General features: G+C 39.2%; 1 protein-coding gene across 6 annotated transcripts; it reads right to left on the reverse strand.

Annotated features, from left to right (window-relative positions):
* Positions 1-4,421: 4,421 nt before the first annotated feature.
* On the reverse strand, positions 4,422-59,525 carry DCL1 (dicer-like 1). 6 transcript variants are annotated; one of them, XM_020668546.2, is made up of 23 exons: positions 59,229-59,524; positions 59,078-59,132; positions 57,553-58,936; positions 56,906-57,019; positions 22,727-22,937; positions 22,162-22,556; positions 21,692-21,920; positions 18,081-18,253; positions 17,844-17,966; positions 12,709-12,869; positions 12,062-12,295; positions 11,749-11,899; positions 11,255-11,437; positions 10,695-10,856; positions 10,502-10,597; positions 9,782-10,407; positions 8,849-8,949; positions 8,424-8,620; positions 7,404-7,943; positions 6,503-6,886; positions 5,997-6,161; positions 5,527-5,894; positions 4,422-4,818 (listed from the first exon to the last, which is right to left on the reverse strand). In XM_020668546.2, the coding sequence occupies exons 3-23, from the start codon at positions 58,891-58,893 to the stop codon at positions 4,638-4,640; spliced, it is 6,135 nt and encodes a 2,044-aa protein (XP_020524205.1). In that variant the 5' UTR covers positions 58,894-58,936; positions 59,078-59,132; positions 59,229-59,524; the 3' UTR covers positions 4,422-4,637. The 6 variants fall into 6 exon arrangements, 4 of the variants coding, with proteins under 4 accessions (XP_020524205.1, XP_088704376.1, XP_020524206.1 ...); XM_088848250.1 differs by having other exon boundaries at positions 22,727-22,949; positions 59,229-59,517; XR_016041565.1 differs by lacking the exon at positions 4,422-4,818 and having other exon boundaries at positions 5,655-5,894; positions 9,782-10,200; positions 10,314-10,407.
* Between the last annotated feature and the right edge of the window lie 12,564 nt (positions 59,526-72,089).

Below are 72,089 nucleotides of genomic sequence, written 5' to 3' on the forward strand. Positions count from 1 at the left end.
TAACACACCCAGCTCTAATTCTATGTGCGACGTCTTCCTCAAGCTCTTTATTCTCGTGGATTACCAACCCTAGATAGCGAAACTAGTATCTTTTAAGTACTTAACCACTGCCTCATTTGTAAAACCTACATTCTATATATTTTGTTTGAGTTCGGCTAATTTTAGAACTTTTAGATTCTAGAGCATTGCTCTAAAGTTCTAAATTTACATTAACACCATCACTAGTCTTGTCAATTAAAACTATGACATCCACAAACAACATATATCATGATATTTCATTTTGTAGATGCTTAGTTAATTCGTTCCAACCCACCATACATAAAAAAATCAAATTCATCCAACATTATACATAATATATAAATATATAGAATATAACGAGCCACCTAGGTAACCCAATATGGACCAAAACCTAACCTGCTTATATTATATTGATGTAAGGAGAAAATAAAATTGAAACAATAAATATAAAATAAAGAAAATTATTGAGAGAAAATACACTATCACAAGGTCTGAAAGGGAATCCACCCCAAAAACAAGGTTTGCAAGGGAATCTACCCTAAAAAGAACTTATTACAATATCAATTTTATTCAATTCTCATTCTTAAATCATTCTCTGATCGTTTACAATGAAGGGATATCTCCCTTTAAATAGACTTAAAAAAATAATAATTAAAAAAAATCGTTCTCTCTCTCTCACACGTGCACAAACTTTCCCATTTCTCTGTTCATCTCCCATATTTTCTCTCTATTTTTATGTCTTAAAAGATTTTCTTCCAAAAATAACCCTCCTCTATTCCTATCTTCTCTCTCTTAACCTCATGTGCCATCGCTATTTTCCATCCCCTCAACCTTTGATAAATCCAAAACATACCATCCCAAATCTAAATCTCATATCTTTCTCATATTTAAATCCCCTTAAATCTCTCACTAAATCTATTTAAACCCCTCCTTAAATTTCTCACCAAATCTCCATTAATCATCCCACTTAACAATACTTACAAAAAATCTTCCCTCCTCTTACATAACTTTATCCTTATCCTAGTACTCTTCCTATTCCTAATTAAAAATAAATAAACTCTATTTTTTATTTGTATTATTTTCCCCAAGTTGGGAGAAGCTCGACCTCGACCTTGACCTTGATTCAAAATGAAGCCCCTTCATCAACATGCAAGACTATCTCCTGAACTTGATTTTCTTCTGGAACTTTGTACACTTCTTTAGCCAAGTGTACCTCCATCATCGTTTTGGGCATTCAAATGCACGGTGCAACATGTGAACTTTGCAGTATCCCTTTTCTCTTCATTAAATTTTGGTTTGAGTGAAATTTCCTTCTGGGCATAAAATGGCTTATTGCTGCTCCATTGGTATTTAGTTTCTATTTGTAAAGCAACATGAAAGGTTTCACTTAAAGTCCATGACTGATGTAAAAAAACATCGTCCCCAATGGTTGGTTGAAGATCATTTACATATCGAACAACCTTTTGTTCTTCCTTCTCTTAGACGTTGTTTCAAGCAACTAATCGATAAAACTTTCTTTTATAATCTTATATATTTATCTCATTCTGTCCAAGATTTTGGAGTTTTTGAAAGAAATTTTGCTCATGATCCACATGAAAGAAAATTTCTTGTAATTTCTTTTTTATCTATCGCCAGTTAGTAATTTTTTATTTTCCATTACGAAGTCGAGATTGTTGAACTTGCTTCCACCAGGCTGCAATATACCTACGGAGCTTGGTAGCAACAAGTTTAACTTTACGTTCCTCTGGCAATTCACTCAATTCAAAATAATTCTCAATTGCACTTAGCCAATCAATAAAAGCTTCAATGTGAAGCTTATCATGAAATTCCAAGAGATTGATTTTAATACCGAAATCTAGTGGTTTCTCTACAAGATACGGATCTCGTCTACAAATTTCTTCTTGACATTTTGGATCAACAGCCCAGGTTGGTAGGGAAGCTTGTTTTGTCTCTACGGTGAGATTTAGCGTCAAGTTGAGGTTGCGGGCAGCCCCCTTCTTGATGAATGATATCCTCCAATCGTTGCAACCTTTGATTGTTTCACTTATTTCTCATTGGATACCCTCCAACACTGATTCAAGCTCTCCTGAATCTGCTGACCCATATAATCCATGAGTTGCGGCAATATATCCTCGAGCGTAAGAGCAGGTTTCGACAACATTATAACCGTTGGATCTTTGGATCTTACTTTCTCCGATACCAACTGATGTAGGGAGAAAATAAAATTGAAACAATAAAAATAAAATAAAATAAATTGTTGAGAGAATATATCATCTCTCAAGGTCTGTCAGAGAATCTACCCCAAAAACAATGTCTGCAAGAGAATCCACTCTAGAAGAATCTCATCACAATATCAACTTTATTCAATTCTCATTCTCTAATCCTTTACCATGAAGGGATATTTCCCTTTAAATAGACTTCAAAACAAATAACTAAAAAAAACCTCTCTCTCTCTCTATCTCTCTCTCGCACGAACTTTCCCATCTCTCTTTTCATGTCCTTATTTCTCTCTATTTTTACATCTTAAAATATTTGCTTCTAAAAATAACCCACCTCTATCTATCTCTTCTCTCTCTTAACCTCACGTGCCATCCCTATTTTTCATCCCCTCAACCATTGATAAATTCAAAACATACACTCCCAAATATTAATCTGATATCTTTCTCATATTTAAATCCTTCTTTAAATCTCTCACTAAATCTATTTAAACCCCCTTTAAATCTCTCACTAAATCTCCAAAAATCCTCCACTTAATAATACTTACAAAAAAACCCTCCCTCATCATACTTAACTTTATCTTTATCCTAACTCTCTTCTTTTTCCTAATTAAAAATAAAAAATTAAATAAGATCCTAGCCTAGATGAGGGTTGAGTCAAGTCGACCAGACCCAATTTGCCAGCCCTCTGCCGTAAGAGCACCCAAATATCACGGTCAATGGTCATCACAGCTAAAGGTTGACCATTTTAAGGAAAATAAGAATAACGGCCTTTGTTTCCATAAATTTGCCTTTTGAAAATAAGAAGGATAATTTAGGCAAAGAATCCATTTACAAAAGGATGAAGTTTCTATAGGGCCTAGGCTGTATAAAAGCAAAATAAAGCCTCACCTCAAATCCTCGTTTGGAAAGCACCTTTTGCAACAGAAATCTTTATTATGCATCTAAATCAATTTCAAACACCAATAATTTAATTTGAAACTCAAAATGGCACAGATCTTGCCAATCCATGAGTAATGGATGGTCTAGATTTATTACAATATGCACGATTTTTTTATCTTAAAATCGCAACTTTTTTTCATAACTAATATGTTGTTCAAGCTAAGATGATCAATGTAAAGGTTTTCCAATGCTTGAATTGTAATCTTTGATTAGTCATGAGGTGAGGCTTTACTTGTTTTGGTTGGGCTGCACCCCTATCACACCATTCTCCTTTATTTATTTCCTCAAAATAATTTCCCCTAGTTTTTACTTTTCTTACATTTTTCTTATTTTTTGGTTTTTTCCTCTTTCTCCATTTGTTCTTACTTTTTCTTTTCTAGTTTTTGTGTTGAGCAACAGGAGGATATCTCTTCCCCCATTGTAACCCAATATTCCCATCATTCGCTCCTTGGGAAGAAGGATGATTAATTTACTAAAACAGAGTGCACTCTTCAACTACGTTTACTTTTTTCTTCTGAAGCTTTATGGGAGTAAATTCATAATGGGAAAAGTTTATATAGACCCGAGGCTCTAAACAATCAAATTAGAGCCTACCTCAAAAATTTCATTAAAAGAAGTTGTTTTCATGTCCAAATATCCTCAAATTGATCATCTCAACATCTAGATATATGGACATGAAAAAAAATAGGTTTTCAAGTTTTGAAAATAAAGCATTTTGTGACGCATATTTAGACCGTCAATTTTCAAGACTAATAGGTTTTCAAGTTTTGAAAATAGTGCATTTTGTGACGCATATTTAGACCGTCAATTTTCAAGACTTTCAAGTTTTCATAGATTTGTCAATCTACTATTTTTAAAGCTTTAACTTTATAAATAAATATGAAAATTGGTTTTCAAGTTTTGAAAATAGTGCATTTTGTGACGCATATTTAGACCGTCAATTTTCAAGACTTTCAAGTTTTCATAGATTTGTCAATCTACTATTTTTAAAGCTTTAACTTTATAAATAAATATGAAAATATATTCCACGGCTATCATAAAGATTTTCAATCTTGAAACCACATTTCTCGACACTATTCAAGGTAGGCTCTAATTTGATTGTTTAGAGCCTAGGCTCTATACAAACGACACCCATTCATAATAACTCTGTATGTTTCCAATTTTATATGCAAAATAAAAATACATGGACAAAAAAATAGGTTAAGAGGGGATCAAAATCCAGGTAATATTAATTGGAATTACACATACTAAAAGCTGCACCAACAGCTTATTTTGAACATTGAATAAATATATGAGTATAAATGATACAATCTATACGTATAGAGAGCTCTTCTCATAAAACAATGATACCTTCTTCAATGAATGCGTATAGAAGGCAGATCGAAGGCAGGATCCTCTTTGTCTCTCTTCCAAACCTACTGCCCCCAAATTCCTTTTGCTAAGTATACAAAAATTAATTTATCAATTTGTATACAGTCTGTTGAGGAGCTCCAACAAAAGAACAGCCGCAGAGTCCTTGGCCTTCTTCACGCTTGGCATTGGTTCTCCAACACAGTCCTCTGTCCATCCTTTATCGTTTGTTAGAACACGCACCGAGTATGTGAATCTCTTAGCATGCGCTGGACCACCCTCATTTATGCACCTGATAATACCATACCACAATGGAAATCAGTAAGGGTGTTTTAGTTATAACATTGTGCAATGCACGGTGATATTCGGCACAATGTCAAGGCCCTATCTACCACCTGTTCACACTGAAAGATGGTCAGATATTAACTTTAGCAGGGTGGATGTCTCATCTATGGGACCAACATCAGTCAATCTCTCACCATCAACCTGTGGGAACAGAGAATACATGTAGCCCTGGAGTACCAGATACCTTGCAATGACCCTGCTCAACAATTACTTGTAGCATACAAAACTATCCACATCCTGCCCCTTCATAAGTTGGACATCCTCTGCCAACGGGTTAGAATATAAAATTTATTCAACACAGATCTGCAAAGTAGTAGGAAATTTGCTCCAAACTCCATGAAATTATGTAATTCTTCAGAAGAAATTATTGTTTTTGTAAAAACTTCCAAAACTAACCCCTAAATCCACTCTCTTTCTCACACAATGTTTCAAGATTGAATAGAGGCTATCCAATTTTAGAGGGAGAGATCAGAAACTCAAAATTCATTTTTTTCCTTTGAGAATAATAATCTAGTGATTCTTAAGGGGTTTCCAAAAATCTCAGAACGGAAAAAATCCACCCAAGTAGGTATTTTGACCAAGGGAGTTGATGTACACTAGGCTCCCATGGGAGCATAGCATATGCTCTCATAAGAGAACGAGAAAGACTCATTACCTGTATTGAGGCATGGGCCACTGTCTCCTAAGACAGATATCATTCAGTGTCTGCCTTGTGAAGGTTTGAACTCCATTTTTCTTCTTTCCTGTCTCTCCATTGTTGGCCTGAGACTCTGTTTCCTTCTCTTTCAAAACTGCAAGTGCATTCCTAGCAGCTAATTTCTGAGCCATCTTCTTTTGTGGGTTCTGAGCAGTTCCAATCTCGATGCCATCCACAAAAACCTGAACAGTGGCGAGGTTGCCAGCCCGTGACGCCTTATACTCGAGACCCTCCGCCTGCTGTTGGCAGCGCTCTTGGAGCTCACGCACCGGATGCATCGGAAGCGTCTCCGGTGTCACCATTGGATGCAATAATGGTTGAAAAACCTGCGCCATTAGCGGGAGAGTAAGTTGCCTAAAGCTCATGCAAACAAATCTTATCATCAAACTGAAAGCTTTCTGCTGTCTTGAATCTACAATGGAACTAACCTTCCAAACAACAGCAGTATTAAGTCCACTATCCATAAAAATGGCACCAGCTATAGATTCAACTATGTCGCCAAGCACTTTGGGAGCTTTGCAGTCTCCTAGGCCAAAAGAATTGAACCCCGGTTTACTAAGCTCATCTTGAACATCTCTCACAAAGTTCCTAATCTGAACACCAAGGAGAAGATTAAAGGGGGAAGTTCTAAAGAAGCAAATCATATGTAATATCTTTTTCGTGCTCTCCTCTCTCTCTCTCTCTCTCTCTCTCTCTCTCTCTCTCTCTCTCTCTCTTCTCTATAACAAACAAAGCAAACGTGCCGGAGTAGAACCTGTGATTCCAGTGCTCTCTCTCTCTCTCTCTCTCTCTCTCTCTCTCTCTCTCTCTATAACAAACAAAGCAAACGTGCCGGAGTAGAACCTGTGATTCCAGTGCTCTCTCTCTCTCTCTCTCTCTCTCTCTCTCTCTCTCTCTCTCTCTGTAACAAAAAGCAAACGTGCAGGAGTAGAACCTGTGATTCCAAGGCACTAGAACCATGACGAAGATGTACATGAAGCTTGCGTTTGACTGCAACACGTGCAAAGTTCTCATTGTTCACGGCTGCAGCTCGTAAGTCAGTCAAGCGACCTGGTGGGAGGTCGGTATAAGTAAAGAAAAGGTGTCTCGTTATCAAGTGGTCCAATACAGCATCACCAACAAACTCCAATCTTTGGTAGCAAGAGACCCCTGAAGATGGACGTGAGGCATGCGTAATTGCTTCAACTAACAGGCTCCTCTCTTTGAACTTGATATTCAAGGCACCCTCTAAAGAATCAAAATCTATACTCCTCATAACACTTTCCGAAACTTGACAACCTTTCAACTCGTGCCCTATTTCCTTAGGATCAAATTCAACCTGTTTTGTTTTTTGTGGTAATAAAGTATTTCACAAATAAAGAAGAAACAATTAAAATACATTAAGAAACAGGAAAAGTGACCTGCAAAAGATGAGCTGTTAATAATCTAAAACTCATTCACTTCAGCAAAAATGTCCGGCACCAATATAAATATCCTAGCAAACATGGAAGGCTGCCAGAAATAAGAGTTAGCAGAACCCATTGTCAACAACTAAATATAATATATACTATAATCCAATAAACTAGTATATCAGTATCATCACCATCCACAACAATAGAGGTGAACCCTACAGATAAGACATGACAACAATTGTGTCCCATTATATTTCTGCCAATGTTCATTGCTTCATTGGATGATAATGACCCCAACAGGCTATGCTTTCCCAAAGTACATTGGACGTTCATGACATACTTTCCCATTTTTGCCTAAGATGAAAGGTTTTTATTCAAGAACCAGCTCATTCATATGATTACAATGGTATAAACAGAACCAAATACAAAACAAAAAACTCTTACCTGGATGCCAATCCAATTCATTAGGTGGTTTGCAGCTTTCTCATCGCCTTCAACATAATATACCCCAATCAAAGCTTCCACCACATCGGCTAAAGTTTTGCTAGAAAGAACTCTATAACAGCTAGAATCACTCTCTATTTCACCATCTTCCATATCAACATCCTCTTCAATGTCATCATCATAGAAGCTTTTAATCTGCTCAGTCTTAGATGCAAAGCTATCTTGGCCCAATAATGTGGATTCCGAATCCTTGGTGTCCTCATCAAAAACCGGGGGCACACCAGGGGCAGCCCATCTAGATGGGGCAAAGCGATCAGCTTGAATATAGGATTGAAGCCCTTTGCTCAGAGCATATTGGTAGAGTACGATATTACTGACTATTTTTTGCCTCATTCGAGTGAGCTGGCCTTCATGTTTTTGAGGATACTTGAGAAAGAGGTATCTGCTCACTACCCACTTCAGGTAAGCATCTCCCAACAGCTCGGCTCTCTCATAGCAGAAAGTTTCTTGACATGAAGCAGCTGTCAAGGCTTCCAAGATCTGTGTTGCAAGATCAAATCATGAGTTAAAAGCCCATAGGAATACCCAGCTGAAATAATATCTTTCTATTGTTTTTGCTTGATATTGAGAAGAAGAGAAATTAAGCAGCTTCCAGTCACAAATTTTCATGGATAAAATTGTTAATTTGCAATGAATAGAGAAACCCAACAAGTACAATATAATCTGATTGGCTATGGATAAAGGCAAAGTATACTATAATCCCATGGATTTTGCTATATTCATAGTACATTAGGGTCACCACCAGCCGATAAAATGGATGGTGACAGAGGTAGTGCGACCACAAGACATGACCCTAATATTGAATCCCTACACCCTCCATCACCATTATCGTATCCCTGGACGATAATGATGCAGTGAACTATGGTCTATCCATTGGATTGTAGTTGACCTTTCTCATGAATAAAATCATCAAATTGTATTACTGTTTTTCTTAGAGAAAAATTCATCAAATTATATTACCATGGAAGAAGGGACAGGGTAGTTGATCTTATCCTTCAATTCAATTGCGAGAAGCATACTCTCTATTCTCCTCATAATTGAAGGCAATCGCTGGGCCCCCCGTACAAGTGATCCCGACAATGGATGCACAAGACACAACTCAGGAGGGAGCATCACATAATAGGTCTTGTCAAGCGTATCTTCGGTTTCACCTTCTCCTGCCACAGTATCCCAACCCAAAACAGAACCACTGTTAAGTGCCCAAGCTAGCCATGATGATGTGAAAGAATATAAAGATTCCTAAGATCAACAACGGGCTCTAGGCACAGATGATCATGGAGGTGCCACAACATGACGTCTGTAGTTCCATTCTCACCAGGTCCAAAGTTAACACTAAAAAAACAAAAATCCTATGATTACTAAACAATTCATGCGTGGAAGGGTACCCTCAAAAGACTCAAATCTTGGAGAAAGGAGATTCTTGCAATATGAGACCCCACGTCCACGTATAAGAGGTTGTTTCTTGTAAATCAATTCAACTCCATACCTATCATGAAATAAAACACGAATGAATAAATAAGATACACCCATGTACTATAAAATGCAATGGAAGCTCATCTTCACTCAGGCTAGTAGATATTCTAACCGCTGAATATTAACTTCAATTTGGTGCCAATAGACGGCCAAATCTTTTGAGCCAGCTGTGTACAAGATGCCTTTGACAGCGATTTATACTTTAAATTTTAATTTATTTGAAAAGAAAAGCTCACCTCTGCCTTTTGTCAGCCATGCTAAATGCATGAGCACGAACTTGTGTTGGATTAGTATACAGGGGAGAACAGTGCATAGTGTTTTTTTCTTTCCTTTTCTTTTCTTTTCTTTTCCGCTCAATGTAAAATGTTTCCAACATGAACCCTTCAGATGAAGGCTCATGAGTTGTGCATGTCATTCAAGCAGTAAAAACAGTATGCACGCTCTTAATTACTGGATCTTTCATCTAAACAACCAAATATACAATGGAAACACAAACTCTGAAGTGCAAGCATGCAAGAACATCAGTCCATGGGAATGCATGTTAAAATATCCAGATAGGTGTGCTATTGTGTGTGTGTGAGTAAGCATGTGCATGTGTGATTTTCTGATATTGCAGATCTGGCTAAATTTCCACCCAGAGTATCTCAGAAATCATGTGCCTCCAGCAAATGGATGCCAATAATTAGCAACCAAAAAATCACAGGGGCCAAACATATTGATGCACCTACCAAGAAAACAAACCCATGCCAACAAACAGAAAATGAAAATTTCACAACATAGGAGGCCAGGCAAAAGAAAAATTATATGAGCAGAGAAAGCATTTAAGATGTAGATAATGAGAATACTTCTGTTTATAGTAATCAGCAAATGAGGTGTATTCCAGTGGTCCCAAATAACCCTCCTTTCTGGGGAATGAGGTCTCTGCATTTGTGTCAAAACGTACGGAGTCCACATAAAATCGCTTCCCAGAGTGTGCAGCAGTTATTATTCTCCCCACAAGGTCATTTGCATCAATATAGGTATCAGCCATTGATAATTTACGAAAGGTAGGAGACCCATTTGATTCTTCAAGATCTTGCCGAGAAGGAACCAGACCAGAGGCCTTAACAACATCAAACTGAGCAACAGCTCCTCTGATGCCATAGGTAGGATGCGACTTTTGTCCAAAAGCCATGCCATAACGTAGCTTTCCGAATCCATACTCCCTTCTATCCCCACCAAGCGTCCTCTCTTTTGTACCCAAGTATACATCAGGGCGAGCCCTCTGTAGAGGATTGTTCCATGCATCGGTTTTATTGATCATGTCTATTAGATCCCAATCTATCTCTTTTAGAACATCTGAAAACTCTTCATTTATGATAGGAACAAATAAATAACCTTTTGCAGCATCCCATGGTGTAGTGGAAGGTTCCACATCAACATCCAGCACAATGCTCATTAGCCGCACATGAAAGCACTTTAATGACACCAGCTGAAAACCCAAGCTGAGAACTTGTTAAGCGTCTGCAACTTAAATTTGTGTGTGCATTTGTCAACACATTGGTAAAGCAAAAGAAATAAATGACCTGGCTTTCTGTAATCTCTATGGAGCCCCTAAAAACAAGGGAGGCCCTTGTTATCATCGTGCGAGCAATGAAAAGATCTATTGTTGTTAATAAAACCTGAAAAACAAGGACTTATGTCAATCGAATCAACACAAACAGTCTAAATGGGTCAATGCTTTCAATAAGATAACTAAAAGAAAAAAGAATACTGTACCTCAGAATCCAGCTCACTGCCAAAGAGCAGCGCAAAGTCTGAAGCCTGTGTTAGAAAAGGGTCTTTTGTGTTGCCAATATTTGTACACTTCACTTTATAAATAAATAATTTAATTAACTCCGATTCATGGCAATCATCTTTCCCAATTAAAATCCAATCTCCCTGAATTGACAGAGGAAAACATCACTACTGGATGTATCTCAGAACATAAAAGAAAATATTATCATCTAATAGGAAGGCAACGCTGTAAGTTGTAAGTTCTGGACATGAAAAACTAAACCTCATAAACTCAAAGAACCACTTCCATATTTATAATCTTATGGAACATTTATATACAAATAATAGGCAATTCAGTTGCCCCTCAATGTACAACTACATGACATAAAAAAAATCAAATTGCGCAACTATTGAACAAACAGCTCCTCTTATACAGAAGTATAATGAGTCTAGGATGTAATCACTACTTCAACTCATATCTATAAAAATCATAAGATATCTTGAACTTCCATTCTGTATCCAATTTGTTGTGGTTGAAAATTCAGTGGGAAAGAGTAACGTACTCGCAATATTTGTGCTACACCTTCAGGATAAAATTCCCTATGCCGTGCTGTTCCAGGTAGAGGATCTCCTTCGTCATTCTGGTCGACATTCTCTCCCTCTTCTCCACTTCCCTTATCTGGTAAAAGCATATCAGTAAAAGCCCCCATCTCGTGGAGTTTCTGGCAAGCAGCCAAGCAAACAGCCTGCAAAAGTAGTGAAAGCAACAAATATATATATAATTAAAAAAAGAAGCTAGAAACCATTAACGGGCAGTAATTAGGCAATGATGCACGCCTTGCAAGAAAATAAAATAAGAAAATTGAACTAATAAAGTACAGCTTAAAAATACAAACTAATAAAGCATGAATACATTGCAAACAAAGAAAGCTGCACCTTACTAAACTCTAATCCCTATATCCAACAACAATAGAAACAGAACAACCCAAAAATAGTCAATTTGGCAGTGAACACATCAAAGTGTTGCAGCACTGAAATCAAAACTAGTTCCACATGCCTGTTGAGCAAGACGCATCGAATTGCAAAAAGGGCCCTCAAGCTTTTCAAATGGAGCATTACAAGGAAGCTGAAGCTTGCATGAGTACTCAACAGAACCACCTGGCTTCTCATGCCGATTCATGACAAATTCTGGGCGGAGTATAGAGTACCTGCACATGGAAGCAAAAGTATAAATGTGTCATAAGAGCCAAACAGAAATTGAACTTTGATGGAGCCTTTTCTCAACGAAAAAAAATATTGTTAGGTGGTTTGGTAGGTGGATTTGAAATGAAACTAACAAAGAGAAACTTCAAACTAAACAATAATCGGACCTGTCACTTGGAAGCTGGGAGCAATAGAAATGAATGAGACCAACAGCAGAATTCAGACTGACAATAGCCCCCGTTGACTCCACTTGATACACTGATCCTGGCGTGGTGACCACTGAAGCAAATTTTGTGTTGCCCTTAAGATGGCTAAGGTCAGTTCTCTCAATAGCTTCTCTCCGCAAGGTCTCCTCACTATTCCGTGCGTTCTTCAAGAACGTCTCATGTGAAAGATTTCCCCTGATATAGATACCGAATCAATTCAGAAAATAGTTATTGTCACATGCCATAATATCAGCATATGGAGACCTAGTCAGGTAATTTCCACATATCCTGTGACACTGATGCAAGAAAAGAAACAAGATTCTTCTTACAGAAAAACATGGAAGGTTAAGTTTCGCAATTTCATTTGTAGAATATCGTTTAATTTGCCAAGAAAAAGCATCCTTCTATTGGGGATTTCCCCTACAGAAAGCATCATTCAACCAATTGTCACTGGTCTTAATCCCAGGTTTTGTTTGTTTATTACCAAGCTTCTTCCTTAAATATATACCAAGACAGGTTTTTCTGTATTTTCCAGAATTCTCAGAGTAAATAATATTGGCATAATGATTTACGAAAAAATAATGGAGTCAAACAAGACAGAATGGTACCTCTCAAGCATCAAAATGTAATCAGATCCAGGTTTGCGTGCACGACCTCGAGATTGTATGTATGCCAAAACAGTTTTAGCAAGATCAAAACGAATGACAACATTGCACTGTCGAATGTCGAGCCCTTCTTCTGCAACGCTGGTAGCTACGAGCAATGTAACCTGCAAATCCCAATTGCATGACCACTTCATCTTAGATTTTCATTTCCCAAGAAGTGAAGAAGTGACATTTTATCATGAAGAACTGTTTATTGGTGTAATGTTTCCTAAATAATAAAAAGCGTTAAGTACACTACAATCCCTTGGAGAAAAGGAAATCATGGTCTATTGCGCAGCCATCACCACCACCGAAGGGTCAAATGGAAGGTGATGCAGAGAGTTCGATGCACCATATGGTACAATACATGTTCTGCTGGGTCCCACTATCTCCATCAATGACCATTACAGTGAAGGGTATAACCCAATGGACTATTGGCATCCACAGTCCATTGCATTATAATAAGTTTTCCCTAATATTAACACCTCATACTATATAGCCCAAAGAATGGGAATCAGTACTTATAATCTGTCACAAGACTATGGCACATTGATTGGCCACTGTCAGCTTCCTAATTAGAATATCAATTATTAAAAAAGATTCAAATGTTAAGGCAGGCCATTTTGGATGCACCCAAAAGTGTACTTTTGGATGACAAACAAATAATCTCGCTAACCGTTTTGGTGCCCAATAATTTTGGTTTTCACACTAATTAAAATTTCATGCCTGACTCAAGTTGTTATGCTTTTTTGGCTAAACTTACAGGCTCAGCCCTTCTTTCGTAGACACGCCTCTCCCCCATCCCTTCATTCATCCTCTCTCTCTCTCTCTCTCTCTCTCTCTCTCTCTCTCTCTCTCTCTCCCCCCCTGCAGTCCCTTTATCTGGCTTTAATCTCCCTCCTCTTTCTACTCCTGCAACCAAATACACTCAGTTTCTCCCTCTCTCACCCCCCCCATCCCCCACCTTTTGTTGTCAAAAAACTTGCTTGAAACTCATGAAGATCTCTTAAAGCAGTAGGAACTCTGAGCCACAGAGAACCCTAAGGTATTTCTGCTATTACCATACAAATCCAAGGTAAAACAACAGAGTTTCTGAAACACCATATGCCCTTTCTATATGTGACTAAAAACCAGCACCATTAACTATGCGTCTTTTCTATAAGAAAGCTAGAGACTCTTTTATTCCATTCATTCCTAGAAACGACACGGGGCAATGACACCCAGTTGGTGTGATAAGTAGGCAAGGTTTCATGTGCCATTTTCGATGAGAGTGGGTAAAGAAGCTTGTAAAAGATAATAAGATTCGTCTAGGCACATGGAATGTAGGAACCCTACTAGGTAAGAGCTTGGTGTTAGTAGATACAATGAGTCAAAGGAGAGCTAACATAGCTTACTTACAGGAAACTAAGCAGAAAGGGGTAAATGCTAAGGAAATTGATAGATGTAAACTTTAGTATACAAGAAAAGATAATAATAAAAAATAGTGTATGTATAATGGTGGACGAAGATTTAAAAGGTAAAGTAATAAATGTTAAGAGTAGGTGATAGGCTCCTATAATTGAATTTGCGTTTGCGGAGGAGATATTAATGCAATTTGTGCTTATGCGCCACATGTAGGACTGGAAGATAGAATTAAAATACAATCCTGAGAGGACATGGATGGACTACTCCAAGGAATACCAAATAGAGATGACATTTTTCTGAGGGGAGTTAAATAGCCATGTAGGAAAAGATAGTAAAGGATACAAAAGGGTACATGGAGGATATGATTTGGGGAAAGAAAACAGATGGTTGATGCTATTCTTGATTTTGCTATGGTTTACAACTTGGCAATAGCAAACACATACTTTAAAAAGCAAGGTGAACATTTAGTGACTTAAGCAAGTGGATCGTACAAACGCTAGATAGATTTTATTCTAGTTAAGAAGGTAGAACGATCATCATGTAAAGACTGTAAGGTTAAACCAACAGAGAGTTTGACCAAGCAATATAGGCTCATGGTTATAGATGTTTGCATAAAAAGATGGAAAAGTATGAGTGAAATTAATAGGTATGCAAGAACTAGGAGGTGGAATTTAAAAAGGGAGAAAATAAACTTATTTAAGAGTAAATTAATAAAAGAAGGAAAATAGAATTATGATGACAAAGTTAACGTTCGGTGGAATGAGATGGCTAATTGTATTAAGAAAGAGGCAAAAGACATTTTTAGGGAATCTAGAGTGAAACGACATTGAGATAAGGAAATTTGGTGGCAGAGTGATGAGGTTCGAACGCTATTAGCGAAAAACAATCATGTTACAGAGCTTGGCAGTGGAATAAGAATAATGAAAACTTTGAAGAATATAAAAATCCAAAGAAGAACACTACAGACATAGTAAGCCTAAGGCATACGATGACTTACACGATGACTACAGACATATAAGGTGAAAAAGATGGCTTCAAACTAGCAAAACTGAGAGAGGATGTGTAGGGATCTAGATCATATTAAATGCATTAAGAGTGAGGATTCGAGGGTCCTAGTGAAGGATGATAAGGTCAATGAAAGGAGGAGAATTTATTTCCAAAAATTGTTAAATGATGACTACTCTAGGAGCACAGTGTTGGGAGAAACATTTGATATAAATGAGGTTGGAAGTCATGAATACATTCGTAAAATTAAGATAATTGAAATGAAATAAACTTTGAGAAAGATGAAGATAGGAAAGGATTTAAGATCACATGATATACTAATAGAGCTTTGGAAGTACATGAGAGAGATTGGCATATTCTGGTTGACCACATAATTTTGGGAACAAAGAAAAAGCCAGACGATGGAGAAAAAGTATCATGGTACCTATTTCTAAGAACAAATTGGACATACAAAGTTGTACGAGGTATCGAGGGATCAAACTTATGATACACACTAGGAAACTAAGGGAGAAAATGATTGAGTGACGAATAAACATGAAACAAGTGTATCAGAAAACCAATTAGGTTTTATGCTAGGAAGGCCAACCATTGCGGCTATTTTCCTACTTCGGCAATTGATTGAGAAGTTTAGAGAGAAGATTAAAGATCTCCACTTGGTTTTATTGATTTAGAGAAAGCATATAATAGGATTCTCAGAGTTAATTTGGTGGGTATCAAAAAAGAAATGAGTCACTTGATGACACATTGACATGGTAAGGCATATTGTGCGAGGGACTACTAATTAGTGTGAAGACAACTAGTTCAGAGACAAGTGAGTTCTCAGCCATAGTAGACGTACCCATATCTCTTTGCGTTAGTTATGGACGAGTTAACTAGACATCTCCAGGATGAGGTACCATGATGTAGGTTGTTTGCAAATGGCATAGCTTTGATTGATGAGACAAGAAAAGATGTCAATGCAAAACAACTAGAACTTTTGAGGGATGCTCTAGAATATAAATACTTTAAAATTAGCTAGATTAAGAATATATAGAATGCAAGTTTAGTAACAATTGGAGTAGAGACAAGGAACTAGTTAAAATTAATAGCTAAAAAGTACAAAAAAGAAATTGTTTTTTATATATTGGTTCAATAATCCATGAGAATTGAGAGATTGAGGAAGATGTCACACACAAAATTAGAGCAAGGTGGACGAAGTGGAGATGTGCTTCTAGAGTCTTATGTGATTGTAGCATACCAATGAAACTGATAGGGATGTCTGTAAGACCAATCATGATTTATGGGAAAGAATGTTGGGCGGTCAAGAAACAATATATTCATAGAATGAGTGTAGCTGCGATGATGTTAATGATGGATAAGAGGCAAGACGAGAAAGGATAGATTCAGAATAAATACATCCAAGAGAACTTAAGGGTAGCTTTCCAATAGATGATAAGATGAGGGAAAGTAGACTTGGGTTGTCTGAACATGTGCAATGTCGACCTAAAACAAAACCAATTAAGATGGGTGATATAGTTCAAGTGGAAGGCTTTAAATGGGTGGGGGAAAGCCCAAAAGGATATGGATGGAAGTACTGAGAAGAGATAAGTGACTTATGGTCTGTCTGAGGGTATGCCGGTATGGCCCTTCATAGAACGGAATGGCAGAACAAGATTCGTGTAGCCGACTCCTAAAAGATGGAATAAGGATTTGATGACGATGATGATTCATGGCTTCATATTAAACTAATGTTTTTCTTCTGATTTTTAATCCCTCAAATTTTATCCATTTCAAAGAATTCATGGAACCACTTTTTGCAACTCTCTGATGAAAACCTAATTTAGGGCGCTTCTTGGTCACCCCAAGTGCATTTTGCCAATGAAGAGCCAATTCTTTGATTTCTCTGTCCACATGTGAAAGTTTAGGTGAATGTTTCTAGGGAGAAAAAAGATAGGGTTTCCTGAGCCGCATATAGCAGGTGAAAGAGGCTTCATTTGTAGAGTCGAATGGTTTATCTCTCCCCATGTGAATGTTTTTAGAGAGAAAAATTAAGGCCTTTTCGGTGAGAAATGAGAGATATCGAGTGAGTTCAATAGCTTTGCTTTGTGGGGAGGAGAGATCTCTCTTTTTCTTCCTCTCTCTCCCTTCATGTGCAAGAAAACAATTTGTGGACACAATAAAAAAAAGGGTGAGGTTTTTATAAGGCACCCTCCTTATACTATATACTATAGTAGTAAGGCGCACCTCGAAATTTTGCCCGGAGATATAGTTCTAATGCCAAAAACCTTATAATGGCTTGAAATTCTATTTTCATCCTTAGTCATGAATTTAAATTCCAAAAATAATACAAGCAAATTTACAAACACTTAAAAATCTTGAAAATGGACCGTCTAGATAATTAGTTACAAGATGCACTATGTTTAGGACTTGAATTTTTTTTTTCCCCTTCATATCCATATATCTCGAGGTCGAGATGATCAATTGGAGGGCTTTTCAACATCGAAACACTCTTTTATAGGATTTTTTTGGTGCACCTTACTTCAATAGTATAAGGTTGACACCTTAAATAAACTTTTTCCTAAAACAAAATAGAAAAAATTTAAAAAAATTCAACATTGTAAAACCTTTGAGCTTTTGATGAGAACAATTTTAAATCAGTCATCCAAACTGGTCATAAGGCATCATAAACCTAACAAAATCCGTTAACATACTCGACCGTCACGAAACTTCGAAATGGTTTCTTGCATCTGGCGTGTGCGCATCTCCTGATTGTTGTTGTGACCAATTAAGCTCGCGCACTTGATAAAATTTAATGATGGGAGTTCAGCAAACACCTGCAAAATGTAGATGGATTTAGCTAACTCTAAAATATGATACAATAATATGAGAGATCATAATTCTATACCAAATAGACAAAACTAAGTACAAATGGCTCCATAAAGATCAACCTTTGGAAGAACTAAAGCTGCAACCACCCGTTCCACAAATATGATGGCACGGAAATCTTCTGTATACTGATACTTCATAAGAACTTTAATCAAAGACTGAACTTTAGGAGTCACTTTTCCATCTGCTACAGCTGCCCCAATTATCTCATCAACATGCTCTCCACCAGAAGCAACTATGTCATAAATAGAACGAAGGGAATATGTCAGCACAACTACATACCAAATCATTCACACAAGTTGAAGAATAACTTATCAACAAAAAGTTTTAGGATAGACAAACCAATATTAAATTACACATGAGGCATGCCAAAAACCAGAAATCTCTAATCTAGAGAAATCCAAAAGAAAGTCTTCCCTTTTGATTTTTCAACACAAACCAACAATAAATGCCCTATTAGAGGCTGCATAAACAGTCAATACCCCACAAACGATTATCAGCCACATCTCTAGCTACCATCCCGGATCTCACCAACTATAGTAATGTGGTACCCCAGGGCAATACGTACAACTTTTCAACATTCCTCAACTCCATGAAAATCTCAAGAGCATGACCATAGTCATTCTCCCAACCCTTTTAAAACCTATAAGGCCCCAATTAGATTTCTTCGTAATTTACTGAAATGGAGTTTATCTCCTGATACCTTTTACTCTACGGAAATTATATTGCAACTGCGTAACAGTTCTACCACACCTATAGGCAATTTATGAGGGGACATATGGTACGCATGCAAGTTGCACTGCTAATCAGTGGGTTTCCCACCCCCTTCAAAGATCGCATTTGACCACATTGTTACTCCCTCAATGCTCTCATATGACACAATGAAATACCATTCCTACATTTCATATTTGCATTTTAGGACTAGAACCATCATTTATCTTTAGTGTCACTGTATTCGCAGCCCATTACACCTTGACATTTAATGACATACATATATATATACACATGACTAAATTCAGAATTTTATGATGGAGTATACGAGTCATTTTGACATTGACATTGTCAAGTGACGCTCTATGATGAATTCACGGTATATGATAAATGCATTTAGCATTTTGTACCAGGACGTTTCATGAATGAAAAATCATAGAATAGAGCAATCTATTTGTAGAATTGCACATCAACCAATTGCTAATCGTTAACTTCTATGCTCTTTGAAATGTCATGTTAATAGTAGTAATTAAATTAAGGGGTATGCAAAGAAGCAACAATGTAAGTTGGTGAGAAATACAAGGGGAAAAAAGAAAACATAATATATATGTTTATATGTAAAATCAAATGATAAAAAAAATCCAATTATAATTTCAATGTTTTCTAGATTTATCCGCTTTTTCTATATTTATTCATGAATTTATTAGGGTCTTGACCGACGACTGATGCCTGATATGACTTAAGTTGAGGATCCGACCTTAGACACATCTCATATATTCGTCTTGGGTTCTGACCGATGATTGATGCCCGATATGGCTTAAATTGAGGATCCGACCTTAGACACATCTCATATATTTATCTTGAGTCCTGATCGATGACTGATGCCCGATATGGCTTAAGTCGAGGATCCAACCTTTTAGACATATCTTATATATTTGTCTTGGATTTTCACATGCAACTAAATGGGAGATTGGCAATCTTCTGGTTCACACGCTGTGAGGATAGAAAGCTCTTCTCTTAAAAGCTCTTCTCTTAAAGGCACTTTTCCAGCCATACCTAATAATTTATTATTTGTCAATGATTTTCTAGAAATTAATTTAACAACTAAATAAGTACTAAACATGCACATACAATATACAGCTCAATAAAAATCTAGAAATTCTCCAAGAAAATAATATCAGTGTTAGCAAAAAGAAGCAAAGCTACACAAGTACATACACATGTATGCATAACCATAAGCGTACAACCACATGCATATATGTTCACATATAAATATTTAGATAAACAAACACACAGAGATGTCAGGATTCCATTTAAAATTTGTACTTAGTCACTAACTTACTTGTTTACTAGCTGACTTAGTAAATGCTAAAATAATAGTGTACACAAGTGAATATACATTTTGTTTGTAGATTACATTATTGGTAATAACGATTAAAGGAAAATTTATCAAAATACACATAAGAGATCAGCTATTTAACATTTTCTCTACAACATTTGATTTAATCTGAAAATGTCCATCAAAATACACATGACCATGAGTTGGAATAGCTGAAAAAGGGTAAAATATAAATTGTCAAAAATTTTGGTGCAATTTGATAAATTTTCCATGATTAAATGGCATTTGTGACACATCTTTACCCATGGAACACAGCAAGCTAAGCCTCCTTGTATGAGTTCAAATACAAGAAGCAGGTCCCCTACGACTTACTCTTGAGAAGGATGGGCCCGGTTTGGAGTTTGAAATGTGTATCATAAACAGGATGTCATTTATAAGCAATCCAAAACATAATTCTTCTTTGAGTTTCTAAAGCTCATAAAGTTATCCAATTATCTACATTTATACATTTTAATCTATCTTTATGAGTTTTTCCTAGATTTTTGTCTTTTAATTTGTACTTTTATTTCTAATAAACATAATAAGTTCCTGAAATATGCGTTATGCCTACTTTACAACGGGTCATTTCTGAGATATGCATTATTCCTATTTTATTGTATGCATCCAGGATTAGCCCCGAATGACTAAAACATGGACATGCTTTCTAAGACACCCATATTTACACCTATGCAAACCACACAAGATCGTACAGGTACCAGAGGAGCAGTCATTGTTACAACTCAAGCTTGTGGGTACCAGACCAGCTTTCTGGTCAGAAAGAAAAAAAAGGAATATCCACTATCGCTTTGAGGCCAAAAGCTTGATCTAAGAAATCTAAGAAATCAAAGAAAAAGCATAACTACTCTTTCCATTTGCAGTCAAATGTTCACCAACTTTTCAAGCCAACCCTCAAAAACTCAGTTATGGGAAGCACTGTGGAGTTAATCTACTGACATAAGGTACCATATGAAACTCATTTGTAGTAAGGAAAATGTCAGTTATGGCTAATAATGTTAAATGCCTTACATAACTAATCCTTCCAGTTCTTTTCTAAAGGACCATAATGAGAAGTAGACAGGGTACTCATACAAGGGGCTTTATATTGTCAATTCAAATGAGTTCCATGTGGTACTCCGTATAAGCAGGTACCCCATTTTCCATACAGCATTCCAGTGTCCATGTCAATAGACATAGAATCTTCAGAACTCACAGCAACTTTTCTGATACCAAAACAGTTTGGTTAGTAGATAGAGATGGTAATACATTTTCCAAGTGGACTCTGATATTTGAGGCGCCTAGATTCATCAGCGGCCCTGCAACAAATCTTCTTGAAGTATATACGAGACCCAAGTGTGGAAAAGCAATAAAACTACTGGTTTTCCAGCCATTGAATTGGATCCTAGATGATCATCCAGTTGGATCTTATCTTTTGAAATTCTGATAAAAATAACAGCTGGCCCTCCCAATGAGATCCAATCAAACAGCTAACAACCCATTAATGTATGCTTTTTCATTCACAGGCTGAGTATATAGTACATATGGTCAAAATAGAAGAGTAACAGTTGAAAACAGCAAAAGTCTCACCATGACTGTCAGGCAGTTCACCCTCCTCAATTTCATCATGATCCCCTCTCTGCACATCAGCAGTTTCTTCATCGCTTCCTTTTGCATCTTTTCCAGGGACAGCTCCCTCAGTTAACTGACAATGAAGGAGGTCCACGACCATTTTCAAGTAGGATTCCTGAAACTTAACATCAAGCTGATAATTCACCCTTTCATCACTCTGTAAGGCAGTCAGAAAGGAATGTGCAACCTGGAAACACAAAGAATTTTGAGTCATTAGGAAGCATATTGGAAAAGGAAGGAATATTACAGTACATATGGACTATGGTTCTTGATGGCGTCATGTCATGTGCTGGTGGGTCCCACTCTCTCCATCATCATCCATCATTTGATTGGATGCTGATTACCTCAATGGACTATGATTTTCAGTTGTCTATTAGATTATTGTATACATCAAGTACATAAATGCAACTATTTGACCAATAGATTACCTTGTAGGCGCACCACTGTCCCAATTCAGCGAGGGCATAATTAATAGCCCTCAATTTTTGAACAAGATTGGCAGCTCCATCACTTTCTGTTCTTTCGGAAACCCCATAGACAAGCCGTAATTCTTCTTTGGCTCCTGCATCTCTGGCCCCCATAAACTTCCACTTGCTCCTTTTGGAACTTGCAAGTGCAGCTTTCTCCACATCAAATTCCATCTGTTTTATTTGCTCATGAAGAGAGCACAAGGTAGCTGCTTTGTCGTACTCCACCACAACTTCTAAAGGAGTTGGAACATGCTTCTCCAGCTCCTTCCGGTCTTTTATCGTGCACACAATCGAATCGAGTTTACTTTCAAGATTGCGAATTTTTATCGCGCAATCTTCTTGGCTGGAAACTCCTGCACAGAGAGAAAAGTACTAGTCAAGTTGTAGAAACAAAACACAGGAAGCCAAAATAAATATTCATTGAGTGGCTTTCCTCAAATGAATATCAAGGATAGGAAATGCATATTTGCAACAGGTAAAAGGAACCGAATAAGAAGAGAGATACAATAATCCAAACACATACCTTTCAAGTTGACAGGAGAAGCAGTCATGCCAAAAACTGCAGGTCTTTTCTCCTTCGCCGTTGTGTGATAGAACTCTGACATTACAAGTGAGTATGGATGCTTCTTCACAGCATGATGGCATTCATCCAATATAAGTAGATGAATTGCTTCCATCCGGATAATGCTATGGCGTAAAATATTCAATAGAATTTGGGCTGTCATCACAAGTACCTGCAGCGGAAACTTGGAAATAAGCATTCGAACGTCAACAACCAAAAGGTGCAACTGAATATATAATTATGTAAAAATAAGATTCACAGCAAACTTTCACCAGCACGCCTACTAAACCTGCATCAAAGAAGATGGCCAATGCAATACTCAATAAAATTGATTTACACATTCACCAGAATTCAATTTCAAGAGTTTAATTTGAAAGCTCCTTGGAAGACACTACAATATACTGCAACAAAAACAGTAATATTATTGACCATAGTTTTCCTTCATTTCAGTAAATATGCAATGAATATGTGTATGTCTATACATACATGCATACGTGTTCGTGAGCATGTCTGCATAAAACAATTTCGCGATTTAGATCTGCATGATTCAGACCTTTAGTTGCCAATGGTCAACATACCACAAATTAATAATTATATGCATCATCAGGTAGGAAATAGCACTCCAATCCAGATTAACGATAACAATCAAGAATCAACATCATAAGTTTTTATTAAAATCACCAAGCATTCCAATGCTCAGAAAACAACAATAATGACTATAGATATCATTGTCTTTCAACCTGTAACAAAAACTTATACTCATAGAATGGACACAGAGAACCACTCAGTACACACCCTCATTAAACCTATTTGCCTAACAATTTGCTTCTCTATGCACATGGCAAAATGAAATATTTCTCAACAGAGATATATCTCAAATCTCCTAAAAGATATATGCCAGCCTCCAAAGCACCTCAGCTTATTTACTCGTCATTGAATCACATTTAAACCTCCTATGATAATCAGAACATGTGCGTCACATTGCAAAGCCTGAGTCCCATCACAAGCGTCCTTGCTTCTCCCCACGACGAAACAGGAATCACAAACTCAAACTCCAATAGGCCCTCGAATATGACTTAATGCTTCTCCTCATCATCTCTAACGCCTCATGAATTACCCTTGGAACTTCCATCAAAATTGAGCTTCCATGTTCCCGTCGCAGGAGTCGACAATTTCACACCGTGCCTCGCACAATCCTTTGTAGAAAAGCCACCTTCTACCAAATTAGCAATAAGATCAACCGACCTTATAATTTGGAACAATGAAATCAAGACAGGATCAGACCAGCCATTCGGACCAAGAACTGGTGAGCCAATACATCAAACGGTTAGTATGATGCTCCCAAACCGGTGGGAGCATTGCCCCGGCATAACCATTTCAATGCCTGAACTGGTCGTTCGATCGGTCTATAGCGGACCGGCTTGTCCAAATAAGCTACAGTAATGACCAAAAAGGACCTTTTTTTCCTTTATTGGGTCCATTTCGATCATTTTCGGGATCTTTTTTTTTGCCCTTTTTGAATTTGATGAGGGGTGTTTTGATAATTTATACCATTTGAATGGGTTTTTGGATTTAGAATTAGGTTTTTAGAAAGAGAGAGAGATGGAACAACTTCAAAGATTTTTGCTCTCCCTCTCTACCAAAAAACCCTAGATTGTAAGTGATATTTCAGTGAGTTTCTAAGGGGATTTTGGCCACTCAATCTGCATTAATTCAACCCCCAATCTAAGTTTCTACAATTTATTTTTTGATTCGTGTTTTCATATTTAATAAAATTAAAAAATCAAACTTTTAGGTGCCTTGCAAATATTGAAATTTTTCTTTTCAAATCATTGCAATGGGTTGTTTATTGGATTCAATATAACAGATTTTTTTTTTTTTTTTTGAAGTAAGTATATAACAGATATTTTGCTTTAGTAGTTTAATGTTGTAGGTATTTGCTTATTGGGTTGATTTCGTGCAATTTTTGTAAATAAATATTTGGTCAGTTTTTAGTTTTTTGTTTTCAATTACTTTTCTTGTTTTATTTTTGGTTGTCTAATACTTTAATGGAAATATAGAGAACCTTGTTATATTAAATAATTCTATAATTAGAATTTGGTTAAAATTTTGATATGAAATTTTTTTTTAGTGTTCTTTGGTTGTTTAATACTTAAATAAATCTATAGAAACTTATTGAACTACAGAAATTATTTGTGCAATTTTCTTGTGTTTTCAGTTTTCTTTACATTGATATTGAAATGAACAATCGAATTTTTGTTAGAATATACAATATTCATAATCCTACTCATTCAATATTTTTCAAGGAAAGTAAAGCATTTTTAAATGTTTTATTTTTCTTGTGTACTTGTTTAATTCATAAAACATAGGGTTTTCTAATTCTAATACAAATTTAGCCTTTCAAATTGCTAATAAGTTTGTGTTTGTGTCCTTTTTGAAGTATAACTATGGAAAATGCTGATTTATTTCATTTATTTGTCAATTTGTTAGAGGATTTGTGGGATGGGAACAGTGAGATTAGTGATTTGGGACTCTAGATGGATAATACAAAAAACAACTTTAATGTTTCAAATCGCCAATAAGTTTGTGTTAGTGTCTTTTTTGAAGTGTAACTATGGCAAATGCTGATTTATTTCATTTATTTGTCAATTTGTTTATGGGAACTGTGAGATTAGTGGTTTGGGACTCTAGACAGATAATAAAAAGAGGTCTTCAAGTGGGTCTAATAAAGCTTCATCAGACCTGGTGCAGGGGCATGTCAATAGGGTATTGAATGGAGAGATGCATGAAATGTGCGCATATATAGTGAAAAACTAATAAAGGGAGTGGGCATACATCACGTTATGGATCATTCGCTTCACCAATGTGGGAATTAGGTGAAATGCCCTAAAGCTCTCGCTCATGCCATGCATACACAAGCATCAAAGGTCATAAAACTGAGAAGCAAAGAAGGCAAGTAATAACCAATGAGATTGGGGACCCCTTTACCTACCCCGTAGAGTCTTCTAATATTGATGAAAAAGACAAGCTCCAGACTGCATAGTATTTGAGAAAGAGCGAGGAATGAGTTTGCTACAACTACAAGTACAACTATCATGCCTAAGGGGCGGGCATGGTAGGATAGGAGATTTTTCCACCTATTACACCACCAGGTACCTTACCAACTAACAAGAGTGTGTTGCCTGAGAAGGCAATAAAAAGGGCATACATGTTTAACCCTGTGGATGCATAACTCAGCCCTAAGTGCCTTCAATTTTCAGCCTATATTGGACACCATAACATCCCTAGGCCAAGGGGTTTAAGGGCCATAGCTTCGATGATGCTAGGCATCGGTTGTTGAAAAAGAATGTGGAAGAGGTTAAGGGATAAATTGAGACTTACAGGGTGATATGGGCAAGCCATTAATGCTCCCTCATAGTTGATGCGTGGACCAATGGGAGAGAGATAGTTGACTAAATTTTTAATGTACTGTAATAAAGGGTAATTTTTCTTACGGAGCATGGATGCCCCAGATATTAAAAAAGCATGGGAAGCATTAGCCGGATTGTCAAAGGAGATTGGTGAAGAAGTAGGGCCATAGAATGTTGTTCAGTTTATTAGCAATAACATGACAATACAGCCAACTACTCCATTGGAGAACCAATTGCTGCAAGAGTATTACCGTCTATTTTGTGGACATCTTGTGCTACACATTACGCATTGATTTGATGCTTGAAGATATAAAAAAGATGAAGGATATTTCGTTGGTTGTAGATAAGGCAAGAGTATTACAACACGCACTCCTTTGTCGTCAACCTTATGAGGAAGCATACAAATGGGAGAGGAGAGACTTAGTGAAGCCAGCAATAACAAGATTTGCTATGAACTTAATCACTTTATACCAGTGTTAAAGAAGATCAGGTTGCCCAGTTCGAACTGGAACCGGCAGGGTACTGGTCACAGTCAAAAACCCCAAGACTCGGCCAATTCCCCCCTGCTTCTATTTTCCATTATTTTCTCTCAGTTTCTATCCAATTTTTCCCATGTGAACCAAATCTGAACTGGGTAGTTGATCGGTCCAGATTGGTTCAGCCCAACAATCCGTTTTTAGAACACAGACTTATATAATTTTTTGCAGCAAAATGATGGCTTGAAAGCCATGGTTACGTCGATTGCATGGATGAACTCAACGTGGCCCAGGAAGAGTAGTGGGAGGGCCATGGTAGACTTGGCTTTGAGAATAGCCAATCTTGGACCTCAACTGCCAATGGAATTCAAGTAATAAAGCTCTTGGTGAAGATGTTGAAGAATGTCAGTACTGATACTAGGCCTGCCATGGATATATCTACAAGGCAATATATAGGATAGGGCCAAGGAGGCTATTGCTGCAACGTTTAGGCATAAGAAGTGTAAGTGCAAGGATTATAGGGAGATTATGCATAAAAATGGATGGGACTAGCAGTGGCATTGCCTTATATATGCAGCTGCCTATTAGCTAAAATATTCAAAGCCACATTTTCAATGCATCCTGAGATTTCAAAGGGCTTGCATACCTGGAAAGAAAGGTTCTATCTACATAGGCATATCCAGTTAGGATTACATGAGAGATGTAAGGAGATTTTAGTAGAGAGACAATTGTGTGATGATATCCTTCCAGGTGCTTCATCTTATTATTTAATATTTCTCCTCTTGAAGTTCAATACAAATTATAATGTCTCAAGTTACTTTATGATTCTTTCTATTATTCAATTTCCAGCTGAATGGAAGGGATGAGTTGGTGGGGATGCTCGTAACCTTGAGAAGTCCGCTGATCGTGTCCTCAACCAAACATGCAACGCAAATGGATCCAAGAGGAATTGGAACACTTCCCAATGCATCCATGAGGACAGAGAAATCGGTTGGACCTTAAGTGGAACAATGACTTGGTCTTTGTGCAATACAACTACAGTGTGAGGCAAATGCAATAGGCTCTTATACTATTTTTCCATTATGTATCAATGGTTCTAAACAGTATACTTAAATAGCTCTTAGCTCTTTGTACTTATTATAGTTCTCAGCCAGTGAAATAATATGAAATATAAAACCGTTCAAGGAGCAACATGTGCGGAACCAATTCACTTGGAGAAGATCAACATTGTTGAAGAAAAGGTCATCAAGCAAGAGCACCCAGTTCTGCAAGGAATTCAAGAACAATTAGATGACTGGACAGAGATGGAACCACCACAAGAAGGTAAATTTTAAATTTCAAGTTTAAGCTCTGAATTTGGTTTGTTAATAAAAAATAACTTAGTATTAGTAAGACGCCCAGGCTCCAACAAAATATGGTTATGGTTTGATAGAATAATAAGTTAATAAAAAATCTTTATCATAGGTGGTGAATATGATGATTTAGAGGGTTTCAATGGAGATGACTTCAATGATGCTGAGGAAGGTTGAGACAATAAGGAGGAGATGAAGACGATGGAGATCCACGTGACTTGGTTTTATTTGTTTTAGCATTTATGTGTTATGTAGCCATTTATCTAATTGTAAGATTTGGATTTGGACTGTAGACCTTATAACTTCATGAGTTCAAGGCTCATGACTTTAGGTCCTTGTGTCTTTTTTGAGTCGATGACTTTATGAGAGTGAGAGTGAGAGTGGGAGTGTGTCAATATGGGGTGCTTAAACTTTTGGATGCGATCATTATGATGTGAATTTGATTGACTTCACATTATTACTTGGTCCCCATTCAAAAATTATTGTATAATTGGTTATTGCATGACAAGTTGGAGCCTTAATGAAGTGCATGTTGCAATATTGTGTACATTTACATATTTTGTAACGTTGACATCGATTGTGTGTATCTATGAATGTAAAGTTTTCTTAACGTTCCTTATAGTTTTTAAAAGTTTCTAATTTTTAGAATTTTTCTATTATTCTCTTTTTTCAGTTCATTTGTATATTTCTTTTTTTCTTTTTTTAAACTTTGACCAGTCTGACACGTGAATCAGTGTGAATAACCTGTTCGACCAAACTAGTGCCTCCAACAGTTTGATGTCTAGTTCGGTCTTAATAACATTGCTTTGGAATTCCGGCCTCGCAAGAGGCTAGAATATAACCCTCTCAAATTTTCTCTTATATTGACTCCACAACAATTCTAGTACCGCTAAATGTCCATCCATTACGCTCTAGCCATATACTCCAGATTATTCTGAAAGTTGAAGTCTATCCTTTTTCTATGTGAGGACTTATTCGTCTTTTTTCTCACTTAGAGGTCAAAGATACAGGATTAGGATATCTGAAGTGAAAGAAGCTTGAGAAGTATGAAGGTAGAAAAAGCTTTAGGACCTGATGGTATCCTGATAGAGATTTAGAAGTGCATGGGAGAGATTGACATAGTCTAACTAACCAAGTTGTTCAACAAGATGTTGAAAACAAAAAAAAGGCCAGACAAATGGAGAAAAAATATTGTGGTACCTATTTATCAAGAACAAATGAGATAATACAGAACTGTAGAACTATCGTGGGATCAAACTTATGAGTCACACTATGAAGCTGTGGGAGAGAGTGATTGAGTAGTGACTTAGACATGAAAGGAGTGTACCAGAAAATCAATTTAGCTTTATACTAAGGAGGTCAATAATTGAGGCTATTTTCCTACTTACGCAATTGATTAAGAAGTTTAAGGAGAAGGCAAGAGACCTCCACAGAGTCTTTATTGATTTAGACAAAACATAGGATAAGGTATCCAAAGAGTTAATTTGGTAGGTGTTGGAAAGAAAAAGATTCTCTAGATGATATATTGATATGGTGACAGATATGTATGAGGGAGCGCTAATTAGTGTGAAGACAGCTAGTGGAGAAATAATTGATTTTTCAATGATAGTAAACCTACATCAAGGGTCAGTGTTGAGCTCATATCTCTTTGTTTTGGTTATTAAAGAACTAGTTAGGCATCTATAAGATGAGGTACTGTGGTGCATGTTGTTCGTGGATGACATAGTTTTGATTGATCAAACTAGAGGCCGTGTCCACGCTAGTTAGAATTTTGGAGGGATGCTCTAGAATTTAAAGGTTTTAAATTAGTCAGACTAAGACAAAATATACGAAATGCAAGTTCAATAATAACAAGAGTAGAAATGAGGAAGTAGTTATTGATGAGCAAAAAATACCTAAAAGAGATTATTTTTATATCTTGAGTCAATAATCTAGGAGAATGAAGATTAAGGACAATGACGCACATAGAATTAGAGTTCGGTGGGTAACGTGGACATGTGCCGGAAGTTTTATATGATCGTCGCATACCAGCGAAACTAAAGTGGAATTTTTACAGGACGGCTCTAAGACCAACTAAGCAAGATTCAATCAAGTACAAGTGATCAATCAATCAGGTACATGATGGGAATCAAAATTTTCATTATGAGAAGGATTTTAAAGATTTTAAAAGGTCAAGTTAAACAACGAACAAATACTATTCTACATGAACTTTCAAATGAATTTCAACTATTATTCGTGAAGCATTTTGTTCAACCTCATAAATATACACAATAAATAATTATATGGAGATCCAATGAAGGAGAACAAAAGGGGATAGTGGGACTACACCACCAACTACCAAATATGAAGTCAAAAATACAAAGGGTATGCAAAGCACGTAGAACATCAATCTAAAGAAGTAGGGCGCTCATAGTAAACTCGAGCATGAGTTCTTTTCGAGAAGAGGTGAATGATGCAACCATTATCCAAGGACCACAACATTTCACTCATGCGTCCTATCATGGTACTTTGAGTTGCCATTCGAAAATCTTTCAGAGATCTAAACTATTTCTAGGGTTTTTTCAAAATTTTGCTAATTAGGCTTCAAAATCTTAGTTTTTTTTTTTTTGAGAATGTTAACGGTTTGTATTAAAAGAGTACAACAGTTAGAGTCGAGAGCACCCACAGACCGGGTCTCTCAACCAAAAAATGGCCATGAAGCAATGGACCTGTACAAAAAATGAAGGGCTACAAATATCCCCCCAAATAAAAAAGAAAAAAGTTGTCCAAAAAAAGAGGGGCTTATAGGACACGTCTGTTTACGAGAGAAACACTGTGCAAAAGAAAAAGGGAGCGCCCACAGAGGTCTAGAGCAAAAAAGGAGATGGACCAGCAACCAAACCAAAGTCTAAGCAGCACAACGAAGAGTCGCATCTATACGAGGGCTAGAAGTTGGGTCCGAACGGCATCCTTAGCCAGAAGATTTGCGAAGCTGTTCGACATCCTCCAGATATGCATCCATGATACGTCTATAACTCTACAAATATGCTCAATTTTGTTAAAAATATGGGCAACCTACCATGGAGGAGTGGCTTACCAGAGGCCCAGGATATAATGTTTTTAGCATCTCCCACGACATACAACTGGGGACCCTAGGAAAGGTTGAACTTCTTGATACCCAACAAAAGGGCAGTAGCCTCTACAAACTGCGAATCTGCATAGCCTAGGAAATCTAAGTATGATGCCAAAATATTGCCATTATGATCGCAGAAAACCCTACCAGCTCCAACTGAGCATGGGTTCACCAGTGAGCATCCATCGAAATTGAGCTTCATGATACCAACCGGGAGAGGCCACCAATTGTTGGCTCTTGAAACCCGAGGGGGTGTAAGGGGAATGGGATTCTCTTAATCATGAAGGAAGGTAGCAGGCGAGATTCCAACGAAAGCTTTATGATTGGACGCCCAAAAGATTACCAGCGTTGTGATATTGTGGAAAAGAGCTGGGACTTCACTTCTAATACACAGAAAATTCTGGAATTTCTTTTGAGCCAAAGTACCCTTAAAGTTGCTGCTAAGAAAGCTTTCCATAGGATTCTGCCCAACATCGGCTAGTGAGAATCAAGAGAATAAGTTGGCAGAGCCAGTATAGAGGGTAGGGTAACCCAAGAGACTCCAGAGAGTTGGATAATCCGGCTCCAAAGTTCAAAGGCTGGTTGGCAATGGATAAACAAATGAGAGTTTGTTTCTTCCTCACAAAGGCACATAACGCACCTGTTGGGAATTTGGATCTCTCTCCTTTAGAGGTGGTCTACGGAAGAGCACGTTCAGAGCAAGCAATCCAGTTAAAAGCTTGCACATTAGGAGGTGCAACGAAAGACCAAACTTTGGATAAAACTGAGTTGGGGTTGAGGATGAAAGTGGGAGGTTGCAGCAGTCTCTTATAGAAAGAAGCCACCAAAAAGGAGCCGGTGGGGGAGGGAGTCCAGACAAGGGTGTCCATCCCCGAAAGGGCAAGGAAAGTAGAGTGGAGGGAGGCCGAAAGAGAAAAGAAGTCCAAAGTTTCTTCCTCAGAGAGGGATCGACTGAAGGAGGAGTTCTAGACCCTACAGTTTCTAGAGATAACCATTTCCTTCAAGACAAGGGAGGATTTGTTAACTGCTAGAAAGTAGAGAGAAGGGAAGAGATCTCTAAGTGGGGTATGGCCTAACCAAAGGTCAGACCAGAAGCGCACTCTAGCCCCTCCTCTTGCATGAAAGCGAATAGATTGCTTAAACAAATAAAGGGAGGTCAAGCAAGATTTGCAGACACCAAAGCCCCTGGACGCAGGATGTCCCTTAGGCAACCAAAGGTTCAACAAGATTCTGTATTTGCTTCAGAGTACTTGGGCCCATAGCAAACTGTTCTGGGTGGCCAGCCTCCACCACCATTTTCCCAACAGCGCTATGTTGTGTTTTCTTAGGACTTTGATCCCAAGACTTCCCTAAAGTTTCGCGAGACATTTTCTCCCAAAAGATAGGATGGATTTTTTTTTACTCAACTTCACCAGACCAGAGAAAGTTCCTTATCAGTTGGTCTTGATGTTTAGCAACTAAGGCTGGCATGTGGAACAAGGACATAAGGTAGACCGGGGAGTTGGCCAAGGAAGCTTTGATGAGCTTAGTTCTCCCTGTGAATGACAGGTATCTGCCTTCCATCCTGTCAATCTCCGATCTACTTTGTCGATAACATGAGACCACTGGCACTTCTTTGGCTTCCCTAGACCCAGGGGTAGGCCAAGATATGACGTGGGTAGGTCCTCCACTGTACATTCCCAATAGGGGATAAGGTTCCTGGTTTGGAGGTTGGAAAGGCCTACCCCTATCATTTTCGACTTCTCCATGTTCACTTTGAAACCCGTTGCATACTCAAAGCAAATAAAAAACAACCTAAGGTTATCAATTTCCTCCGGAACTACGTCTAGGAAGACTAACGTATCATTTGCATACTGCAGATGAGACATGCATGGGCCATGCTTACTGCTATTGAAGCCAGAGAGGAGGCCGGCCTGATACAAGCAAGAGATAGACTGGCTGAAGACTTCCACAGTAACGGCGAAGATGAAGGGTGAGAGACGGTCTCCTTGGGGGAGGCCCCTCAAGGACGAGAAGTAACATTTCGAGGACCCGTTGATGGGTACTGAGAAGGATGGGTTGGAGTAGCAGCCCCTCATCCACTTCCTCCAGCGCTCTTCAAAACCCATCCTTGACAAGGTTTCATCGAGGATTGACTAGTCCACATGGTCGTAAGCCTTCTCCTAGTCTATCTTGAAAATCAAGCCCAGCTTTTTGCTAAGGTGTCGAGAGTGCAAGTACTCATGTGCCACCAACACTCCATCAAGGATTGGCCGGTCCTTGATTTAGGCAGACTGTGAGTGGGAGATGACGAGGGGAAGAACCTCTGCCCCTTCAATCTTGGGGACAAGCGCTATGAAGGTTGCATTGATGGCTTTATGGTGTATTCCACGATGGAAGAATTCCTCAAATAAAAGCCGGAAGTCTGTCTTGAAGGTGTCCCAGAAAATCTTAAAAGGGGCAATCGGGAAACCATCGGGGCCAGGGGCCCTGTCTTTGCCCAAGTCCTCCATGGCTTCAACAATATCAAGTTCAGAAAAGGGGCGTTCCAACCAATGAACCCAATGAGTGGGAAGCAGCTGGAATGGAAGATTGCCTATTCTGGGTCTAGGAGTCGAGGAGGTAGAGTAAAGATTCTAGAAGAAGGTGAGTATGGCTAATTCTATGTCCGCGCCACGGTCCAGAATCGTACAACCGTGTAGCTCTGGTACTAGTTTAGCTCTTCATTTTTCAAAGTTGAGAATTACTCCAACTTCATTTGAGATTTAAGACAGGCCTCAGAAGACGATGACGGCCTGGATTCGGTCTAAGACTTGGATAGCATTCAACTGGGTTTGCTTAATTTGAGTGAAGTTCCCTGAGATAAAAATACACCAGGTTTTGAGAGATGCTTTAAGTAATTGAATCTTTTTTTGCAGCCTAAAACCAGCTCTGCCCAAGACTTGGGATGAGAAGAATCCTACCAGGTAGGTATAAGCGAAGACATGTCGACTTCTTCGAGCCAAGCAAGTTCAAACCTAAAATGTTTAGGGCCCCTAGGGACGGCTAGAGTGTCTAAGAGGATGGGACAATGGTCAGAGGTTGGTTTAGGCAAAGCAAGGGCATGTGAGCCAGGGATATTCTCTTCCCAGAAGGAAGAGATCAGGAACTTCTACAATTTAAACAGGGTCGGTTGGGAACCGTGGTCCAACCATGTGAATAGGTTCCCTTGAGGAGGAATATCAATTAATTCATTGCGAGAGATGAAATCCGAGAAGTCCAACATTCCTTAGGAAATGTTGGAGTTGGAGTTTCTCTTGAAGGACCATCTGGTTATGTTGAAGTCCCCACCCCAAGTACCAAGAAAGGTGTGGAAGGGTAGCCAGATGGTCTAGTTCTGCCCAAAGAAGGGTTCGAAGCTGCACAAGGTTGGGACCATAGATGGCAGAGAATTTCCAAGGAAATCCATCGGACTATTTGGAGAGAAGCACTGTTACCGAAAATTCCCCTAAGTGGGAAGAAACTAGATCATGCTCAGAAGGGTTCCAGATGACCCATTTGCCTCCTGAGGCCCCTGTCGCAAGCAGTGACACCCACTGCAGAGTGGGGCTAGGAGGCAAGGTGGTGGGCGAAAGAAAGATGGCGAGGGGTTGAGGAGACGACGGGAACGCATGGGGAAAAGAGGAGTAACCGAGGGACACTCGGAGGAGTAGGGATGAGTACTATAGGCATAAATCAGCCCAGGGATGGAACAGGGGATGAAAGGTAAAGTAATGGTAGGGTTGAGGAGAGTCAAACACAGGTAGTGCCGAGTGTGGTAGCAGGGGCAGCCCAACGTGGTGGTATAAAAGAAGGTGGATAGTCCTTACGCGACAAATAGGAACCAGATGGGGAGTGAAGGGTAAATACAAGGCAAGAAGCAAAGAGAGGCAATCCAGGTCAGGGAGGGAGGGGTCCAAAGAGCGCACGACAACAACCCCGAAGGGGTACAAGGTCCAATCCATAAGGTTTGGGTTAGGAACAGAGGAGAATGAAGAAGTAGGGGGGGTTATGCCGTCAAGAAGAACAACCTAATGAGGAAGGGGCAGCGAAGAGGGGAGGACCAAGGGAGGCAGGAGTGTCAGGGGTAGGAGGTCCACCGGAGACGGCGACGAGAGCAAGTTCAGCGAAGGAGGTAGGTGGAGGGTCAGATACCAAGGGAGGTAGAGCGGGGGGGGGAGAGACAAAGGGTAGGTGGAAAGGGAGAGGGCAAGAGGGGACGTGGCCGAAAGAATAAGGGCCAGAGACAGACAAGGGAAGGGTAGAGGAAGATGGGAAGAGGCGGGAAGGGGGACATCAACGGGGGTGGGGATCTCGAGGCAAGGAGGGTCCAGTGGAGGACAAGTGTCTCTAAAAAGATTCGACAAGGCTGACAGTTTCACTTCACACATGGAAGGCATGGGGGCAGGTGCACCAGGAAAGATGAGAGAGGACGAAGAGGGCGGCACTGTGTCTAAGGTGGCAGCAGCGACCATAGAGGTGCAGGCGGGAAAGCGGCTGGTCTTGCCAAGTGTCGAAGGCACTCAAGCACCCGATAGAGGGGAAGCCGCATAAGTGACAAGCTAGACAGGGGTCGGTGGCTGGCCATAAATGAACTTGGCTTTAGCACCGAGGGGTCAGTAGAAGCCAACTGACCCGACAGCTGCAGTAGGGCGGGACGTTCATCAGCGAAGACCACCTCTTTGCCGGGTCGAGAGATAAAAGGGGCACCTTCCCCAAGAAGGCCCGAGGAGAGGCTGGCGTCAACGGAGCCCGGAGGGCACACCGAACAAGGAGAAGCGGCAGCAGCAGATGGCGAAATTTGTGGCAACGGTGCTGCGAAACTCAAAGAGGGGCATGTTTCGTCTGACGAGGAATCCAGGTGGCAACAGTCCCAAGTTTCTGATCCGCCGGAGAAAGACCCGGCCGCTTGGAGGGAGCAAAGGAGGAGGTTTTCGTTCGTTGGCATCGCCTGGAGTGGCGGAATTTCCCGGAGACCAAAATTGTCCAATGGGTTGGGCCGCTGGGGATTATGAACAGTTGAAGGGTTGAAGAAGAAAGGTGAGGGCAGAGTCGCCAAAACCCAAGACATGGAAAGGGGAAAAAACAAACCCTCGACCTTCAGCCAGATGAGGAGAGGGATGAGCTGAGTGTCAAGAACCTCTAAGAGGAGGAGCATTGAACCAAGAGGGAGAAACTCTAAAGATTTCCAATGGATAGCTACCGGCAAACCTCAGGCTTCAGCCACTTTGTTGAAAGTAACGCGAGACCACACATGAAGGGGAATGTCTGCAACCGTAACCCAAACCCTCTGCTTCCTAAAAGACCCATCCAGCGATGACCAGTCTCGGAGCTTTAAGCATGCGCCTCTGAAATTGTAAGGGCCTCTCTCTTGTAGAATCTGACGAGCACTCTCATTGGAGGGAAAACTGAAGGGGATACCTCCCTTAGAATGCAGCGGCATCCAAGCTGGGGCTCACCCCAAAGACGTGCCCATTTCTCTAGCCCCTTGATGTCTGTCCCTCCAAGAATAGAAGGTACCCATGAGCGAGGACTGCAGTTTAGATATAAGTGGGCCAAAGACCTCAGCCGAGGTCGAGAGGACAAAAGGTAAGAATAGGGAACCCCGTCCCAACACAGAGGATGGCAAACCAGGGGTTACGGGTGGAGCAGTGGTCACAAAGGGCGAACGATTGGGGGGGAAGGCCACCACTTGGGCGAAGGAGGTGGAGGAAGAAGGTGGTTTGCTAACACTTGCATGAAGGCTTGGGGTAGAGGTTGTAGATCTTGTTCCAATCAGGAGGAGGTGGGGGACGAGGAGGAGGAAGATAACGGGGTCTCTGTCTCCTCATCTCTGGTATCTAGAGTCCCACTTTTTCAATTTTTACAATGGCTTCAAAATCTTAGTTTAGGTACATGGATAGAAATAATGATGAATTTTAGGACTAATTAGAATACTTTTGGTATTAACTAATTGTTATTAATATTTTAGAATCTTAAATTGTTTACTTGGATCTCAAGTTAATTTTTGGGTTTCATATGCCTATAAATTGACTGTTATGGATCCATTGTGAAGAGGATGGGAAATTTTATTGAATTTGTAATGGAAGTTTTTTAAGTTCTAGAACTACATCATAATGTGATATTATCGTGTGAGGATCTCCACCAATACAGATAGAATCCCTACATGTGAAAAAAAAAAAAAAAAAACAAGGAATGTAAAACCCTGATTTCACAGTTGCTTTCTACATTTCTTCAAGTTATTGACGTTGGATTGAAAACCGTAGACCTGGTTGGGATGATTAGATGGTGTGAAAACGCCTTAGATCAGGCTGGGATGATATTAAAAACCCTAGATCTGGCTGGGATGATTTGATGGTGTTGTCGGAACCTTTGAAGATGTCGGAACCTTTGAAGATGTGGCACCTGTGTTTTTGAATTGTGAGAATCACTCACTATCAAGATCTCTTGTATGGTCCTCGGATCCCTGTGGTTAGTGAACTTGAGTTGCTGGTTGTGTTGATCAGCATGTTTTCTTAGTTTCTACGACCTATGTTGCGGCTGACATGTCTAGTATTCTATCATCTCTAGTAGTCCAGGTGTAAACTTCCATATGGCTATATATGGAGATAACCCTGGACTATACATTACAACTGTCAAACTTGACGGGACAAATTATTTAGTGGTCACAGTCTACAAATTCATAAGTACAAGGGAAACATTTGGGGAATATTAATGGAAAAATTATTGAACTCAAAGAACTAGATCCCTCACATGAAAAGTAGGGTATTGAAAATCTGACCATAATGTCTCAGTTATTAAACATTATGCAACCTTTGATTGGTAGAGGCTTGTTGTTTCTTCGGACTGTGAGAGAGATTTGGGACTCAGTATTACCAAGCCTACACCCAACACAAAATGCAGCTCGAGTGTTCCAATTGAAATAGGAAATTTCCCATCTTAGAGAGGCCACTTGCTGCATATTTCTCCTTACTTCATACCATGCAGGCCAAGCCAGCCTATAAGCAAGATGGGAAGAAATATAAGTGGTTTGTGGCACAAAATCGTATTTTTGAGTTGATGAGGGGATTTACTTTGAGTTTGAGTTAGTTAGGGCTCAAATGCTCAGTAAGGATACTTTTTAATCGCTCAACAAGGTGTATTCCTTTGTCTCAAGCGAGGCTAGTAGAAAAAGTGTCATGTTGCCTGCTCGAGAAATTGATCTTCTATGCTTGCCTTAGCCTCATTACCTCCTAAAGACGATAAAGGGGGTAGACCTTGGAAATCTGGAGGAAAAAAAGGGGCCTAATCAAGGAGATAAAAGAAAGTTGAAATGAGATCATAGTGGGAGGAATAGTTATTTTAAAGAAACTCGTTGACATCTAATTGCCCAACCAGCTAAACTCATCTGTCCTGGTCAGTTTAGTGCTCATAATGCTTCATTGACTAGGGATTCAGCTCTTGGTAGCATTAATCAATCATTACCCAATATAATCCAACCTCCAATTTCTACTCCAAAGGAGATGATATCAATTCCTAAAGAGGAGATTGAGAGCCTTCTCCGATTGTCCCCCCAATTGGGTGGCCCATCCACTACTTCCACTTCATCTTTTTCACACTCAAACCATTAATGCTTCTGCTCATACATGACTTTCTTACTCCACCTAAACAATCCGAGATTATTGATTCAGGAGCCTTAAGCCACATGACTGGTGTGTTTTCCTTGATTTCTTCTTATTCCTTGTGTTCTAGTAGAGACAAAGTTAGGATTATTAATAGATCATTTTCTTTTATCTCTAGAAAAAGACAAATAAGTATTTCTCCTGAAATGTCATTGTCGTCATTTCTTCATGTTTGCAGTTTTGATACAAACTTAATGTCGATCGGTAACATTACCAAGAGTCTAAATTGTAGTGTATTCCTTCCCACAATATTTGTCAGGACGTGAATACAAGGAAGACGATCGCAGTGATTATGCAGCTAGTAGTCCCTACATTCTAGATTTGACAACTACTCCTCAAGCCCTTCAGTCCAGCATGATTGCTAATAAAGATCTTGAGCAGTGGCAACTTGAACTTGGTCATTCAACTCCAATAAGTCATCTTTTCGACTAGTGTGTAAGAATTTCAATGAGAGGTCTGTGAACTGTCAAAGCATTGTAGATATACTTTTTTACCCAATAATAAAAGCACTGCTCCTTTTGCCATGGCCCATTCCGATTTTTGGGGTAGTTAAATCTATTTTAGCTATCGATATTTTGTTTCTAATGTGGATGATTACTCCAAGTGCACCTAGATCTATCTAATGAAGCCTGAAGATGAAGTTCCTAATATCTCCATAAGATGATCCACACTCAATTAGTCACTTAAATTTAAGATACTTAAGACCTGATCAAAGTAGGTAGTCTTGCAATGGAGAATTGCTATCCTGTTTGGCAGAACATGGCATAGAACATCGAAATTCTTGCTCATACACACCACAACAAAATGGTGTGGCTGAAAAAAGGAATAGGTCCGAACGTAAGCTCACCTAATCCTATCTTATCAATCAGATGCCATCTTGTGCTCTAGATTACAAATCTCCCTATAAAATTATGTCTTTATCATGCAATTTTTAGTGCACTCCCTAAAGTCTTTGGTTGGGGATGCTTTGCTCATATTCTTTTTTCGAGGAAGTTGACAGTTGTATTGCTTTAAGAAAAAGGTATACATCAGTAAAAGTTGAAAGTACCCACAGGCCGGGTCTCTCAACCAAAAAATAGGCCACTTAATTGTGGTCCTGTACAACAAATAAGGGGCTTATAGGACTTGCCCAATTACAAGAGATATACAATGCAAAAGAAAAGGAAGAAGCGCCTGCAGAGGTCCAGAGCAAAAAAGGAGATGGACCAGCGACAATATAATAGTCTAAGAAGCTCATCAAAATGTCGCAGCTATGTGGAGGCTTCAGCTTGAGCCCGAGCACCGTCCTTAAGCCAGAAGATCTGCGAAGTCGTTCGACGTCCCCCAGATGCACATTCAAGAGACGTCTATATCCCTGCAAATATGCGCAATTTCGTCAAAAATTGAGGCGAGGTACCGTGGAGGTGTGACATATCCAGAGGCCCAAGAAATAATGTTTTAGGCGTCCCCCTCGATGAACAATTGAGATCCCCAGGAGAGGTCGAACTTCTTTAGACCCAATAAGAGTGTCATAGCCTCTACAAACTGAGAGTTGGTGTGGCCTAACTGCTCTGAGAAAGAGGCCAAAATATTGCCATTGTGGTCTAAGAAGACCTCTCCAACTCTAGCTGGGCCTGGGTAGCCGAGGGAGCATCCATCGAAATTAAGCTTAATGATGCCATCTGAGGGAGGGAACCAGTTGTTAGCTCTTGGGATCCGAGGGGGTTAAAGGTGTAGGATATTCTCCCAGTCGTGAAGGACAAAAACCGCCGAGACATCGGCAAAAGCCATGTGGTTAGAGGCCCCAAAGATTTCCAGCGAAGTAATCCTGTGGAAAAGTGCTGGAACTTCACATTTAATACCTCAGAAAATCCTGGAATTTCTTTCGAGCCAAAGTAACCAAATGGTTGCTGCGCTCATATTCTTGGTCAATATCACACAAAATTGGAACCAAATCTATTTTTCTTGGTTATATACAACGGGCATATCAGAATCATCACATTAAAATAGTGTAGGCTTACCTGGATCAAAGGTATGCAATCAGCTTGAAGGTCTGTCTGCTATCACGGTCTTCACTTCCTTTTGTTTCCACCTAGTTTAGACTTTTAACTCTCTTACCAACATAATATTGCTTCCTGTTGTTCTAAGTTTTGAAATTAGAAAAAATATGAATGGGAAGACGAATAACGACCACTCTTCTACCCCTGAAGCGAGCTGGAAGTAAAGGAATAGACTTGAAAGCTACATCCGTCAAGACAAATTTCTTTCCTGATAAAGTATCATAACATTTGTTCCCCTATCTTTTTTTTTTACCCCACACAAAATCGCATCAATATATTCCATACTCTTTTCGTCCAAACAAACCAAACAAGGGGAATCTTTGCAAGCCTGCGTTAGTACCTTGGGAAAGGACAGGATTTCAAATTAGAGAGAGAAGGAAAATGTCAAAAATCAAGCACAATATTTCCTTGGGAAGGAGTCAATGTGACCAACCACGACTGATGATCACGACCATAGTTGTTGGGTAAGGGAATGGGAACAGTTCTGGGATCGGTGGCCAGATCGACAGATCAAAGCTATACTCAAGATCCCTGTGTTAGGGATTGATGCCCGTACAGCCTCAAAGGTCGGGAGTGAGCTCCTTTATTACATACGATAGAGAATTATTATATAAAGGTGCGAGATCCTATACATCAGAAGCGAAGTTGCCAAGGGCATTTTTTTAGTTTCTTAACTCAAGAAGCATATTACTAAAAGTGATCCAAAACATTATGGAGCGAGGAATAACTTTTATAAGAGCAAGCTCCATTTTCTTAGAACACGAGTTCCTCATGTAGGTAATAAGGATTGTTGTTTTAAAATGTAGCTCCCGGTGTTGTTAACCATTAACATGTAGGCTTAGTCCTTTTATGAAATAAATAAGGAACTTTAAAGCGATCCGATATTGGTGGGATCCGGATGCCATAAATGGCAATGCGTGTGATCCGTTGTTTTGGAATCTAGATCCCAATGTTGAGAAACGCAAAATTAAACTGTAAGGAACCCATTCCCTTATAAGATGGAGCGAGATCCCAAAAACACTAAATTGAGTTTTAGACGAGATCCACCCCGAGATCGAGAGAATCGAGGTTCTGCAAGAGATCGCGAAGCAAGGGAGGAGAACCCAGTAACTATGATCACGACAATTAAGCTGGATAGGACAAACTACTTAAAGGGTCCCACTCCGCAAAAATGTCCATATGAAGCCAAAGAAAATTGAGTCATATCACAGGAAAGGTGAAAGACCCTCTCATAAATGATCCTCCATGATGAATAGGAAAGTGAGAATTTTACCCCAATGGCATGGCTGCTTCATTCAATGCAGCCAAGTATCAACAAGCATTGATGTTTCTCCAAACTGCAAAGGAAAACATGGGAGGCTATAGACAAGCCATACTCATAACGAGATGACATGGCTAGAATTTATCAACTGCATCACAAAATAGTAAATTTGAAGCAAGGGGAATTCATTGTGGAATAGTAGTTTAGGATGGAATTCATTGTGGAATAGTAGTTTCGGATACTAAGGCATAAGTGAGAAAAGTAGACCATTATTAGCCTATTAATCCCACCATGATGACATTAAAAAAAGGCCGAGCAACGAAGGATCTTTTTAGTTCATAGAATGGCCTACATCGTGACGTTTGAACTTCAAAGAGTACAAGTTCTAGGACATGACAAATTGCCCTCTCTTGAATCAGTCTCGAACTGTGTAATGGGGGAGGACAATAGAAAGGCTATTGCAATAGGACAAAACTCAAGCATCCACCCTGAACGATCAGCCTTAGCAACAAGTTTCAAGCAAGGAAAAGTGGGCAGGAAAGGACCAAATCATGTTCCACTTTATCTCATCAAAAAGGAGACTCTCAAATACTCCCATTGTGGGAAAAGGATTGTTGGCACTTGCATCCACTTGAGACCGAAAATAGGAATGCAACTGCCCATATAATATCAAGTGAAGGCAAGGAAACTTCAACCACACAACCCGACGTATCCGATCCAAGAGATTGTGCCATCAAAGATTTACAACACCAGTTGATTTGTTTCAAGGCTTCACTCAGCTCAAAGGCACCAGTAGAGCAGCCAGGTACAAATGCATCTGCCAACCATTCCTCCAACTCTACCACTTCTACATCCTGAATCACTGATGCAAGGGCTATGGATTATATGACAGGTAAGAAAGTTAGTTCCTTTTCCTTTTCTCCTGCTTCTAGTGAAGTTAAACGTACTAATGAATCTATGACCAGTGCCTCTAAGAGCGGAACATATAAACTTTCCTCATGCTTGTTCTTACGCTCTGTAATACATGTGCCTTCTTTTCCTTCTAAACTTCTCTTTTTGTTACCAGCCTGTCAAAGAAACTAAAGTGCAGTGTTACAATCTATCCCGCACATTGTGTTTTTCAAGATGAAAACAAGGGAGACCATTGGTGGTGGTCGTGAAGACAATGGGTTGTACCTGTTCAACATGGGAAGCACTTCTACTGCTCTAAACTTTGAGTCTAGAAGTCATGAACAAGTACTCTTGCAGCAAACCCGCTTAGGCGATATGTCTCTAAAATCTTTAAAGTTATTGTCTCCGGATAAGTTGGTTTCTTTGAATGTTCCTCAATTACAATGTGAGACCTATCAATTGTCTAAACATTGTAGAACCTTTTTTTCTTCTAGTGAAAAGAAAAGTTCCAAGCCATTCCATCTTATTCATTCTGATGTTTGGGGGCATGCTCCAGTTATATCTATATTTCGATATCAGTATCTTATCTCACTCATCAATGACTACTCTTGTTATACTCATATCTATCTTATGAAACATAGAATGAAGTACCATCAATAATTAAAACATTTCATAAAATGGTTTAGACCCAGTTTGAGACCTAAGAAAAATTCTCCATTCTAATGATGCACAGGAGTATCAATACAATAGATTAAAGAATTATTTTCTTAAACATGGTATAAAAGCTCAAACATCATGTTCCTACACACCACAACAGAATGGTGTGGCAGGGCTGAAAAATAAATCCATGTTAGAAGTGGTGAGAGGTATCTTAATAGGAAGGAAGGTTCCTGAGACATATTTAGATGAAGCAGTTCTCACCGCTGCCTATATGACCAGTAGGATGCCTACAATTGTTCTCGACGGTGTTTATCCTTTCAAACTTCTCCGCCAAGCACTTACGTTTTTTTCTCTTCCATTTAAAAACCTTCAGTTGTGTCTAGCCGGATCGGAATAATTCAACTCTCATAAACGGATACAAGTGTTACTGTCTAGCAACTACAAGCAAATACATCTCAATAGATGTTACCTTCTTTGAGAATATATCATGTTTTTTCTTCAAAAAAATATTCAGTATCCACTATGCCACCAGACAATCCTATTTCTTTTCCAATGAGCACAGATAGTTCCAATATTTCAACCAAGGAATAGGTGTAATAGTTACCAAGTAGATGAACAAATGGTGGTATTATAAGGTAAACTATGTGCTATGCATAGCAAAAATCATTGAAAATAAGGGAATATGAGGAGACGCCATCGTCTCCCTCCCTTTCCACCTCGTCTTCCTTCTTTTCTTCTTCCTTTTCCTGCTTCCAGACGTCCTTTGAACTTGGCCCCCGCTCGCCCTTCCTCTTCTGCACCTACTTACTCCAGGCTTCTCTACTTGGCCCCTGGCCTCTCACCTTCTTTCTAGAGTACGATTTACGACCTGTACCCTAAACCTCTACGTGTCCCACACAAGGCATCTCCTAAGGGAGCTCAATCCTTTACCCGTGGCTTTCCACTAAGCGGGTTACCGACTACTGATTCTGGGTTCTTTGCGCAAGTAGTCACATGCTCCTCGCCTCCACTCCCTTCTACAGGCTCCCCAGCCTGCCCTAAGGAGTCTCCCCCTCCTCTCTGCAGCAAGTTCCCCGCTCGGTCCTCTCTTCGTATCCATCCCACCAGTAGAGTCTTCCCTGCTTAAGACTAAGCTCCAATCATCTTTTGTAGGAGCGTTTTGCCCTTCTCGAGATGATTTCAGAGGAGTTGAGATCTGGGCAAAAAAATTTTGGGAGGACTCCAATATCACGGCTCGACGCCTCTCCTGTGGAGACTACCTCTTCACCTTTTCTTCACAAGCTCTTGCCTACCAGGTACTGTAGGATTCCAAATTTGCGATTTTCAAAGGGGCAACCCTGTGCCTTTGTGCTTGGTCCCCCCAAGAAGGATCTTTCAGAAGGCAAAAGGTATGGCTTATGCTTCACCATATGCCATTCCATGCCTGGTCTCCTGCAACCTTTGGGAGAATAGTTGAATCTTGCGGAAGTTCGATCTCGAGTCAATGGAAATCTCTGAAAACACTTCTGCTAGGCTCCATCTTGCTCCTGGTGGAGGTCCTGAACCCTAAATGTATTCCACCTTGTGTGTGGATTGAAGTAGAAAACCTGTTCTACCCGATTTCTCTGGCTTGGACTGAGGCTTCTCCCCCCTCAGATAATTTGGTGAATAGCAGTCCGCACTCATTGCCAGAAAGCTCTTCTTCCATTTCTTGGAGTGCCGTCTCCAGGAAATCTGGCTCAGCCAAGCGGCTCCACCGTCGGAATCTCCATGACCTTTTTCCTAGCAAGAGAGTTTACCGACCAAGTTTTCCAGCCAATCAACGGTCTTCTGGTCACCGGTCTTCCCAGTGGATACCGCGTGACACCCTACTATCACTCCCTGGGGACGATGGGGACAGATATGTCAGAGAGTCAGAGCCGAACGCTTGTGTTGGGCCCACCCTCTTAGACCCAATCTCAGAAGGCGGTGGGGTTGGTAACAGCTGTCACCTTCCATCGGGTCCCCCGGTTTCATCGACCCATCAACCCGATAAGGAGGTAGTAGAGGATCTTGGGCCTTCAGCCTTTTTTAAGGACCCATCTTCCTCGGTCGGGCTCAATTGAGCTTCCTCGGTCGGGGAGCTCAATTGAGCCTCAGTAGCTGACCCGATCCACGAGGGGAGGAACTCATTAGACAAAGGTACACCAGCCGCCCTGATATTTGTCCCTGTGGCCACCCGACAGGCGACCCTTTCCCCGAGCGTCCTAGGCTCTCTTGAGGAGACAACTGCCACCTTTTCGCCGCTTTCCATCGCTTCGGCTGCAGGTGGTGTCCAATCGTAAGATGCTTCACTCTCTGCCCAAGAAACCTTCCCGTCTCTCCCTCTGCCACTTGACCTCCCGACGCAACGCCCCCCTAACAGTCCTCCTAACGGCGTCCTCACCTCTATCCTTCCCAACCTTGATGTGAACTTTCCCTTTCTCAGTGCTCCCCATCCATCTCGAGCCAGAAGCCGCTACCTTCCTTCCCGTCCACTCCTCCATGCAGGTCTTCTCTGGGCCTATCTGAGGATGCTTATACCATTGTCGAGAGAGTCGATTCAGCTCGCCCTCTTCACCCGTTCCCCCTCTACTCTTTCCCTGACCTTCCTACCCCTTCCCTTCTTTTTCCACAATGACCCTTTTTTGTTTGCTTCATCTTTGCCTATCAATGTGGACCCTTCTCTTCTTCCTTTCGACATCATCACGATAAATTCCCTCCATCCTTCTCCCCCTGACCCTGCTCACCTCTCAGAGCTTCTTGGACCATGGCTCCCTCAACCCTCTCTCCTCATTCCTCTTGATAGGATTACGCCAGTTCTCTTCCCTTACGAGTTTTCTCCTTCCTCGCCCCTGAACCTTGGTCCCCAACCTTTTCCATATCACTATTTATCTTTCTACACCCCTCCTCCTTCTCTACATTAAAACCCCTGCCCTTATCCCGTGTCCAACTGGGCTCCTCCCCTTGTCACTGTCTGGACCCCTACCTAGCCCGCAGCTTCATCTAGGCACCCTCTTGGTTCACCACCCATTTCTGCTCCCTCCCAAGTTAACCCTATTTCAGGATCTCCTGCGGTTCCGTCGCCTGTTCTTAGGCTAGGGGAACCTGAGCTCTTATCGTCTGTCCTTCTCTCCCCTGTTTCCCCAGGACAATCCTCATCCTCCTCTAAACCTTCAGTGATTGCTCCAGAATCACTATCCCTTGCACCCTCTTCTTCATGCTCGATCGAAGGCGACCCAGAGAGAGCTAGTGGGATAGATAAGATTCGAGAATCTGACAGAATGAAGGAGATCTATAGGGTTATGGGATTTGAACATCTTGGACCGAAGGCCCGGCACATCGGTTCTTGCAGGCGAACGCCCATGACAGGCTCAAGGTGAATATCAAAGGACATCATGAACTGCTTAACCTCTTCTCTTCTATAAATTATGACAATCTCGCTTCTGAAGACCAGCCTCTTCCCACCGCTACCCGAACCCCCCCTACTCTTAGGCGATCGCCCAAGACTGCCTCCATCCCTGCTTCTCCCCTTAACTTATGAAGATTTTTTCTTAGAATATTTGAGGGTTGGGACAGAAGTTTAAAAGGGATTCGGTGAGAGACTTTTCTACCAAACTCTCCCCATCGATCCTTGCCTTGACAGAGACTAAACAACCGGTGCCTACTTTGCAGTCCATCCGCAGTGTGTGGGGCAGAAGGCCATGTTAATGGGACATTACCAGCGACAGGGGCCTCTGGCGGGATTTGGGTTATTTGGAACCCAACTGAGCTTAATCTCCTATCGTCTCACATAGGAGATTTCTCGGTCACTGCCCTTCTATCCAGGACAACAGATGGTGCGCTGCTTAAATTCTCCGTCATCTATGGTCCAAACTCAGCTTCCCTTCGCCCCCGTCTCTGGTCTGAATTGGATCTTGTCGCAGCCTTACCACATTCTGCATGGTGCCTGGGTGGTGATTTCAACATCACCCGTTGGTCTCATGAGAGAAACCTCAACACCAATGTCTCCAAGGGAATGCTGGATTTTTCTGATTTCATCTCTCGACATGAACTAGTAGACATTCCAACTCAAGGGAATGCCTTTACCTGGTCTAACCACTCTGCTCAGCCCTCTCTAGCCAAACTGGATCGTTTCCTTGTCACTGGATTGAGAAGTTGCTCTTCCATATTCACATGCTCTTACCCTGCCTAAACCTACCTCAGACCATCGCCCCATTCTTCTTGATATACAAGCTTTTAGTAGGGGGCCCAAACCCTTTTGGTTTGAACTGGCATGGTTGGAAGAGCAGTCCCTTGTGACTCTCATCCCCAGTTTGTGGAATTCTTTCTCTTCCCAAGTCTAGGGTAGAGAGGGACTCAAGCTACAAACCAAAATCCAGCTGCTCAAAAAGTCCTTGAAAAATTGGAGACAATCTCGGCCAGGGAATTACTCTCACTTAAAAAGCTCTTGGCTCAACTGCATCCAAGACCTTGATAAAATTGAGGAAGTCAAGACCCCTGTCAGACTCTGAAGAACAGTTACGAACCCAATCCAAGCTGGAATACCTTGCTACCATCAAGAAACAAGAGCTTTTTTTATACCAAAAATCGCGGGTTAAATGGTTAAAAGCAGGGGATCAGAACACTACCTTCTTTCATCGTATTGCCAACTGTAGAAGGAGAGAGAATCTGATACCCACAATTAAGGTGGATAACAGTTTTCTTACCCAGTCAGTTGAAATCGAAAATGCCATCCTGAATTACTTCATGTCCCTCTATTCTGCCCCTGTGGGACTCAGGCCTAGGATGACCACGTTGGATTTCCTTTCAGTTCCTGATCTTTTGTCCAACGAGTTGGAAAAACCTTTTAACTTTGAGGAAATCTCAAGTGCCATTGATCAACTAGCTAAAGACAAAGCATCGAGGCCAGATGGCTTTCCCATGGCCCCATTTAAATCTTTCCTGGGTACTTTCCTACCAGACATCAGGAGTTTCTTTGAAGAATTCTATCATAGGGGGATCCTCAATAAAGCTATCAATGCTACCTTTATAGCCCTTGTCCCCAAGAAAGAAGGTGCAAAAGAGCTTAAGGACTTCCGTCCAATTAGCTTACTCAACTCTTCATACAAAATTCGGGCCAAGGTATTGGCCTCGAGACTCAAGCAGGTCCTTCCTCTCATCATATCGCAGTCCCAATCAGCTTTCATCCAAGAAAGGCTAATCCTGGATGGTGCGTTGGTTGCTCATGAGTGTATCCACTCTAGGCACCTATCCAAGAAACCAAGATTGATTTTCAAAATCGATTGGGAAAAAGCTTATGACCATGTGGACTGGCAATTACTGGATGAGACTAAGGTAAGAATGAACTTTGGCCCTCGATGGAGAAAATGGATAAGAGGTTGTATTTCTACCCCCCAATTTTCGGTCCTTATAAATGGCAGCCCTATAGGTTTCTTTGCTGCCTCAAGGGGGCTATGTCAAGACCCACTCTCTCCCTTTCTTTTCACTATAGTTGCGGAGGTTTTCAGCAAATCTATCTCTTGTATCAACCAGGAAGGACTTCTTTCGGCTTTTCTCTATAGCTCACAAGGCCCATGGGTATCACACTTGCAGTATGCAGATGATACCTTAGTTTTCTTAGACGTGGTCCCCCAGCAAATCGAGAACCTTAGAATCTTCCTCAAATGATTTGAGAATGCCATTGGCTTCAAAGTAAATATGGAAAAATCTAAGATTATGGGAGTGGGCCTCACACTTCAAGAAATCAATTCCCTGATTCCTTCCTGGGGCTGTAAAATAGAGGACCTTCGTACCACTTATTTGGGAATCCTTTTAGGTTTAGAGAAACCCAAAAAGAGACATTGGGCTCAAGTGATTGATAGGGTTGATAGGCGTCTAGCTGGATGGAAAGGAAGATTCCTTTCCTTGGTCGGTCGTTCTACGCTGGTTAAGGCTACTTTGGCAAACTCCCTTGTCTACTTAATGTCCATTTTCCATATGCCAACTTCGGTGGCTAAGAGACTGGATCAACTGATGAGAAACTTTCTGTGGTCTGACCAAGCTGAAAAAACGAGACATCATCCTATCCCTTGGGACAAAGTCTGACTGCCCAAAGCCCAAGGTGGTCTAGTTATCAAAGATCTAAGAAAGCATAATCTGGCTCTTTTGGGGAAGTGGTGGTGGAGATTGGCCACCCAACCAAACTCCTTCTGGGCACAGGTTTTTCTGAAGAATATAACATTCCGGACCACTTTTGGGTTCATGAAAGGCCCTCACGGAGTAAGGCTTCAGGAATTTGGAAATCCCTCACCTCTTCTCTTGCTCTGTTCAAGAAAGTGATTCGTTTCCATCCTAAACACGGAAACAGAGTTCGCTTCTGGTCTGATCAGTGGATTGGATATGCTCCCCTAAGGAACCTTTTTCCCAACTTGTTTCAACTCGCTTCCAACAAAGAGTCCAGTATTGCAGATGAAATGGTCTTGGCAGGGGGGCGTAGATCTTGGAACCCCTCGTTTCGAAGGAATCTTTCCGAAGAGGAAACATTAGAGTTCACTCTATCGGCTGCTCTTCACCCGGTGCTCCTACCTATATCAGGGAGTGATTCTTTGGTATGGACACTATCCCCATCTGGTAAGTATTCAGTAGCAGCGTTCTATAATCTTCTTATCCAGCCTCCTACTATCCCTCTAAATCCTATCTCTCCCCTCTTCAATGTGTGGAACACAATAGCTCCTCCAAAAGTTCAATCTTTCAATTGGATTGCTAGCTGTCAAAGGGCCCTCACTCTTGATCAGCTCCAAAAAAAAGGCCTGCCACTCCCAAACAGATGTGTAATGTGTATGACAGAGGAGTAGGCTAACCCCCACCTCTTTCTACACTGCCGTGTGGCTTACGAGCTTTGGACACTGATCCTACAATTGTTTAGTCTCAATTGGGTCCTCCCTCATTCGGTAAAAGACTTATTTCTTCTTTATTCTAGAGGTCCTTGGCCCAAAGCAGGTAGAACCTTGTGGAGGGCAACTATTGCTGCTACAGTATGGGTTTTATGGCTTGAAAGAAATGAGAGGATCTTTCAAAGGCACAGAAATGAAGTTTCTGAGCTGTTTAAAAAGGTTACATCACTTGTAACCTTTTGGACCTCCACCCATAGGACCTTTGGTGGGATTCCTACGAGTTCTTTCCTCAAACAACGGGACAATATTATCAAAATTCAGCATCTCAAGCTAAGGCAACCTCACAACTGGTTACCTCCTCCAGAAACTGCCATTAAGCTAAACTTCGATGGTTGTTCCATTGGAAACCCGAGCCTTTCAGGAGTAGGGGGAGTTTTCCGTGACCACAATCAAAATGTTCTCTTGACATACTCAGAATTTGTTGGACATGGAGATTCACAATTCGCCGAAGCCTTGACACTCCAAACGGGCCTAAAATTTTTTAATCCATCTTGGGGCCAATCCTTAGTGGTGGAAGGAGACGCAAAAAACATTCTTTCATGGGCAGCAGGCACAACCACCCCTCCTTGGTACCTTTCTAGAATATTTGATGAAATTTACCACTTATGCAGGGATACCAACGTCTGTTGGAGGCATACTTGGCGGACGTCGAACGAGTTCGCCAACTTTCTCGCTAAAGATTGTGCACAACGACGACCACACTTGGAAGACAATGAATGGTCCACCTCTTTTTTTGCACTGGACCTTCGAGATCTCCATGGAACCTAGTTTTTTGGTTGTACGTTTCTGTAACAGGGCGCGCTTATAAGCCCAATTTTGTATCCTCCTTTTTGGTTACAGCCGCTTCAAAAGGTTATAGATTGTATAGGGTTTTTGGCGTAATTTTTAGACTGAGATACCTGTCTCGTAGGTATTCTTGGTCCTCTCCTCCCTCTTTCTGCTGTATTCTTCAACTTTTATAGTAATACAAGGTTAACATTATCAAAAATAAATAAAAAAAAACCAAGGAATAGGTGGAATTTATTAAGAAAAAACTAAATGTATATACCTGAAAAAAGAACAAGGGAAAGTATGTCGTAAACAATCAACTCCACCTTGTTGACTTGTCGAGTACTTCATCTCTACTCGACCCTCTACCTTCTCAGCTTGATTTACCTATTACTACAAGAAAATAAAAAAGGACTTGTACTTCCATCCGATAATTAAGTTAGTTTCCTATGCTTCACTTTCATCCTCCTTTTGTGTGTGCCTTTGATCTACTTTATCCATTCCTATTCCCAACAAAGTTGCAGATGCACTAGCTCATCCATAACAGAAAGCACCCATGATTGAGGAAGTGATTGCCTTAGAGACGCAGTGAACTTGGGATGTAATTGATACACCAAAACGACAAAATGTGGTAGGATGCAGGTAGGTGTGTACCCTAAAGCACAAACAAGATGGTTCGGTTGAGAGAAACAAAGCTTGTCTAGTAGCTAAGGGTTTTACACAGTTATATGCAGTTGACTATAAGGAGAATTTTGTTCGTGTAGCAAAATTGCAATCAGTAAGAGCAATTTTATCTATTCCAATAAACAGGAAAGGGTCACTCTACCCTTTGGACCCCATGAGATCTGCAAGAGGAAGTGTACAAGGCATCACCACCTGGATTTTATCATCAAGGAGAGAAAGGAAAGATCTGTATGTTGAGGAAAGCTATATATGGACCGAAGCTATATGTGGATTGAAACAATCACCTCGGGCTCGGTTAAAAAAATTCTTTATGCCAATATGTCAGTTTAGAACTCAAAAGAGTGTTTCTGATCATTTTGTATTTGTTTTTTGAGAATGTTAACTGTTATATATATATAAGTAAAAGAGTACAAAGAGATAAGAAGAGAGAGAAGGGGGGGTAAGAGCGGCTATCCACGTGAGAGTACATTGAGGCCTCTAAAAAAAAGGGGGGGAGGGGTGGGGGGAAGCGGGGTGGGGGGGGGGAGGGAGAGGACAGAATCCAATAGCCTTCTTTTTAAAGGTTACAATAATAAAGACAGAGCAACCACGAAAAAGAAACTGATCCAAAAATCCAAAACACGATCCTAAGATCCATTATAGGCTGCTGCTTCCTTAGCCAAGGCGTCCGCTGCCTGATTTGACTCCCTCCATATATGCTTCCATGAGACGCATGTACCCCCCTGCCAAGGTGTTAAATCTCATAAAAAATGTGCCCTAAAACCCAACGAGGGGGGGAGGAGTTGTTGGCCCAAGCAATCACATTCATGGAGTCTTTCTCAATGGTCACTAACTTGGATCATTTTGTATTTGTTAAAAGAGATTCTTCTTCTACCACAATAATGATAGTGCATGTGGATGATATTGTGCTCACATGAAATAATGATCACGAGACTCAAAAAGTGGAAGATTTCTTGGGTGTTTTTGACATCAAGGATATCAGACCAAAGAAATACTTGGAATAGAGGTGGCTAGAGCTAGACAAGGAACTTGTTGGTCTCAAATGAAGTATAATCTTGATCTCCACAATGACACAGGCATGCTTTGAGCCAAATCAGCACAATCTACCACAGAGGTTAATCACAAACTGTATCGTCAGCAGTCAAAGCGCCGGAGTAACCCTGGTGTATATCAGAAATTAATGGGTAGACTTATTTATTTAACTGTCACACAGCCAAACATTACATATGATGTAAGCGTGGAAGTCATTTTATGCACCCACCATGCTCCCATAACTCGGAAGTTGTGTATCACATTTTCTGATATTTTAAACCTGCTCCAGGCAGAGTGCCACTTTATACCAGTCACAATCACCTTGATCGACAAGGATTCTGAGATGCATATTGGGCAGGGTATTTTCTTGATTGACGATCTACCAATGGCACTTTATGACTGTGGGTGGTAATTTAGTCAACTGAAAGAGTTAGAAGCAGAGTATTCTAGCTCGATCTTTAGAAGAAGCCAAGTATCGAGCAATAGCAAGTGCTACATGTGAAATAATTTGGCTCCGTTCTCTTCTTCAAGAGATGGGTGTTAATGTATCAATTCAGTTCCTATTCCTCTACATTGTGATAATCAAGCGGCAATTTATATAGCCTCAATCCTCTATTTCATAAAAGAACCAAACACATTGAGATCGATTGTTTCATCACAAAAAAGGTTGCTTCAAAGACAATAAGTACTCCATTTGTTTGCTCCGAGAATCAATTGGCCAACGTACTTGCCAAGGCTTCTAATCGAGTTCCACTAAAAGATACTTCAGGCAAGTTGCGCATTTATGATATATATGTTCCAGCTTGAGGCAAGTGCAGTGATTGTGATAGGGCCACAATTATTAAAGAAACTTGCAATGCACTATTGTGGGCCCCATGCCCATTATAGAAACCTACACGTGGTAATAATGCACATTAACCAATGATCCATGCACTTTTGGAAACTCAAAATAAACCAAATGTGTATACTATTCTACTCTGTTTGGACGATTTTTCTGTTGTAACCCCTATGCATGTTGACATATATTGTAATCCCATAAGGGATCCATGTCTATATATAAGCCACATTGCCCCATGATGTGTGTAGAGTGAAAAGACATCTATATTTACACAATCTTGTGCTTGAATATTACTTTCTCTCTCTTCTCTTCTCCCTCAATCTTAACATAAATGGTTGTATGTATATTTAAGATTTAGTACTAGTTAGAAATGGTAAAGAAATAGAGTATTCTAAAAGGGATGATATAATGAACAGCACTTAGCTCTGATGATGAGATGTGAAGGTAGTCCTCACCTTTTGACAAGATAAAGCCCCAGCAAGACCATAGTTACTGGGATCTCCCAACCAAGTGGTTGATCCAGCTTTAGAAGCTCGACTAGAGCTCCAAAACACCGGATCTCGATTCCAAGAGTTTCTTTAATTTGGGGATCTCGATCAGAAAATTTGAGGATCTTGATTCACAAAATTAAGGATTTTGATCTGCAAAATTGAGGATCTAAATCCCAAGTTAATGGGATCCAGATCCCTATCTTTAAAATCATGGGATCCAGGAGTAACAAGAACCTAGATTCTAAATAGTGTGGGCGAATGATTATAGTAAAAATTCATTAAAATGGGAAACCCCAAATATAATATCACATACAACCTGCCTCTGGTATGAGCATGTGTGTATCACTAACCCAGCATCGACGGTCCATCCTTAAGGGTAGTCAAATAGTAGCTCAGTTCTAAGAACCTGCATTTACCAAGAATATGGTTCATGTCCACTGTCTAACTTGATAACATACAATTGATGACTACAGATGTGCATAACACCACACACAGGATGTGTATTGTATGAATTCAATAGCTAAAAAAGGTTCTTTCATTGTATTGAACGAATATGATGGTCTCTGTGAAGTGCCTCCTCGTTGTTCCTGCTGTTTGTCATTTCACCGGCTTCAGTTCACCCCCATTAGGGTAGATAAGAGAGTTCATTCTTGTCACTGAGAGGGAGGAGGGAGAGAGAGAGAGACCACAATGTCCCCCATCGAGGAATTTGAAGGACACTAAGCTCATTTCATGCCCGACGACTTGAGACTTACATCCTCATATTGGACTTAAGTTTCTCTTCTTATGAACAAAATACATACCAATTACAACAAAAATTCAAAGAGAATTTTAAAGACAAGATTCTAGTATTTAATGATAATTTGGTTTTCTTTAATTCAGAAAAATTATCATATTGTTCAATGGAATTCATCCTCGAAGCAGAGTACCATAGTTATGTGAACTCCAGGATCCTCGATCCTAAGCGTGATGAGAGCCTTGATCCTGGACTTGACGAATCACATTCCCATATTGTTTAGAGTTCTCTCCTTGAGCCAGTTCAGATTGAGCTCCCTTAATGTTGGGGAACTCAATCCCTTTACTTATGATGTAGGGATCTAGATCTCTCATCTACAGACCATCAAGCCTCCCTCGATCCCGCGGTCCTGCTTCTAATCAAGGAGCCACCCTTGCTCCCCGTCCCGGTAACTTTGGGCTGGACAGCTTCACCATAGCTTTGTGCAGAAATATACGGGTTTTCAGAGGAACCATGAGTTCAATGAAAATAAACAGACAAACAGGAGCACGGATGAGACATTTTTCATCCATGTTTGGGCAATGGATTTCAAGGACTTTTGGTCTATCGATCTTATGGCAGTGTGTATGTGATATGGGGCATGTTCTGTCGATTCTTCTAAGAAATATCAAACAATTCATTTCTCTCTCCATTGAAGGGAGTTTTCATAGGGGTCAACAAATATAATATCAATTTGTATGAACGCAAAGTTACTTTTCCAAAGTTTCCAATAAATGCTATCGCACCTCAGTAACCAATAGATGTCATTTTGGTGGAACACGACTCCCGAGGTCAAGGGCATAGGGATGAATGTCAGAGTTTGTTTGCAAGATAGATATGGTGAAGACCAGTGTTCCATCAAGATTAAAACTTCCTAGATTACATGTTAGGACAAGGGGTTAAAATCTTGGATGGAGGAGATAAATTGAGGCATATATTGCATATCCTCTACCCAAGTCTCTTGATAAACGGTCCCTCCAAAGTTTCTGAATGGAAGTACAAATCACCAGGTGTCTTAGGCAAGAAGAGATCTTCCCCCTTTGACTGAATGGAATTTGAAAAAGCCAACAAGGACTAATCCAACCGACAAACCAATAATTCAGGCAACCATCACAATTGAGCTATACAACATTGAAAGGCATAAAGGAATGTTAAATAACATAAGGACAAAGTATAAGTGCAGCACTCTGCACTCATGCAAAATTCAGCTCTTGCGCAAGAATTGGAGCATGAGACAAGCCAAATATGAGTTTCATTCTTCTCAAGGAAAAATACGTCTATGTAATAGAATATAGTAAACTTCTGATGCAAGCGCATCTAGCTCTAACGCAAGAGTGCTTAGGAACTCTCATATACCCACAGGCCAAACAAAAGTTTCATTCTATGCAAGCGAAAGTACGTCTAACATAACAGAATGCTGGGGATTTCTGATGCATAGGTATCTAGCCAAAGGTGACAGTAAATCATAGCATTACATCAATAAACATAGATTGGTATGTTCTATTGAGTGAAAGTATATAGCATATATTACCTAAAATAGAGTATACAATCTCATAATCATCATAAAGGCTATGCATGGTGGCATCTGGGGCACGAAAGTCAGGTGAAAGGATATGAAATACAATCATAGAAATGGAAAAATCAAAAGACTGCATTTCTAAAGTTTTACGAATCAAATATAATACCATGAGGAGACCTGATAGTTTGAACACATTGCCCATCTAAAGAAAGAAAAAACATGATAATAAGCATATTTCGTACCTCTTTTGACTCAAACTCACGTTGCCACCTTCGGGCATCCCAAAAGTCCTGACCCATCTCACCACAATAATGACCAACATTGTAACCAGTTCCTTCACGTATAACTTCAGCTTGCTGGGAAGAAAAGGAAAACGCAAATCACCAGCAGAAACAATTCGTCGAGAAAAAATCTTATGCAGAAACAATTTGTCAAGAAAAAATCTTATGCCATGAGACAAGAACATGACTGAAATATTCACCTAAGAAACATGCTCAAGAAACTTTTCCCATGGTTCGTGAAAGAAAACGATCCAAACCATCCAGAAATTCAAATGAATCAATAAAGAAATGCACTGAATATTCCCTAAGAAACATGGAAAATATTCAATAACTGAAAGAATGGGGAGCCTACAGACATGCTCATGAAAGGAAACGATCAACACCATCCAGAAATTCAATAAAGAAATGTAAAATGCACAAGAATGATAGCCTTATAAAAACAATAGGCTTAAAGGCAACAAAAAAATATAATTCGTTATGGATAAAGTGTTTAATCTCTTATGTTATAGGTAGCAATTTATTACTGTTTGATGTTGTGTTTGCCAATAGAAGAGAATATTAACAAGATAGCAAGCTATAGAGAAACAAGAGGGAGATAGTTGCAATACCTGGTACACGAGAGGGACCTTTGGGACCAAAAATATGGCCAGAATCTTCTTATTGTCACTGAGCATTTTCTTGTAAACACTTTTGATTAGAAGAACAGCTATAAGGGTCTTTCCTGCACCAGTCTCCAGAAAAGCTATTGTGTTCTTCATTTTTGCTTGCTCCAAAACATCTAACTGGTATTTCCTAGCCTGCTCTTCTGCAGGTTTCTCTTTCTTCTCATCGAATTTCTTTTCAGGACTGCTAACTTTATCTGAGAATCTCTGCTTCTCTCTAGCTCTCATTGAGTCTCTCTCAGGATCAGCCTCCCAAGTACCATGTCGAAAAACCATCTTCCCAGATCTATCCCTCTCCCAATACCCTCTTTTATCTCTACCCCTCCAATCTCTATCTCTCCTCTCGCTAGCTCCCCTCTCTACTTTGCCTCTACCCATCTCCTCTCTTTGCATCTCTTCTGAATCACTACATCTCTTTCGATAACAGCAATCCCTGTCTCTCCTCTCACTACTTCCCCTTTCCCTTTTGATCCTAGCTATTCCCCCCCGCTCCATATCTTCCGAATCCCGCCCTCTCTTCCTGCAAGAAGAACTTCTCTCTCTAGAAAATTCACGGCGACAAACCGAATAATGCCTTTCATCAATGGTTTCACCGTTACATGATCTCTTGTTATTCCTATCCACCGACTTCCAGTCCCTCTCTCTAGGCCCTTTAATCTCTATTTCCTTGGGCCCATCAATTCTTCTTTCCACATCAACCAATGCACCAGTGGTGTTCGACCTCTTGTTTTGGCCACAATTAGAGTCGCCATTAAAATGTGAGAGGGGAGGAGTTGTTCCACAACTATGGGTCTCCTTCATAAGCTCTTTAACGTCAATTTCAGATTTCTCAATGCAATGTTGCTCAACGCCCTCTAAATAACGCAGTGGACTACAGCTCTCCTCCAAATTTCTCATATTGTCAATCAACAATCCATCATTCAAAGACTGATTCTCCCCATTCAAGGTCTCGGACCCTGCACTAACACACACATCACTCCTCACATTATCAAAGAACTGATCAATTCCCTTGAAGAAGCTGGAATCAATTGGTGCTTCACAAATGGGGTTGATTTCCTGGCTAGACGCTTCGAAAAAAGAATCACGTGATGCATTACCATTATCTATCTTCTCATAAGACAGCGGTTCCCCTGTCTTAACGGAAAGCTCTCCCCAACTCATAAAATCATCAATGTCTTCACAGGCATCAAGCCAATACGAAGCTCGGTGGTCAGAACCCATCTTCTCTTCCAACGAGCCAATTCGCTCCCCCGAGCCCACACCTATAGAATCATTCTTGTGCTCCATTTTGAGCACTCACTATTTGTAATATCGTTACTGGACAGCATACCTATTAGTTCCATGACATGCATCAACAAAAATAAGAAAGAAACACAAACCAACCAACAAACATGAAGAGAAGAAGAAAGAGAGAGAAACGGTTAAAAAAAAAGGAAGCTTTTTTCCCTAAACTCGAACAAAAAAGCCTTACCAACAACAAATTCAACCCATTTGTTGGCAAAACGAAAAATAAATTACCCCTACACCTGCAACCATTATTACAGTTTGATGAGAGCAAACCCACAAAACATTTAAAACCGCAAAACAGGGAATCACATATTCAAAATAAGGGTTCTTCTTACCAGTCCACACTCCAAAGTCACAACTCTCCAAAGTCACATCGCCGCCCACTCTCCAAAGTCACATCGCCGCAGTATTTCTCCTGGCTTTCTCTCTCTAAAAACTCCACACAAAAGGCCCAATTTTACTAGGAGAGTACTAGGAGAGAGAAAGAGAAGAAACTGTTCCAATAGAAGCGGCAACCAGAGAGAGAAACGCAGAGCTTCAAACAAATTATTTTTCCTTTTACCATGCTTCCTCCCGCCTGTTGTACCTTTTTTTTGACCACCTGCTCTTCTCTCTTTATATCCATCTGCACAGGGGGAGAGGGGGGGGAATATGGTACCCGCTTTTTGCCGTTGGTAGTAATGACTAAACAGCCCCTAACAATTATTATTAATTTTACGAAATATCCTTATAGATTGCGTATTTACTTTTCTTCCCTTGAGGGTTATGCTTCACCTATACGCGTTCTTTTTTTCCTTTATTTTGGGAAATTTACGCTTACATAAAAATACTTAATATTTAAAACGGTTACTTTAGGATGCTCACATTATAAGAATTTTATAAGAGCCCAAATTAGAGTCCATCTCAAAAAAAAATTACTAGAAGAGGTTGTTTTGATGCCTAAATATCTTAAAATTTATTATCTCGACATCAAGATGCATGGATATGAGAAAAAAAAATGGATACTAAGTTTTTGAAATAGTGATCTTGTAACTCAATTTTCAAGATTTTTAAGTTTTTATAGAATAGATCCATACTATTTTTGAAGCTTTAAATTTTTTAATTAAAGATGAAAAGATATTTTAAGGCTATCACAAAGATTTTCAGTTTTGAAACCATATTTATCGACACTATTTGAAGGTACGCTTTATTTTAATTGTTTAGAGCCTCAGCTCTATACAAACCGCACCTTTTTATAATGAGCAATGATATCATGCAACCGTTGTATAGTAATATGATGCAGCAACGTTAAAAAACCATCTTATGGCCATTTGTTTGATCCAAATTTTGAAATATATACTCTTTTCACTCTAATGAACAATCACAAAAAAAAAAAAAAATTGAAAACACAGCCTAGAAGTATTTTTTTAGCCCAATTAACATAGGCCGTTCATTTTGGTGAGATGCTTAGATTTAGGCCTTAGAATGATTTTGTCATTTCCAATTTTGTTGGATGGCTTTATTATCGTTAAATGAACAATGTTAAAAAAGAAAAAATTGATTTTGAGTTTATAAAGGCTAAGATCTTGAAATTCACAAAATGAATGGTCTAGATTCGTTTTAGAGGGACTTATTTTGACCATATCTAGGCTTCAAATTAAAATTTTTTTTTTTTTGGGATTGATTATTGAGATGAAGAGAGTGTGTGCAAAATTTGAGGTCATACAAATACCACAAACATGGTTTTCTAGAAGTGTCGTTGCATTATACTATGATACAATTGTTGCATTGGATCATTGCTCTTTTATAATTGTACTCAATAAATTTTCGACACTTATATACCATTATTTTATAATATAACATTTTTTAAGAAATGCATGTTTTATCATTAGCATAGGTGTGAAATCATCCACATGGGACGTGATATCACCCATATGGAGTATTAATTGCGACTAATGTGCTTTATGTGGGTCATGTCACACCTTATGTGGATAATGTCTTACCCCTCTTTATGGCCAAAAATTCCCTTACTAAAAAAATAATCCATGTACAAAACAAGGGTATATAAGTATCCAAAATTTGTTGAGTACAATTATAAAATGCTCTATAGTGTGAGCATTCTAACGTAACCCTATTTAAAAACAGTAAAGGATTGTATAAAGTTGTTATCTTATACTGCACAAAAAAGACGCGCCTCACAAATTCATTAAAAAATATTGCTTCAATGCTGAAAAGTCCTCTAATTGATCACATGATATGTGGATATTGAAAAAAAGACTTTAAAGTCATCAAAATGATACATCTTGTATATTATCTAGACCGACCATTCTCAAGATTTTTATTTATTTGTAAATATGCTCAATCTATATCATTTTTTTAGCTTTAAATTTCATAACTAAATGTGAAGTAGATTTTCTGGTCATAATTAAAACTTATGATGCCAACTTTACATCTTTTGACAAGCTTTGGACATGCACCTTATTTGGATTGTTTAAGTTTAACACCTTATACAAACCACACCCGTTGAAAATAGTTTCTTGTATATCATATATATCATTACCATTTGTGGGCTCAAGGGTTCGACCCAATAGGGTCTAGGTCTGGACATGATGGGTGGGGTGTGAGTCTCTACTTAGCCCTTGTCAGATCCTTGTCTAAGTACAACTTGGATACCATTGGGTGAGGTTTGGTTATGAGTCTAGTCAACCCGACTCAAGCCAACTCAGTATATGTTAGTATAGAATCAATATAAATAATGTTAACTATTAAAATATACAAAATAACCTTTACTATTTTTCATTTTTAGACATAGAACCAACGTGACACAATAGGTCGTGTTTGAGTTACTTGGACCTGACCCAGGTGGTCCAATTGGCTTCGAAACGACTTCGGTCTAGGTTTAACTTAGACCTAGTTAGGTCGAGTCCCAGTCAAACATGGACTTGGCTTCATCCATGCCCACAGTTAAGTACATTTTAATTTCACTTTTCTTGTTGTATATCTGGTTAAGCTCAAATTTGACATGTCTATACTTCTCATCATCACAAACCTAAAAATATATATATATAGCAAGAATGAAAAATAATTATTATTTCGAGATATTTTGATAATTTTATTATTTGAAATTATTATTTTTATTTTTACATACTGAAAATATGAACATACCAAATTTGAGCTTAATTCGTGGTATAGATAACAAGATAAAAATACTTTCTATTTTTTAACTTGTACCAAAAAGATTTTGAATTTGGTCAGAGAGAAAGAGATAATATGTGTTTTTTTTTTGTTGGTAGTTGAATTTGAGAAGCATGAGGTGATGCATGAGGCATGAGGTGATACAGTGGAATGATGGTTGTGTTTTCTCAAGGTGATGCAGTGTCTGTGTTTATTGATAAATCGGAATGGCCGCAGTTAGATATCAAGTCGGAGTTCTTTGTGTCTGGATCTTTTTCACCCCCCATTTTCTGGTTTTTTTGGTCTGTTTGATTGGCCGAAAAGGGGTTAGAACCTTTCCTATACTCCTGATGTTAAGATCATTGGGATAAACAAAGTGGTGTTTAAACTTCAATCCAAGGATGAGATGTGCAAAGCGCTCCAAAATCGTTTTTGTAGAATCTGGGGAAGTTTGTTATCTTTAGATTTATTGAAACCTTCAGATCATGGTTCATTTCTTCAAAAGGAATCACTTTGGATTGATCTTAGCGGAATCCCTCTCTATGCATGGAATCTGGCTATTATCAAGAGGATTGTGGGTGGTTTTGGGACTTACTGTGATCTAAACTGAGACTCCTTTTTTAGTCCAATGTGCAAAGCTGTGAAAGTTAAGATTATGAAAGCTAAAGGTGGCCCCATTCCGAAGAAGGTCTTCTTGACTATTGGTGATGACTGTTTTGATATTTCAATTTCTTGTTGTTTTGAGAAATTTGTTTGCGATCCTGAGCTTGTGAACGGTAATGGAGGTATTTTTAAGGATTTTCAAAAAAATGAGCCGGTGAAGAGGAAGTCACCGGCCGGAACTGGTATCCCTGGAAATTTGAAGCATTTCAGAAGATACCAGCATAAGTCAAGGAATTTTGAATTTTAAAATAAGATAACTCCCAAATTTTCAAAACGATGGCCGGTGCGAAGGTTTCCTATGGAGTCTGCGGGACTTTCAGAATTCATTAGTAAGCGACAGGAATTGAAAAATGAACGTGCTAGCATTTTGACCAAAAATAAAGCGGTTTTTTTGGATTCTGTTTTGGCAACGCCAAAAAACTGGATTTTGGATGATGTCTCACGTGCACATTTTGTTGATTTGAATTCTCCCGATGGTCCCGTTGGTTCACAACACATTTTAGCTTTTGATGGCGTGACAAAGGAAACTTTGGCGGAGTGGTTTCTTCCCAAGAAATCTGCTATTATCTCAGGAGATTTTGGGGAAGACTGCACCATAAAAGTGGCTGTGTCTTCTCAACCTTCCTCTACTTACCTCTTTCCAGTGGCTGAGAATTTTTTTTCAGAAAGAGGAAGCTGCAGGGCGTCATCGCCCATTTCTCGCTGGTTTTACTCTTGGTGCACAGAACTAAAGGGGGCAAAGCGTAGTGTTGTTTGTTGATAGTTATCCTCCTTCACGCAAAGATATACCCTCTTCTCTCCCGTTTGGCGGCAGCAAAGGGGCAACTGAGGAGGAGTCGTTTTTGTTTTGACCCTTTTTTTATCGATCCTCTTGCCATTGTAATGGCAGAACCTGATGAGCCCCAATTCCTTATCGAGAATAATCTGAAGGAGTTTCAGCCTCCTATTAATGTTGTCGATATTCAAGAGGGGCCTGTTGTTGATGATGCTCATCCCCAGGGGGTTTTTCAGGAGGAGTTTTTGACCCATGAGGAGTTGGCAATAGTTGTCTCTCCTATGGCCCATCCGTTACTGATTTCCCATCTAGCCATGCCCCTGATTTCCTCAGTGATGTTGATAATGAATCAGCTTTGGTGGAAAATATGGTTATGGATATGGGGATGGAAGATGTGCCCCTTGTAGTGGTTATGACGGAAATTAAGAAGCATTGTGAAGCAAAGAAAGTGGTGATTAACAATGTGGACTCTCCTTTGCCTCCTACAGAGAAGTTAGTGTTTGGCCCAGAGGTGACGCAAAGGGGCAGTGTCTAGTAAGAGTAAGAAGGAATTTCACAGAGGAGTGCGATCTTCGGCTAGATTGGAGGCACACACAGTCCTAAAAGGTGGTTACTTGGCAGCGAATGCTATTATTTTTCACGACCTGGTGGTGGTGGATCTTGATTCGCCTTCTTCTTCTGATGCTGACATCATTGAGGCTAATGACGCAAGGATGCTGGAAGCAGTGTGTTTTGAGGGCGGTCCTTATGGACTAGGTTCCTCTTCTCCTTAATTTATGAATATTATGTCTTGGAAAGTTAGGGGTTAGGGGACAGTAGAAGGAAAAGGGATGTCTTGTTTTTTATTACTAAATATAAATAAGTAATTGTGGTATTACAGGAAACCAAACTTCCAAGGCCTACTATCTCTGGGGCTAGGGAAGTTTGGGGCTCAGGTGCAGTCTGTTTCTGTGGGATTGACGCAGTAGGTAGCTCAAGTGGTCTTTGGGTTTTGTGGGACCCATTGGTGGTCCAAAATTTTGAGACTATTGTGAAAAATAAGTGCTTACTTTTGGGTTTCAGTGGCCCTATTTTAGGGTTCTCATGGGGTTTCATGAATGTTTATGGGCCTAATATCTCCTCTTTGAAATCTGCCTTTATTTTTTAGATGAATGAGTTAATCTGTCTGTTCCATTTCATGGTGATGATAGGGGGGCATTTCAGTCATATTAGATGGCCGAACGAGTCCCTTGCAGGGTACCCAATCAACACTTACATGAGGAATTTTAATTCTTTCTTATGGATCGAAGTTTACTTGGTCCAATAATAGCATTGCTAATTTAGCGATGTCTAAATTACACAGATTCTTATTGGCTTCGGAGTGGGTGGAGGTCTTTCCACTAGCCTTTGTAAAAGCTTTGGTAAGGTCCTCCGATCACCACCCCATTTTTTTAGATACAGGGTCTCTTAGATCTGGGCCGAGACCTTTTAGATTTGATGTTAGTTGGTTACATAATTTAGAGGTGGTTGAGCTTATTAAGAGAACCCGGCTGAATTCTGTGGGGGTGGTTCTATGGATTTCAATTACACAAAAAATTGATAAGCGCCAAACACAAATTGATTGGTTGGAAAAAAAGATAATAAATTTGATCTTAAGGGTAAGATTGATGGGGTTCTAGCTGATATTGAATTATTGGATCTTAATGCTCAGTCATATGGAGTTCTAACTGAGCAGGAGGTGGTGGAACGTGGGGCTAAACTAAAGGAGTTGGAGGATTTGCAAAGGTTTGAGGAAATTTATTGGAAGCAAAGATCTAGGAATAAATGGTTGAAAGAAGGTGACCTAAACAATAAGTTTTTTGATGCCATTGTTAGTGCCAAAATAAGACAATGATATTTTGGGTCTGAATATCCCTGAGGATATTGCTGTCATGGAAGTGGGGGTCATTAACCATTTTAAAAAAGCCTTTTATAAAGAAATGGTGATGACACCAACTTTTCCGAATGTCTCTTTTAGAATGTTTAATGAAGAGAGGAGTGGTTTTTTGGAAGGGGCAATCACGATCTAGGAATTGCATCATGTTGTTTTTGCTCTTCTTGGTGATCAGGCGCCGGGCCCGTATGGCTTTCCTTTGGTTTTTTTCCAAATATTTTGGAATCTAATCAAAGATGATTTGTTGGCGGTTGTTCGAGAGTTCATGATCAGAGGTCAAATTTTTTAGGGCATCAATTCTACTTTATTGGCATTGATACCTAAAAAACCAGTGATCAGTGAGCTCTCAGATATTAGGCCGATAAATTTGCTCACAAGTGTTTACAATATCATTGCAAAGGTCTTAGCGGAGTAACTTAAGGAAGTCCTTCCTCTTGTTATCTCTTCTACACAGGATCGCTAAATTACTGATAGTATGCTGGTGGCTCAAGAATGTATCCATTCATGAGTTGTGAATAAAAAGGCGATTATTTTGCTAAAACTTGATATGGAAAATGCCTACGATAAGGTGGAATGGAGTGTTATTTTGGATATTATGAAAAACATGGGTTTTGGAGCATGGTGGAGGAGCTGGATTTTTGGATGCTTATCTTCTCCTCATTTCTCAATAATTTTCAAAGGCAGCCCAATTGGTTTTTTTACTGCTACTAGAGGCTTACGTCAAGGTGACCCCCTTTCTCCATTCCTATTCACAATTTATGTTGAATGCTTTAGTTTGATGCTTAATAGGGTGGAGAACACAGATGCTTTTGAAGGCTTCCAAATTGCAAATTCAAATATAACTGTTTCTCATTTACAGTATGCCGATGATACTTTAATTTTTATTGATGCTGAGCCTACACAAGTGAGGAATGTAGCGAGAGTTTTGGAGATATATGAACAGACCTTGGGCCTTAAAGTTAATTTTCATAAGTCTTATATGGTGAGAATTAATAGTAACGAGGCCTTGGTAAATGACTTGGCTAATGTGATGGGATGTAAAATGGATTCTTTTCTTATTACTTATTTGGGACTTCCAATTTCAGATTCAAAATTCTCTATTGCGGTGTGGGATATGATGATTGAGATAATACAGGTTAAGCTTGATTTGTGGAAGTATAAATATCTATCTTTGGGGGGAAGGGGTACACTGCTAAGGTCTTGCTGGGCGAATCTGCCTGTGTATCAGATGTCGGTCATTCATATTTCGGCTTCGGTGGCAAAAAGAATTGAGAAGATAGTGAGAGACTTCTTTTGGGGCTCGAATGGAGAAAGTAGGAAATTTCATTTATTAAGGTGGGATCGAATCTGTACTCCCAAGCGTGAAGGTGGTTTGGGAATTCGAAATATTAGGAGGTTCAACCATGCTTTGTTATGTAAATGGTGGTGGCGTAGTTTTAATTTGAAGGATCATCTTTAGTACCAAGTTCTTACGTAAAAATATGGGATGGATATGTTTAATATGTGGCTTGGGGGTGGTAAGGGTAAGGATGTGTCTTACATGTGACGAGCAATTTCCAATTGCAAAATATGATCTCAGGACATTTTCGATGGATTGTGGGTGGGGGTTGTCAAATCTTATTATGGCATCACAGGTGGCTTGGAGAATTCCCTTTGAAGTTTGTATTCCCTGATCTTTTTTGGGTAGTGTCTAATCCAAATCGTAAAGTTTGTGATGTTGTTGAGAGAAGAGGATAGGTGGTGTTGTGGGACTTACCCCTTATGTATAGACGACTGAACAACGTATTGATGTGCCATTGGTGTGCTTTGATGGACTGGATAAAGTCTATATTGCTCAAGGGGCAAAAGATATTTTGGTTTGGGAAATTGAAAGGGATGGGGTATTCTTTGTTAAATCTTGCGATAATCTCTCTTCTTTCATGATCGTTGGATGTGGTCATCTCTTAAGATTGTACAACTCTGGAAGTGGCGTATACCACATAAAGTCCAAGTCTTCATTTGGCTAGTTGCGCAGAATAAGATTTTAACAATAGATAATTTGCAAAAAAGGGCAAGATTCTACCTAATATTTGCTTGCTATGCAAATCAGATGGTGAATCAGTTGACAATCTATTGATATATTGTCCCTATACCTTGAGGATTTGGCATTGGTTAATCGGTAAAGTTGGATTTTTGTTAACTTTGCCCCAGAATGTTATGGGCATTATTGCGCAATTTGGTATTCATTCTCTCCCAAAGATAGGAAGCACGATATGGAAGATAGCAAGAGGTTTGATATTTTGGGAAGTTTGGAAGGAGAGAAACATAAGGATCTTTGAAGATGTGGCATTGCCGGTTGATAAGCTTATTCATTTAATTAAGCTTTCTATCTGGTCTTCTCTTTCGGTGACAAAGGAGCGATGGGGTATTTCTAAAGCGGATGTAATGATAAATCTACCTAACCTTTTTTCTTTAGGTTTGGTTTCCAGAAGGCCTAAAGGATTATGGCATGCTCCGCTCACAGGCAGCTTTAAGCTTAACTTTGATGGCAGCTCTTTGGGGAATCCGGGACTAGCAGGTATTGGTGGTGTACTTCGTGATTGCTATGAAAATGTAATTATTTCTTATGCTGGACTAATCGGGATAGCTACGTCTAATTGCGCGGAACTTACTGCTTTATTAAGGTGTATGAAAATTTTCATTCGGAGGAATTTGGGCACAATTTGCATCTTAGAAGGGGATTCTTTAAGTACTATCAGATGTTGTAAGAAGGAATAGAGGGTTCCTTGGGAACTACGATCCTTATGATTGCGGATTTACCAATTTGTCAGTTTCCTTCTCCCATATATATCGTGAACCAAATGGCATTGCTGATGCAATGGTCAAGGGTGGTGTTAACCTTTCTTCTTTTACAGTTTCTCGGGATGTAATACTCTTTTAGCCTTCTAATAAAGTATATGAACATTTGTTAAAAAAATAAAAAAAAGATAAAAATAATTTGAATGTAACATGTGAAATAAAGGAGGCAACTTTCAAAATTTGAAAACATAATAGTATCTTTTTTATAAATTTCCCTTCTTCTAGCATTAGGGTGATAATAGTCTTGAATAGTGTTCCAAAACTGCTCATTCATATTGGAAATAACAAATATGGATCGGCAATTGTTGATGATCGTGCTAATTCTCTGTCTGTATAGGCGATTCTCTAGTTTATATAACGTAGGGGAATTATCAATAATATCATTTTTTCAATCATTCATAACATACCCAAATTTAAAAAAAATTATGTGCACACAAATTTTTCTTATTTTATTTTTACCCAAAATACTCTTCACTGACCTATTAGGTTTGAGCACATTTGTGCACCGATGCTCTCCCTCTCCCTCTCCCTCCCCTCTGTCTCCATACTGCTACAGTTCTTACTTTCTTTATGTTCACTCTCTGTAGCTTCATTTTCTCTCTCTTATGCAATTCTCACCTATTGAAAACCCCTTTAATCCATTGTTTAGAGCTTCAGTTTGATCACAAGACCATTATCAAATAACTTAGCTTCTTATAGCCAGCCAATACAAAGAACTTTAGATTTGCGAGGAACATCTTATTGCTTATGTTTTGCTAGTTTCAAGAAGTTAGATATGAAATCATGGAGATCACATTCATTTAGCGTTGAAGGTATAATTTTCTCACCATTTTTGGATGCATTTAATCATATGGTATGTTGTTCATAAGTCGTTCATAAGCGGTTTTTATTCTATACAATCATAAACTATCTTCTTTGCCACTTTATAGCTGCATTTGTTCGCATTCATATGGTGGTTAATGGCTGATTATGCTTTTTTTCTTTCGTTGAACCTAAAAGAGTTTGATCGTGAAAGGTAGTGTCTTTTGTTGTTTATTTAGCGTTCCACATCTAAAAATATGAGGATCTAAGTGATTTTTAGAATAAAAGGGAAGGTTGATTTTTCATTGATGTTGAATTATGCTTAGTTTCAATGATACTTTGTATTATTTATTTGAAAAAAAAGTAAGAAGTAATAGGATTTATAAAGATATGGATTTGAGTTTTCTTTTTCTTTTTCATTTTTCATGTGGGGCAGTTTTTATAAGGTTGCAAACTTATTTGTAGAAATAAAGTTGCGATACTCTATACCAGCCATTTTTTATATGTCTTTTAAGATAATGTCAATATATAGCACGTCTTTTAAGATAATCCAATCTACACCCTCCAAATAAAATAGACGATATAGGTTATTGCAACTTTATTTCTACAAATGTAGGTTGCAACTTTATATTGACTTTTTCTTTTTTCATGCATGCTTCGCTGAGCATAATGAAATTTAGATTCCTTTTACCATGGAAAATGATTTTTTTTTGTGCTAAAAAATGTAAATTAAGCTTATATTGATGGTTAAATAAGGTGTTCTCCTCACATTTTCATAGAAATTTATTGTATTAAATTTTTGAACCAAAAATTTTGAAGCTAAATCCTCAAGGATCTAGATTCTCAAGGTTTAACAAGTTACTACCTCAAAGAGCCCTTTATTTAAAAAAATAATAAAATACATAGATCTAAAAAAGTTGATTATTGTGAAGTGATTATGCCTTGTGAACATGAGAAATAGGGTAGTTATTTTATCACTAATAGAGGCTTTTATGGATGATTGTTAGATTTTTGTTTTTACTTGCTTCAAAGAAAATGAGAGAATAAGGTTTTGCAATATAAATAGTGACCATTTCTTTGTTATTTTTTCGTTTACTTTTTTATGCATGTAGTTGAATATTTTCCTCTACAAACAGATGTGTAGATAAAAGAAGAAATTGAATGTTCCGATCTAGCTATTGTTTTACTAAAGAGTTAAGTTTAGGGTTTTCTATTTTGTGCAAAGACTATTGAGATGTTAATGTTCACGGTTGAAAGTGGTGGAGTATTATGGATAAGGGGAGGATAGGAAATTACAAGTTTGTTCATTATATATTTGGTTGATGCCCCGGTTTCTTCTCATTTGAAGAGAAATAATTTTGGTTTGAAAACATTGGAACAAGGGATCTTTCCTTTGTAGTGAAGTCTTCATCCGAGCATCTCAACAAGTGCTTTTAGTGACCATGGACCAAGTAGTGCACTTTCTTGGAGGACCAGAGATCCCTACATTGCTCATGCAACGATGGTATCATGTTCTAGTTTTATGGATCTTAACTCCAGTGGGAGTGAGGGACCTAAAAGCTACCGAAGTGACCCACTAGGCCTTATGGTTTGAGGCCCGGTTTTGGTTTCACATAGAGTCCCTACAAATCGCGGATCTAGTAAGCATGGGCATAACTGGTGGATCTACTAAGCATGGGCATACGACCGTGTTTTACTCATGAGGGTTAGGGGTTACGCTTAGTTGAGGTTAGTAGTAGCCTAATGGACACATAGAGTCCCTACAAATCGCGGATCTAGTAAGCATGGGCATAACTGGTGAAATGTAATTTCATTTATGGTTGTCATCATAATAACAAAAATTAGTCCAATATAGTCTAGCATGTTAGGTCAGTAATTGCTCTAACTTTCTTAATATGCATTGATAATTATAGAGCTAACAAATTCAATTCTAATTTGGTAAATGATGATTTACTCCCACTATCTAATGAACAGTTATCATCAATATGATAATTCAATCTAACATTATACATCATTAAATATTTTTATTGTCATATGGACATACACAAAACATGATAAGATGTCAATGATAATTACATCTCATTGAAAAATAATAGCTCGCATCATATCCTCATAGGTACAAATTTAGTTTTCTAAATAAATGAAAACATACTAAGCAAAAAAATATTGAAAAGTAAGTTACAACTTGGTTAAAAACAATAAACAACATTATCAATCTAAACAAAATATTCTTACACAACATAACAAATAAGCTTATGTACTTGCCAAGGATGTTGTAATGCTTGTAGAAAGAAGGGAAAAAAAAAATCATAGCACAAATACACATATATAGTTGAATTTGAAATATTCATAATCATTGATCACCATGAAAATTTTCAAATCAAGTATCTCTTTAAATAAAATTGATAACCAATATTTGTCTCATCATAATATGTATAATTGCTAGAGGGCCATATTGGAAATAAACAGGAATATCTTTGAACCTTTTTTTATAATTTATTTATTTATTTAGTTATTTTTAAATAACGAAGAGTGAGAGATAGAGACTTGTGTATCCTTGGGTATAGAGAGAGAGAGTAACTTAAATTCCAAAATAAGACTACACATTGATTTGCATTCATTTCATGCTAATAAGATAAAATAGAATGTCAACAAATTTCCAATTTAAGGCAATAAAGAACTTACCATAAAAGTTTTGTAATTGAAACCAACCAAATTTTTAATTTAAGGTAATAAAGAACTTAACACAAATGCTTTGTAATTGAAACCTACCAAATACTTTTCATATTCAAACTTGCTAAAAAAAAATTTTGTATTTGGAGCTTACCAATTATTTTGAAAGACTTCCTAATATTGTTAATGTCCTTACAAAACTTTTTACAAATGAAGACTTTGGTGTAGTTAGAAGGAAGTCTACCAAGAAACTCATGGAAGTTCTTTTTATTTTGGATATTGTAGCCACAGATAGCTCCTATGCTCATACCCAAAACTCAAAAAAAGAAAAAAGAAAAACCCATCAATTGTTATGTATTTTCTCTCTTTAAAGTTTTGAAC

This window comes from Amborella trichopoda, chromosome 9, assembly GCF_054954075.1.
Source record: "Amborella trichopoda isolate Santa Cruz 75 chromosome 9, AtrichopodaSantaCruz75HAP2 v2.0, whole genome shotgun sequence".
NCBI lineage: Eukaryota > Viridiplantae > Streptophyta > Magnoliopsida > Amborellales > Amborellaceae > Amborella > Amborella trichopoda.

Coding starts and splice junctions, on each gene's coding strand:
- DCL1 (XM_088848251.1), bottom strand. CDS start 58,893: ATGGAGCACAAGAATGATTCTATAGGTGTGGGCTCGGGGGAGCGAATT. Junction 22,950..56,905: donor GTGAGTTTGAGTCAAAAGAG/GTACGAAATATG, acceptor CTTATTTCCAAG/TTTCCGCTGCAGGTACTTGT. Junction 12,870..17,843: donor CGAAGTTTCGTGACGGTCGA/GTATGTTAACGG, acceptor TGGGATTTGCAG/GTTACATTGCTCGTAGCTAC.